Here is a 66,035-nt window from a genome sequence, read left to right on the forward strand (position 1 = left end):
CACTTAGCATGAGTATGACATAGAGAGAAGTTGTAAGATATCTTACTGTAAAACCAAACAGTTTTTCCTGTTACATTATCTGCACACCAACCCTCTATAAAAACTGTCCTCTTTGGGGTAGTCCTATTGGAATAGGAAGAAAGGATACTCCTTGTGTTAGGTTAGACTACTTGCATTGATGTTTAATTTTTAACAACTCAAGTCTATGCTGTTGTCCTCATAGTCTAGTTTAACTTGAAGGCCACTGAGAAAGCGCAGACCAATGTCAAACAAAACACACCAGACTTCAGAGAAGAAAAAAAAAAATCAAATTCATAGTAAATGATCCAGATCTGCCCCAAAATTGAATGGGTTCTCCCCTGGGCCATGCCCCATCTCTGATACACTAATAAACAAACAAGCAAACGAACAAATAGACATGGGTAAAAACATAACCTCCTTTGCGGAGGTAAAATTGGCTGAAAGTGGCACTCCACAATACTCTGTTGATATGGAACATTTCAGATTGTGCGCAGGTTAACAAATTACACTACAAGTCTTCTGTCAGAAATAAGAGCAGAAGATGATAATTGCCAGCCCAAGCCTTCCCTTGAATTTTTTCCCTCTGAAAGCTACATGTTTAATGGAATTATAACTCAACTAAGATAAATAGATAGTAAATACAAGAAGATAAGATTTTGCACAAGTTCTATAGTCATGGCAAACAGGCATTAATTGGCTTTAAAAATAGTACTTGCAAAGACAACATATCCTTTCTTGTAGCGGCTGGTTTATTATTATTACCTTTTATGTGGATACAATAATGTGGGTAGCTGTTGGAGTTAGACTGCTGGTCTAAATGTTTTTCGTACAAGACATATATAGGCTAACCTGTGTGCTGTTTCTGAAGAACCTCAAAAAACTATTTAAGGGCTCAATATAAATTAAACTGACTGTCAATAAAGCCTGACAAGCACATCTATTTGGCTAGGATTTTAGATAATATATTTAATTTGGACATCACAGGTTAACACATTACTGAGTGCCATATATCTAAAACTAATTTGGATTATGATCAAAAGGTCTACAAAGACAGGTGCAATGGCCTCACTTGATGTCATAATGACCCATCCAAACCTTTTAAAATGTCTAGACACAACAGGAAAAGAGTTTAAAAGCAAAATGGCTCTGGATCAAAGATGTGCCACTTTCATCTGTGATATTTATTGTCCAATACAGGGATGCTGTTATCCTCCCTTTCTATACTTTCTACATCAACTATAAATGTAAACAGTACTGGATCGCTCATAACCAACATCAGGTTACACAGTACAGTTCCATTTGTATCATTTTATAGTGTGAATACTAGTGTAAGTATTCTTCTACACTTAAATGTTTCATTCAATATCTAGAGTAAAAAGGTCACCCTCCAGTCTGAAATAATGGACTGTTTACAACAAGTCTTTGAACTTCTACAAGGATGAGCCATCTCAGATTACTCAGCTATCCATCTATCTGGCGCCATGTCATCATTTAAAGAACAGATAATGACACTGGTCTCCCTGCACAAAAAGCTGTTTACTAAGTCATAAGTAATAATGGGTAACCTCAGTTCCAATAGCAGGTTCCTTCTTCATAGTCTCCTTGGCAGCCCTTGTGTTACATGATTTGAGTCTTTCAGCTTGCTAGTGAGGTCAGGTTGAACATTTTGCTTGCTAAAATTTGGCCTGCAGCATCTTAGTGTCTTTCCTTCATTTCTTAATACCACTTTCTCAGCTCTAACATATCAACACTGTCTCTAACCAATTGAAACTGTCTCTAACCAATTGATTTTCTGATAATGGCAAACGTCTGTGTCATCTGTGTCCTAGGTTTGCATCCCTGCTCCTATAGTAGGTGTTGGTATTTCTATTTTTTAGCATGACAATGATGTGTCCCTAAAAACAAACCAGGTCGTTTTATATGCTCTCCCACACACCTAAGTGTCTATATACCGGTACTTGGAATTAACCAAGTGAAAACATTGGCAGTGAACATTTTGTTAGATATTGGTCCCATATAAACATTCTGTCATAGGTACATGTTGAAGAAAGTCACAAAATGGGCCAAATTATGTTCCCTTATGACATATTTTACTAATATAAAATTGTCCCACATGAACATGATTTGTAAAGATACTGAGATACTGTCAAACCAAATATTACTGTGGTATCAAGTCTATGAATGAACAGTGTTGGCAGCACCCTCCACAACACAATTTGTATCATTAAAACCAATATGATCAACGTCTTCACAAAACCAAAGAGCAAGCGCTCTCTTCACATTCAACAAAACTACAACATCCAACTGCAACTACAACTACAATTAGTGTCTTAGATAAATTATAGAGTTGAACACTTGTTTGCTCTATAATTTCAGCATTTCAGTATATAAGGGTTTGCTTACGGTTGTCCAATCCATGAGGTTTAGTTGGAGGTCTGTACTTTCAAAATAAGAAGATTCCATTTTTTTCAAGGTAAGAGACAGAGTTGCAGTAGTTTCACTACATGCCAAGATACATGGCCACCCACTGCCTCCACTGTGAAGAAAAGAATTCAGTCAGTTAGGTTCACTAAGCCTTAGATTTTGGCCTTTGCTGATCCAAACATTTTTAGGGATGAATTTCTTTTCTCCAGTCTCTTATCGGGTTGAATAAAAATTAAATATTTAAAAATGTGCCTGCAGCAGCATGCCTAAAGTGGGAAGTGTTTGTGGCAGCAGTGACCAGATTTTAAATGCATGAGGATCAATAAAAAAGGGGGGCTGCTGAGGCACAGTCTTTGTGTGAAAGGGGAATGGTTTACAACAGCAACAGGACAAAAGGACTGTATTACTGTATGCAACTACCTGGCCTGGAATTATGAATATGGAGCTAATTCATCCATGGCCTGCAGCTGGCCCACAATTTCTGCAGCAGAGGACACAAATACATACTAAACAGCTAAACAAACAGACCAGGCCACCAGCATTTTAAACATCAGCCCCATTAACACAGCAGGGAGACTTCAATCTCAGAAGCATCATTGCCTCAAATACAGCACTAGGATAAGCATCTCCAGGCAGAGAGAAAATAGACCAGGAAGATGAGTGAAAAAGAGTAATCACCCTGACATATTCCTAATAATCCACCTCCCTCGTGCTGCTCCCCCCAAGCTCACCCAATCATAAAGTGTCAACACTGACCTACAAAAAGGGAATCCTGTCAAGCCTTACATGTTTAAAAACATCAATCACAGAAGACAAAGAGGGTGCACTGAATTATACAGCATTAACCTTCAGGGCTTGCATATAAAGACCATAGATTTATTTATGCTTGTGTGTAAAGAGCCTCTGCACTGTTCCTTACAGCAAGCTGGCTGCCAAATTGATGAACCTGCTCAGCCCTCAGCAGGAGTCCAGCATCTTTGATTAATGAGTGCAAACTTGTGGAAAGGGTAAGAATAGTGAGACAGGGTGAAAATGGGTGAAAACACAATTATTAGCAGACCTGTTTTTTTTTTCCTTTGGCCCTCTCAAAAGGCCAAAGGAAAGAAGGGCACTTTTAAAAGAACCTAAGAAACATAAAAAGGGACCTTCTCATATTCTGTAAGAATACCAAGAAGTGCATCAAAAGTCAGACACACAACACGTGTTTAATGTGATCCACACTTGAAATGGTGAGCACTGTTGCCAACTGAGCAAAAGAAAAACACAGATCTGGTACACCATACACAGCTTCATAGACCAGTAGTTCTATAATGTTACACAATAAATAGTTTAGAATTAAGTGATATATTTCTGAAAATGGACATTTGCTTTTCGAGGCTGTAAGAACAAAACCCTGCAATTTTTTTAACATTTAAATGACACGATGGTGAATCTTTTGATTTTTATGTTAAAAGCTCATATTCAGAGCCTCATACAAAACACATAAACATTGTTCTCTCTGCAGAGGTTTTCAAGGGCATGAGCTCTGAATAAATATGAGGCAAATTTAGTGACCTTCTACCTGTGTTTTGATTCATTGGCAGTTACTAGATGCATGCATAACACATCAAGGTTGTGATCTGATTTATCTCGCTGCCTTGGCTACTGAAGCCATTTAAATGATGAACTTCAACAGGAATAATGTTTACTGCCATTTCCCTAAGATTGTGTGTGCAAAGGCCACACACTGGTTCATTACTATCAATTATATCTGTAAAGACAAAACCAACTCCACTGTGCAGCAAACAAAAGATGCCAGCCAAAGCAAACTAAATGATGAGAAGTTAAATGAATGCGATCAAAATAAGCTCTATAGTGTGCATCACAGCCTCCTGTAAAAATAAGTCCTAACAATGCACAGGCCTTTTTTAACAAATGACATTGACATGTGACAGTAGAAAAATCACAGGTGTAAATAATAAAAATTTACAATCGCTGAATTTCATAGCTGCTTTAGTTTCAGGGTCCTGGTATTATGCATAAATGTCACTCTGTCAAGATTTACTGGGACACTTCAATACAACAAAGCCTCCCTTAATGTTACTGAATAACACAAGTCAGGATTTCTGGAAAAAAAAGGCCTATTGATGTTGATGTTATCTCAAACATGGTCAAAATTCATTTCAGGGGCAATAGATAAAACTTTAGCATTATCCTTAATATTGCACTTAAAATATACAAAAACTTTTTTGTTTTTCTAGTTTGTGCTTCTGTGGTATGTGTGCATGCCCAGAATTGACAGGGAGGTGTACTGAATGTTATTAAAATCATTTTTAAAGGTTTGTTCAAATTTAGAGTCAGCGAAGTAGGGTCAGCATAAAAAAACATGAAATGCTAAGGGAAGGATTTAGGGCAATGTTTAAATGCCCTAATTTCTGCATATGAAGTTAAGCCTAGTTTGGGCCTGTGGCACCAAATATATGACTGCCACTACAAGGTTTAAAAACTGAATTTCTATGGCTAAGCCAAATGTATGGCATGTCATCACAGAATGATAAAAGTGGTCGAATTGCAGCTTTATAACACATCCAATCAGTTTTGACATCTCACTTATAAAAATCTAACTCACCAGAACTCCAAAACCTATTACATTTTCGTGTGATTAAAATATTGCTTTCCATTTCAGATGAACAGAAATTAAGCTCGTATCTATCAGATCTTTTCTCTTTGAAAGTTTCATAACTTTAGTACAGATAACCACCGTTCAAATAGACAGTGCTAATTTAAATAGCCCAAGATGGCGAATGCCTTGTTGTTAATATGAAAGCAGAAAAATGGAGGGTATTGTCATAATCTCAAAGGGTAAATTTCAGCCCAGACCGCAGCTGCAGCATTAGCTGCGCTTTCCTTTAAGAGGAAGCCACAAAAAAAGAAGACAGCGGGGGGAGACAAGACCAGCGGGCAGCCCGGCTTTAATACTGAAAACAAATAACATAATGCAAGATGAAGAAGCTAAAACATTAAGAAAGCCCACCTGTATTATTTACATTTGTTGGATAATTTCATGACATGTTGTCACACGAAGCTTAAAACCACAAAAAACACTGACGTACACAGGCAGCAAAACACTACTTTTTAAATGATACACAAGAAGCGTGCTGTGAGCTTAAATCCTAATATTCTGACAAGCTTACTTATGTTCATGTTTTCATCGTCCGGCCATTAACGTTTCTGGACATAACGTCGGATCCGCAGAGTGTGGACCAGCTGGCAACAAAGACAAGATCCATGCTGCAAGGTAATGACAAGACTGAGCAGCACTGCCTGCCTGTCTGTCTGTGCCAAGCAAGTACCGGTGTCGTGTTAACGTTAGTTGCTCAACTCCGTGTCAGAACACTCTTTTTGTGACCAAGTTAGGATTTAAACATGAAAGCAGTTACATTCTGAACAATGTCAAGAACAACAACATCCAAAAACGCCAAATGTACTTTGACGTTAACTTTTGTTTTCTTTTTAATCACAGTGTTTAACTCACAGAGCGGATAACGCTTCATCGTGGCAAGTGTAGGGAAGGATGCCGCTGGTTTAGCAAAGGAACGTTAGCTTAGCTGTTAGCCCCAGCAACAGAAACCTGTGAAATAACACTACTGACCGTTACGTTAGTGAGTAACATCCAGCGAGCCAAGGTTGCAAACTCCCGAAAGGAAACACACAAACAATTAAACTCACCTTGTCGTTGAAAATCGGTGTTTTCATTTAAAAAAGCGAAATGTACAAAAACTGTATTAATTTACTTCCCAGTTTTGCGCAGTTTGAGGGATGTCGAAGGAGCTGAATGGTGAGAACTGGTGAGTTAATTGAGTCCGGGTGTGAGAGTGACTGAACGTGTTGGTCTCTAATCGCAGATTGAAGAGACTCTTCTTCTTCTTCTTCTTCTCTCCTCCGTCTCACACCAAGCAACTCAAGAGAAGTGACGTCAGCTCAAGGCTTCTACAATGCAAACTTTTGTTCTCAAACCTGCAGCCAGCAAGTGCACAAACTGACAGCCAGCATCAGTCCTGCACCTAAATGCAACCACTACTGTGAAAAGACACACCACGAGTTAAATAATGGTGCGGGTATTGTCAAAACGGTATTGATTAATGACTTAAGCTATTATTGCAACAACATCTTACTGCTCACTACTCTTTTGACTATACATATACAAACCGGACCATTAGTTTCAGGTGCTTTTAATTTCCACCACATCTCTGGTGAGACAGTGAGAACACAGTCCTGCCTTTTTTTTTCTTTTCTTTTTTTAATTTTCAGATGCTACAATTTCCAGGGTTTATTTATAACCCTTAAAATTGATTTTAAAAAGATACTTAGCTATATCAGTCACAAGACTGGTGTAATATGATTCTTTAATTAAAATAAGTACAGAATAAGGTTTAAGGACACGCTGCCAAATGCATTTAGTGGTAGCCTCTGCTGCATACACTCTCATCTTGTTTTGTAATTAATAACCAGAGGAGGCAGGCACAGCAGGTCTGGTTGACAGTGACAGTGAGCACAAAGTGTAGTGTAATATCTGAAAATAAAACTGACTGACTGTTTTCAAGATGTGATAGTGCTTTCATAGGTATAGCAGTTAGGTCTTTATTCTCCAGTGGGCTGTGCAACATTTGGCTTGCAGCATGGCAAAAACGCACAAATGAACACATGATCATCCAGCAACAAACACAATGAAAGATCATTCATTAGAAAAAGTAACATGCAATAGGAAACCAGTAAATAAGGACAAGTTAAAATAAAGGCAAGGATGTTAATACAGTCCAAATGTGCAGGGAAATAAGGAGGGTGCAAATAAATTCATACTGCAAATGAAAGTGATTTTATTCCACATATACTTAAAATTAATGTTTCTTTCTATTCCACCTGGCGATGGGGAGTCTATGCCCCCATCCTAAAAAGAGAAGCTCAAAATCTTTATTTAAAAGAAAGTACATATCAGTGGGAGTTATGTTTGCCTCTTGTCTGACTCGTCTGTTTTGTCTAATTGTCTAAACGTGTGGACTGCTACGGTCAAACAGGGACCAAATGAAGCTTAGAGTGTGATACAGAAACTGTCAACAAGACATTCATATTGAATAAGTGAGTTATTCAAGACTCCATTTGGCCAAGAACTACCATCTGCCTTTTTTTTCTGATCATTAAGCAAGCATACAGTTAGCCACAGACATCAGAAACAAACATTTACAACACAGTGTAATGGAAACACATTGGAATTGTATCAAAATATGGACTAATTTAGAGCTGTAGATCACAAATAATGTATACTGTTTGCTTTATTGGGAGGTTAGAACTAAGGTAATGAGGATTCTACTGTAATTAGAAATGTCACTTGTAATTACAGTGAGTGGCAGCAATGCATAATGTGCTTTGAAAATATGATGCAATTCCTAAAGAGAAACAAGAAGCTGTGTTTCAGTGTTCAGAGGACAAAGTGGATTTCAATTCAAGGCAATGCACCTTTTGCCTTTGCACACTGTACATGAGCTAATTGGATGCAGTAATTAAGGCACAAAGGCACGTTTGAATAAAAGATGCAGAGAGAAAAAAAAATCCTTGTTCAGCATTTGTGATTTAAAACGGGTTTATTTGCTTGTTCACCGTCCCTTGTGCTCATTGATTTTTCTCCCCCCTCTAATTCTGTGTCATTGTAGATGCTGCAGTCACAGGAGCTGCTGACTGGACTGAGTGAAAACACACACCTGGCTGGATGAACACACATGGTGAGGGTGGGAAAAAGATTTGATAAATTCATCAGCCAAGCCACAGGATACCTGGGTTTTTAATTATATTGAACAATCTTCATTAGAGAGAATGATCCATGGAAGAGATCAGAGCGACATCGCTTTCAAAAGCCAAACCACGAGACTGCCCTCGTTTTTCATATTGTACAATCAGAATGTCAGCCTACCTTGGTCATTTGTAACATAATAAGTTGCAGTCGGTGTCTGCGATGCAAGCAGCATGCTGGGGGAAGGGCAAACAGTCTGTCCTCTTTAAAGGGATTTTTAAAGAGTCTTGATTAGAAAGTATAATGAGTTACCAAAGACACAGCAAAGATGATCTCTCTGGAGACTGATGGAAAACAAATTAAGACGGTGCTTTTGTTTTTAATTATTATTTTTATATCAGTCCTCAGAAAGCTCAGGATACCCTTAAGGCACAGGAGTTGGACTCACTGTCATTGATTTTTTTTTCCCTGTGACATATTTAAATAATACAGATTTTAATCATGTCAGCACTCAGTACTCTGATCCTTTAACACCAAAGCCTCGCAGCACCGCACATGCATTTGATTTAGAAAATGCCAGTGTCTGAGCTAAAAAACTGGGTACATTCATCGCTTATGTTTACAGCTGTGTGTATGAGCACATATTTCAGTCAGTGAAATGTGCAGTTTAAACTCAAACACAACAATTTTTCCCAACGCTTTTGAGCTGACCAACCCCCAACCTCTGCCACACCATGAGTTTGGAATATATAAAGAGTTACACACCTAAATATGTGTTATTCAATCTACTAAAGCTGACAAAGAAAACACTCAGGTTTAAGCATTAATTTTACACTCAAAAATTATAATATAATTAAGATTAGCTCTGTAGGTGGTGAAGGAAAAGAAGCATAGTATGCCATACCCTAACAGGAAATAGATTAAACTACATCTAAATAGCTGATCAGAGAGCAATCACATAAATAGTGGCCATTGTTTTCCTCTGTTAATAGGAGTATGTTCCAGTATACCTGAGTCTTACAGGGCATGAGAAACAGATGCTCGACACTTTTGTGTACAGACACCTTTCCCAGGAAATACAGGAACATGAAGGATGAGTAAGACAGGATGAGTAAGAACAGAAATATGTCAACATATCTAGTTGAATGCTGAGAAAAAGAGACATGGGGCTGTAGTAAAAACAGAAAGGCAGAGTAGAGATCTCACTGACTCTGGCCTCTGTATTTACACAGGCCAGAGGCAATACTGTTACCTATTTGCAAATTTATGGCATTGTGAAGTCCATGAGCTAGCCAAAGGGTTGTTTTTTTTTTGTTTTTTTTGTTCTGTATTGTATGTTATTGGCACATAGCTCGGTAATTCACATGCTTGATGAACTTACTTCTTGTGATCTAGCCTGACTCTCATTTTCATTCCATCTATCATGCTGCTGTATGTCATATTCATGCATACCAATGTCCATTTTAATTTGTCATTCTGGGTCAGCATTGACCTCCTTCTGCTCCAAGCTGTGGTGTGGCAGATGTGTGAATGAAATAATTTCGCCATTATTTGAGCAAAAATAGGCCATTATAGCCTTTGTGGTGAGACAACAGCCCCTCTGTGATAATAAAAGACACACATCCCAGTTAAACAGAAAAGACGGTTTAGGGGATGTAACGGGATGAATCCGTTAAGTTGTGTTTGCAAAACATAAATTAATATGCCTCAAAAGGTTAATCATGAATTAAAGTCAACCCTATTGCTTCAACAAAAAAATGAAAATGGGGTTTTGGTGTGCTAGTGTTAGTGTTACAATTAATTATTATAATTATCGTAATTGCCTGTGCAGGAAAGCAAATGTAGGAAACATCCCTTCTGCATGTCAATACACATTTTTTTGTTAGAACTGGTGACATACAAGACCTAAAGAGTTGTGTGTAGCATCACAACAAATTACAGAACTGTGTAGGTTCAGCAGACATTATATAGACTGATAATTGGACTCAAATTTCATTTTGTTTTCACTTCATTACTCATTCTTTTGTTCTTTTATTTGAATCACTGAAAAAAATCCAAGACGAGGGCAGCAACTCAGAGCTCTGGAACCAGACTGTTGTGTGAAGAAAGGGACATGTGCAATCACACTCCAAGCTTTCTGAACGCATCATTCTCGGTTCCATTCAAAAGCCTTTTTAGAACATTACGCTATTATATCTCTAATAAATTATACTTAATTGCCTATTCATGAGCGTGAATCACTCTGGTCTTGGGAAAACTGGTAAATTTGAGTTTGATAAGTAAATGTCTGCCAAAATCTAACCAAGTAAGCCACATCTAAAAGTCTAATTTGTATTTTTGACAGTAAAAGAGTGTCACTTTTACTCCAGTGTTTACATTGCTGATATACAGTGAACAAATGTGTAACAGAATCAAACGCCTTACAGACAGTCCCAGTTTGTTGTTTGGAGACTGATTTTATACCATGTTAATTTTTGGCTAATACAGTGAGACTGCTGTACATGACCTTCTTAATCATCAAGAAGACTTTAACCTTAGCTTAAAGAAAAGATAATCGTTCTGTAACTTTACAATGGACTTTGAAGAAATGCCTTCTCTGCAGCATCAGACAGAAAGAGAGTTGATATAATGTGATTCACTGTCCCACCTGGTGGCCAAATCTAGAAATTATCAGGAAGGGGTTGGGGTGAAAAAGGTTATTGTTGTGGTTCTCTACTAGAGGTGCCACATCTCGAGATGATGGTCCATAAATGCCTTTGATAAATCATTTCTAGATGTTAAAAACATGTAGGGAAAGGACTCAACAAAAAGAGACATATGCAGCCAAGATGTAGAGAGAATTTCTTGGATGACAGACTTCTTGGAAGTCTAAAATTAGATGTGCATGAATGGGAAGAAGAAGAAAAAAAGGTTTCCTGCTGACTTCTCTCACTCCAGTTCCATCTTGGACCATGCTGAGATGTCAACAGAGCCACTGGACATTTGGAGGGAGTGACACGTTTCAGATGACAGTGATTTAGATATCCTTTCAGAACTAATTAGACTCTATCCCCAATTTTGGTGTCCCAATTCATCTTTTTCTCCTCAATTATGCATTGACATATATATATTTAGCAGGAATGTTCTATGTAGCTCACACAGAACGGAGCACGGTCAGCCCTTTTTCTCAACTTGCAGATTTGTGACACTGCTGGACAACCCAAGGCTGAAAGGTGACATATTACTGGCTGCATACTACAAGATCTACTCAGTTACTGCTTAATAGAACTTTCTGACTCAGATCAATTAAATAAAAGCAAAAGAAAGGCATTGTTACAGTCAAACACACTTTATTAAAACACACAAGGGCTCAGATTCTGCCAAATTAATGTCAGATATTGCACAAAAGCATTTATGCTGTTGAAAATAAAGAACAGTAATAAGAGGTGTGTTTGCCATTATTCTGCAATATACCATACACATCATACACAAACTCTTGATTGTCTTTAATGTTAATTAGTTCCAACACCAAAATTATGACCACTCTCTTAAAAATGAAGCAATGATAATGCCAAGACTGCATTTCATAGGGCAGCAAAACAAACAAACAAGCAAACATACTGTAATATATTTTCACCACTTAAACAATACAAAAATTACCTATGAACTGTGGACAAATAGAAAATATTCTGAAATTACGATTTCATATTTACTAGTTAAATTTTTGTTAGAGAACAGGCAGAATGCTTTTTACCAAAAAAAAAAAAGAAAAAAAAAATGAAAGAAAACTGGTAAAAAGCATTCATCCCACAAAGTCCACTTGACAAAATGCAGGGAAATTGGTCAGGACGTGTCTGTGGCAGTATTCATTTAGGATGGTTTTCCATTACAATAGGATACCGGGGAAAAAAACCTGCTTTATGGACTGTGGAACTCCACCTCATTGGCTACATTTACATACATGCAGCGACCAGACAATTGCTCATACTTTCGCTGGGCTCTCATTCGGATGAAGCTATTTACATGTGCCCCTGATAGCTTGTGATTGAGAATTCCTGTTTCTATGAATACTACATGAAGGGACACTCCGACAATTTTACAGTTGACTCATCATGAGGAGGACTACTCAGCCTTTAAAAGTGGTTGTATTATACCTTGCTCTGGAGGAGCCTGTACAACGTCTGAGAAAAATAACCATGATGATGTCATCAGGATTATCTCAGCTTGGGCTTGAAGATGACAAATTTATAACAGAGAGCCTGGGTTATAAGCCTTTCCAAGGCAGGGAGGGTCGAACAAAAACATGCACTTCGTTGCATTAGTGAGAATGTACAGTAGAGTGCAGCATTTCTGAGGCTTCATCCAGGATATCTCAGCATTTGCTGCATTGATTTTTACAATTTTATTGTAAATCTCCAAACTTTATGTTAATACAAAAATTTCTGTCACCTCACAAAAAGTCTGAACACTTGGATCTTACATTAATCTGTTTCTCTTTTAAAAAACAATGGTATGATCCTTTCTTGAAAGAAAAAACAATGATCCCAAAAGTTATCCAGGCCATCTGTAACGCCTGATAATAACCTGACATTACATCCAGTGCCAGGTGATATGTACACCAGGCTATACATGTTGATGAAAATGCACCCATCTGAGAAATTTACAGACGATTCGAGTGAGTCTTTGTTAGTGCAGAAAACAAAACAGAAGTAGTGAGACAATTATGAGCCACAGTGAAGAGGTTAGTATCAGAATAAGCATGGTCAGTTTTCCCACAATCATACTACATTATTCTGAGTCATGAGATTGATGTGTGTTAAACCCAAGAACTGCTTCTGTAAATGTGTGAAAGAGTGGACTTCTCTTTGCATGAACACCCACCCAGTGATAAGGGCCTATTGCTTCCTACTGTGTGAGAGAGAGAGAAGGTTTCTCCTACGGCACGCTGTCAGTCTCCTCAGCCTCCACCAGACAGGACTGGTCCGTGTCCAGCACTCGGAACGGAGGGTGGTACTCAAACGCTGTGAGGATAGTGGAGCCAATATTGTGCTTCTGGTGCAGGAACCAAATTACTGCTGAGATTCCCATGATAGCCACCACGCTGAGAATGACCAGGGCGGACAGCAGTGCACTGGGTCCTGAGGAGGACAAGTTACAATGCAAGGAAGGTCACGGCTATCAACGCGAAATCCCAGAGGAATACGTAAAGAAACAAAAAGAAAAAAGCTCAAAGGTGAACTTACTCTGCTTGGCTTCCTCTGCCTCTGAAGGAAAAAAAAAAACACATTGTGAGGCAAGTGGAAAACAATCCCAACCTTATTATCTGAGGTCACGTTGACTCAAAGTCATGCTACATACTCTACATACTCACTCAAATCTGTCATTTTAATAAAATGCAGCAAATAAAACAACAGGTGTAAGAGACTTTAAAAAAAAAACTTAAATCTTACTCTGAGCTGTCTCACAGATCACTCCGTTCTCCACTTCATCCAGACAGCTGACATTTTCCCACTTTCCTGTGTTGCTGTGCAGAGCCACACATGTGTCCAAGAGCACGAGGTCTGATGGAGATGAGCTGTCCTCCCAGTTAGTGAATCTCACAGGGTCGTCGCCAAACCACCTCATGTCTTCACCTGTCAAGACACGCCAATCACTACTGCAGCACGATGGGCAGCGAGAATACCAACCACCATCACAGTTAATGTCAGCCATGTAAAATACAGCATCCCTCCAGCATTCACACAAGCTGGACTGAACTGCGCTACATCACAAATAAGGTTGAATGAAGTTTACATGCATATTTTCCCTGCTCGGGATTTACACTAATTGAAATGTTCAATGTGTTTTGGTTTAGTGTCTTCCATTGTGCCTCCCATGACTGCTTAAAAAAAATAAATACAGGATTTCCTGAGGCAGTGCCAGGATTTTAAGAGCAGGATAAATCAGTGTTGTCATCCGTGCTTTCAAAAGTAGCTGGCACTAGCAGAAAATAGGGGACAAACTGACAGACAGCACTTCACACTCTTTAAGTGTGAATGTCTTATAGGTAGATAGAGCAGTAACCGAGACACAGACAGAGAAAAAAATTGAAAAAATCTGAGATAAAATTCTTAACATGAGTCTACTGTTTGCAAGGTCAATAATTAACCCACAGGCTTAACTTTTTCAGAGGTCCTGAAATTGTTCAGAAACATGTACATTAGTTAGTTAACCTTAAACATCTGTCAGTTTTCCACCTAGTTGCCTCCAAACAATTGAAATGAAGTTGATAAGTAAGTTTTTCCGTTTTTGATTATAATTGAGAATCAGATTTTATCTCATGGAAGTTAGCCAGCTCATTTTCTCAGTCCTCTGGTCACATGGAACTTACTGTTTGTGTCATAATACATTCCCAGCCACACATTGATGTTGTCTTTCCACACCTCTGGGCTATATTTAATGACAAAGTTGTTCTCCTCTGCGCTCTGTATGGTCAAAAGCTCTGAAAAAAAAGCATAGAAATGAACAGCATGACAACACAGACACACAGATTTTGGCAAAACAGCACATTTGTCATTTTGCCTCTGATGCAAAATTGATACCAAAATGTATAAAAATGTATAAAATGAAAATAAAATGTCTGATGTACCAAAGCCTTGGCAGAGGGTTTTTGCTCTGTCAAAAGTATAGCTTTTGATTTTGTCTTCTTGTCCGTGGACAAAGTGGTAACATCTGTCTTGAAAAGGAACCCAGGTGCGTCCATCTGCAGGGCAATCTGAGGAGAGTCACGGCACGAAACATGATTTGGCATCTGACCTTTTTAGCTAAATCACCATTTTAAGATGCTGCAACAGCTTTACATAATGTTTGGCTGTAGGTCAGATAACTTCATTCTACATCCCCCGATACACTGTACAAGTTTGTACTGCTCAATTGTCAGTTTTGACTTGTCTTGTGACTGTTGTTCCTCTTTACTGATACAGTATGACTGTGGTGGACACTGTTCCTCTTAGCAATGTTTCAACTACTACACCGGTTATTTGGGGTCAGCTGATTTTTGGAGGTGTGCTGTGTGTCTCAAGTTGCTTTAACAACTCACACATCTGTCAGATTTCTTACAGGCGACACGTGCTGCCAGTCTGCCATTATAGGTGGTTAGAAACTTTATAGTTCATACTCTTAAGATTGTAGTACCACTTTAAACGACATTACTGCCAGACACTGCTTCTCCCAAAGAAATCTGATCTATGTAGTAAATATAATTGTAAATTAGCCATGATTACAGAAGGGAAAACACGGATTTTTTAATTTTGTAAAAGTTTCACGGTATAAGACAAGCACACAACTTGCAACTTAGTTCCGTTCACAGTGTATGCTGTGTTATGTTGCCATATGCAAAACAACAGTGTCGACATTCAGGTTCAAGCTACTTTGGTAACTGATAAATTAACATGAGTACGTGTGTTGAAACTCTACGGACATGGCTTATCGAGTGAAACCCTGCACTAAACAAATGTGAGCGTTAAGAGTTTAGATAGGGCCCTGGCTTTAAAACAGGCCTACACAACACTACAGTCGACGGCAGTGTACAACCACAGCGAAACATAGCACGTTTATTTAGTTTGAAGCGAAGACTCCGTTTTAAACTCCTACCTCCTGTCAAGCCTAACTTCAGCTGAACACACAAAACGAAGACGCAGCTTAACAGTGATCCAAAATGGTGACTTTTCTTCGGTGACTCCATGACAGCGACGACTAAACAAAGTCCTGAAGCACCAAACTACTTTTCTGACTGTTGCTCCACTCCAGTGCCAGCAGCAAAGTGAGCGAGATCCCACCCACACAGCACAGCGGCTCACACACAAACAAGGCCCACACGCTTCACTACGCGTCAGTGTGAACTGACCACTCCGATTTCATCTACACTGGTTTATAACAAGTTGATGTTGTTGCTTGTTGATGCTTGGACTCTCGCATTAACAATAAAAACACAAGGTTTTTATTACGTAATAAAAATTTACGCAGCAGTGTGGAGAAGCTTCCATTGTAATCCAGCCGTAATGTTAATATGGAAAGTGGTCTAACACAAACTGCAGTCCGACTGGATCAGATTTGGCAGAATTTACACACATGAACCTCTGGAGGGCGCTGTACGCGCAATGTTCGTCAGACTGGATAAGGTCTCTGGATTTGCATTGTTCAGCTCAGAGTGGACACTAACTCTAACAAACTCACAGGTGATCTCTGTGAGCCAATATTTCATACTAGACACTACCTTCCACCCTAGCCTACCCATCGTTGTGACATGTACAAGGCTCTTAACTTGCTGTATTTAAATGGTAAAGACAGACATTCAAATTTTTTTAATTCATTTTAAATATATTCAGTTTAACCACCCAGTGAACTGAAAGTTTTTACAGCCATATACACGAGCGTTTTGCATTTATTATGTTTTCTATATAAGCAATATTATAACTTTAATTAAAAAACAATACATTAAATCCATAACATCTCTTAAGCTCTTGCTTATAATGTTTACATTTATTAATGTGACATAATGAAAGTAATTGCTTATTGCAGTATGCATTATTATTATTGCACGCGCGCGCGCGCACACACACACACACATATATATATTAGCAGTCTATTTGTATTTGTTGTTGCAGTTGATTGCATTATGTTGTGTTGTTCTGTCCAACCCCCTGTATCTACTCTGTCATTATTAACATATCTAGTGTTATAATAAGTCCTGCCTGAATAATCACAATCAGTATGGTTTATAATTACTTTTAATAATAATTACTTACTTACTTTTTACTTTAGGACATCAGTGTACAGGATGAAGCACTTCCCTCTTCCTAAACTGTAGATATTAAAAATAATATGGGTGGAGGATGCTTCCTACCTGAGCAGGTGAGGGGGGAGGGACAGCAAGCCCAAGGGGCAGAATGGTTGTTGGTCAGGTGGAAGAGGGGGTTTCAACTCCATTGCTTGTAGGCGCAGGTGGCACAAACACAGACAGCTGGAGTGTGAATTTTGCTCCTCGTCTGGAGCTGGTGGCTTCCCGTAGGGTGGCACAACACCCTGCAGGATACCGTGGGGACCCATCTGCCATGGCAAGGCCTGCTCACAGACGCCCCCATCCACCCACCCTATGCCATACCTCCTGATACTCATAACTCACCCTGTCCAGGCCATGCATGTTATCAACAATACCATGTGACAGTGTTTATATAGTCCTTACCAGGTCCTCACCCTTTTGGGTTGAAAGTACAGCAAAGTAAATACTAGTCGTCCATCTCAACAGAGCTACAGTACAATTATAACATCCTAATCGGAGGAATGCAATGGAGGAAAACATTTCCTTTATTAACACTGAGACAAGGCTGATCTAAGTGCAGATATTATTATGAGTGATGACATTAATATATTTGCTAAATTGTAGAGGACTTAAACAGTCTGATAGTTATTAAAGATGGGGTAGGCTTGGTGTAATATTTGATTCTTTTGTGATGTACACTAAAGAGACACATTTTAGAAGAAAGCATCATCAGTTATTCACTCCATGGTGAAATGTTTCTAGGCAGCTGTAAGTCTCAGTCTCTCATTAATTCAATGAGTGGACTTCTTGCAATGACAAAAATCTACATCTACATCAAAATAAATCACTTATTTTCTTATGTCATATATTTCTGTGTTTGACAATCTTCATAAATTGAGCAAAACATTATTTTCAAGCTGTATGAAGCCAGGTAATTCATGAATGCATAAATATTTTCCAAATTTCTGATAAAGCCAGATTCTTTATTAAACATAAACTGAAAGTGAGAGACAAAGTGCGAGGCAGTGTTTGGATTTCAGCCCTCTGAAGCTGCAGCCAAGCTCCCATAACAGACATATTAAAAATTATTGTTCAACTATTTAAAAACAATTTACTGGCAAGCTATACAAAAGATGTATTTACATAATTTCATCATTAGACAATGCAAGGTTGCCAAATGGCTATACTCAATTAAAACAGGAACCGGTTTACTCAGGGTTCACCATGAAGAACAGCAGCTCTTGTAAATAAACACTAGATTTACAGCAGATTAAAAGGTGAACATTTTTATTTTTTTTATTCAAAAAATGTCAAAGAAATGAACAGAATAAACCTTAGGCAACAAGCTACTAAAAAAAGCAGAAGTCTTTGGCTTTAACAAACACTACAAAACAAAAATACAGAGGAAGGTTTCTTAAACTGTACATACAAGTTACCACTGGCATTTGTAGCACAAGTAAAAAAAAAAAAACAAAAAAAACAATAAACTTTCATCTAGCACTATGAAAATCTCTTTCTTTCCTTAAGCTGTCTGTACAAAAATTTTCATAAATTAGAACTTTTTCATATAACTTAGTGACTTTTCAACATGATGGTGACCTATATGAGCAATTTTCTTTGATGCACCTCTGCAACTCTTGATCCAGATACTATGGCACTTGGTTCAGACACCATTAGCAGCATAAACCTCACAAGACAGTATTACTTCTCAGTCTCAGGCATTACACAGAAATCTCAAGTATAGCGGCCCTACATTTGTTGCACATCCTAGTTAACTACAGAGGAAATGCTGCTGCGAGTTTCTAGACCCAAGACAAAGCAACAAACATGCTTGTTTAAAGGAGCAGAGATCCAGTAAACACCACGAAGCTTCATTGTTATTGTTGGTCTTAAAGATCTTAGATCCGCCTCTGGAATCTATTGTCATAAAAGCAGCAGTTTTTTCGAAACTATAAAAACTGAATGCATACACATGAGTAGAAACGTGCTGCCCCCTCCCAATGATTACAATAATACATCATAAAAAAATAGGTCTGATGAGAAAATCAAAAAGTATTCAAAACAACCTGAAAGGAAACAGCTGTATGTGGCCAGCTCCTGAGCGTGGCATTTGGTCTGGAAGGGCGGGCTGGACCTGCTAACCCGACCTAATACAGAGGAGAAAGAAAACTCTGAGGTAGATAATTGGTCAGACTGACCATCAGGTCGAATCACAGGCTTATTAGAGGACACCTTAATCAAAAAGCCTGCTTTAATCTACTGTGATCAAAAAAAAAAAAAATCAGACTTATTTTTTTTAGTGCTATGCCATACCAGACTGCTATTATAGCACTGTCCTTTCATTGTTTCAATTATTTTATTTTAAACTTAATTTTTACTATAACGTTGCATTTTCTGTAAGTATGAAATTCATCTGTGGCACTTGTTGGATCCAGGCCTTCCTTCATGCTTGTGTGTGTGTCTGCACTGTACTAATACCTATGAAAACTGAATGTAAATGTACAAAAAAGGCACACTGTCCAAACTGCAATCTTATTTGCAGTTAAAGAGACAAATGATGCTATTTCCTCCGTGTACTAGCTCACGATCTTTGGTGGAGTAAACTACGATTGAAAGTGCCAAGGTTGTTTGTTTCCTGTCAAAGAGTGAGGTGCAATTAAATGCACATATTCATCTCATTTTACCCTCTAACTCTGTAACTCTAGGTTCTATTACAAGGCTTTGATGAGTTTTTTTGCACAATCATGAGTCCATGTTTTCCTGTTAGGTTTTCAAATAAAAGTGAAAAAGACATCCATCAAAATAACAATTAACATCACCCAAAAAGACGAAAGCACAACCAACAAACAAAATACATTAGTCCCATCTCATCCCCTACCCCACAAAGATCAATTTCAGCTACTCTACAATACCAAGTATTCAAAAAGGCAAGATTCAAAAGGTGATCTTTCATCATTCCAACATCCAGAAACATGTAGGGCCTTCTCACTAAATAAATATTACATCCAATAAAATCATCAGATGTGGAGTCATTTCATTCAAAACATTTTTCTCTAAAATTACATCCACTTTTCTAGCAGTTCTGGGAGGGAAAAAGCAAAAACACAGGTTTTATTTTTTTTGTTTTTAAAAGTCTTATGTGGCTGATTTCAAAGGAATTAGCTTTTGCTTATTGCCACTCTCTGCTGTGGTCTGTACAACTATTGTATCACAACTATTAAGGCAAATAATTTTAATCAGACAGCAAGATCAATCTAAAGTACTAGGAGAAATCACTTTACAAGAAAACAACAATTAATACTTCACCATCGCAACACTCACACAGCAAGCACAAAAACATTATTTTAGAAATGTCTGGCTGAAAAAAAATCTTCAAGAAAAAAAAATCTGGAAATATTAACAAAAGACATATTGACTATCATGCACTTGAAACAACTAGTCACATGATTCTTTCTTGTATCCTGCAGCAATCCTTGGTAAAAAATAAACGTTCTAGTATGAAAATAAAACTTTTTCAAAACTTTTTTTTAAAATTTTTTTTATATAATTTGAATCATTTGATGAACTCAGGTATTCTCTCTGAAATGATACCAAAAATAGTCTCACTTAAACATTTGCAGAACCTGTGCAAAACAGTGAAAAGATCCTTAGCGTCCATTGCGTTTGTAGACATGATTGTTTTAGCTGTTGTACAAGTGTTACCTCAGCACTACTTGGTTTGTTGGTATGGATATGGGGAATGATTTCTGGATGAGTCCACTTGTGAGTGTGCACCATTTTCCTGGAAGAGAGAGTGAGATAATTCTTTGCCACTGCCATTTTGCTTACAATGAGCTGCTGTTTTAAATGAAGATAATGTTTTATACACAGAGGGCAGCACTGATGTTAAAACATACCTCCACAGGAACAGTAGTTGTCTGCATGTGTGCATACTGTGGGATATATGCTCCTTGCATAGCTGTGTTGGCAGCCATAAACTGCACAATGACGAAAGGAGACATAGACACATTGAGATCATATTCATAATATATATGTTTTTCAGTTTAATGACGAACATTTAATCACCCTACTCTCAAATAAGTATACTGTGTGAAATCATTTCTGATTCCATGTAGAATTGTCTCACCGTTCCTGCACTGCCCAGAGAGAGGTGACTCATCTGCTGTGAAAGGGGGGCCATCATAGAAGTAGGCTGCAGTGACAAAGATGGGTCCATAGAGGGCGATATCACTGTTCCCTGGAAGAGAAGTGAATGCGGGTGAGGGAGGAATGTTTGCAGCTGATGGAGTATCTTTTTGTAAAACTGAAACACTTTTGAAAAATCTGAGTGACCAAAGGTTACTGTATACCAGAGGGGAAAACGAAACTGAATAATCTCAAGATTTCTTATCGCCTGCCCATAGCATAAGGTGAGTAGTCACAAGTTGAACAAGGTGTCTATAAGCACCTTGGCCAGCTTGATGCATTTAACAGTGTTTTCTTGTCTACGTTGGCTCGTTTTCAAAGCAAGAAAGAAAGCAAGACTCTTCTCTCTCAATTCAAACCCATCTGTTATAAAATATTCTGCATGTATCATCAAGTAAACATCTTTATATAGTGTCTCTAAAGCAGTCAATTTTATATCCCTATATAAACACTTTAGCACAGTAAACCCTCAAGGATCACTGTCACCTTATGTGTGACTACTACTCTTCCATATTGTGTCTGGTTGTTTACAGAAAAATGTTTCAATTCTGTAACAACCACACAGAGAAATGTTTTCATGAAATAGAGAAAAGAGAAAAGGGAGAGAGAATTGTGATGAAGACAGTGATGATGAGAAGGTGAAGAGTTTTTGCTCTTACTGGGTGCTGCATGATGTACTGTTGATGAGGCACCCAGGATGGGTTCTGCACCTGGAACATCACACAAAAACACTCTGTAAACACACAGGCACTGAAGAGCTGCTATTTCCAGAGATCACATGCTACTGTGATTGGCACAGCATCAGGCATGAAGGGCCCCAACGCCCTTTGTTACATTTAACCTACATGTCCAAAACCCCAAAGGACATGTCTCTGAATTGGGATGACACGTTTATAAATAAATGAATAAATAAATATAATAAATTCTGAGTTACTGCGTGTAAAACTGCTGAATGAAATGTTTTTTTAAACTATTGCAAGCATTGCTTTTTATCAGAGCTGCATATACACCATTGAAGAGAAGCATTCAAACCTGGTATGTAGAAACTGGAGACATGTAAGGAGACATGGACGTTTGAGCAATCATCCTGTTTGAAATACTGTATGCTGGTGGGAAAAATCTGTGGACACATAATGAAGTGTATTTCATTCAAACAACGAAGTAAATTAGGCACACATATATCAGTCACGACAGTGTAATCTAATATGTTGTTGTAGCTCACCCATTCTGCATAGCAGCTGCACTGGGGTCATATGTGAGTGTCATTCCAGCCTGGGGGAAAAGGACAGCACAGGTCTGGCCGATGCACGCAACTCAAACACAATAGCATTGTGCTACAGTCTACAGTGTAATTATTACACTCAAAACTGAAAGAGGGCGCTCTTGACTACACAAGACTTTACAATAAACAGCAGAGGGTATGACCAGAATTGCACCTCAATGTACTGTACATGTAATTTATTCCTTTAGATGAATCTTCAGTAACAGTTGCTCAAAAGTGCTTCTTTTTTGGTTGTCATATTCTCTGCTGTTTATTATTTAACACCTGAAGTTTATCCTTTATTATTTCCATATGTTCATGGACCCATCAGCCACTCAGTCCATCCTTGATGCCACTTACCAGTCTCGAATCACCATCCCTTGCCCAACCCCGACCATTCTGGGCAAATTTATTCTGATTTTGTCTCTTTTTTTGCCCTCCATCAGCAAACTTGCACAGCAAGGGTTCGGGGGGTACTAAAAAAAGAGAAATGGTGAGAGAACAAAATAAAAGTGTGTCTTAAATAGAGACCATCACAAAGACAATTGCTATCTGTCATTGCTTGCTTTAGTCCCTAAAGCCTGGGAATGCACATTTACTAGGCAGTCTGAGAACACAGACATCTAATTTGGCAGCTGTGGAGCTGTAATCCCCTCCCCTTCCTAAAGGAGGAAAGGCCAACAGAGACTATTTCAGTCTAATAATCCAATTAAAAAACTTAGCGAGGTAGTGGAGGCCACACAGAGCAGCTCTCTCTCTCTTGTTTTCTTTGTCTGTGCTCTGCCTCTTAAGGCTGAGTGTATATGAGCTCTTTACCAGCAGACTCACTGACTCCTGTTGGAAGCATGAATCAGTTGGCCGACCACTTCATTCTGTCTGTACAACTATTACCCTAACCTATTAACCTACAAAGACTGTGCACATTAGAGACAAATCCTATTATTTTCTTTTACATATTATTTTCATGGCATGGCTAGATCATTTTACATTACAATTCCCCAGTGTATGTCTGCAAATACAAGATAATTATATAGTATGTCTTACCTGGAACACCTGCAGGTGTCTTGATAAACTTGCCATTGAAGTGAGAAATGACAGCATCACATTTTTCAGTTGACTCCATTCTAAAGTTATAAAAGAGAAACAGAACATAACATAACATTTCCATAACATCAGTAATAACTGAGGTAGTGAGCAGGTGCTTTCCAAGATTGGCTTCCTTTCTGGTTCAGTAGAAAAGGTGGCTCAAAATAAAAGATTTTTATCTTCAAGTGTACAACTATATTTTCACCATTTTACTACACAGACTCATTAGTGCATGTCTACACAAACAAACATTCCTATGATGTTTTTGTTTCGTCTGTCATGACCACGACCTTGCCTGTCAGGTGTTTCTATCAAACTTCTGGTTATGCAAGCATGACTGGCAGAAGCCAGTATTACCACTATAATTAAATCAACCAGTCATTGTGAAAGTATTTTTTAAAGGAGTTTCCATTTGTCCATACATGAACTGTTCTTTCCGCCATGCTATCAACAACAAAGCAATGTTTTTTTTTTTACTTATTAATTTTAGAAATGAAACACATTCTGCATTTAATGGATGAGGAGAAAGCTCTGAGTATTTTTAATCTTTTGGAACAATTTGAAAGCTGTTATATGTAACATTATTAAATGTCACTTTATCTTTAGTAATTGGTTTAGAATAGTAGCCTTGATCTCAATCCTCTGGCATTGTTAGGAATTTTGCCACTTGTCTCATTTCCCCTGTCTCTGGCATAATTTCCATTTCACTGGTCGAATAGTGGTCTCTTCCTGTTTACTGCTGTGAAGCGGTCTATTTTAGCCATGAAGCCATCACATGAATTTCCTGCCATACCTGATCTGATGTCAAAAAAAAAAAAAGTTAGGTAGAGGCCAGAAGAGGATGTCAGTCATCTCAGTTGGAAACCATGGATTTAGTTTGGTCATAACAATATGTCATATTTGACATAGTTTAGATTTATTGATTTTAAAATGCTTCAGTATATGTAGCATCAGTAAAAACTTCTTAATGTTGTTTCAGTTGCATGAGTCCCTGACAATAAATTACACACGTAACTGACCTGGCAAAGCCCACTCCTCTGCTGGTTCCACTGGAGTCTCTCAGGATGCGTGTGGATATGACCTGGCCGTAGTGCTTTAACATATTCTCTAGCTCCTGCTCATCCATAGACAAAGGCAAGTTGGAGATATACAAGTTTGTAGGGTCTTGTTCTTGTTGCTACAAGAGAGAGAGAGATAGAGAGAGAGAGAGAGAGAGAGAGAGAGAGAGAGAAGGAGCCAGAGGTAATGTAATTACACTACTGGAAATGCTTGAAACACACTGGTTAACACACATTTCTAATTGCATCACATTCAAAGTGGCCTCAATAATGTAGCTATGTAAAGAAGGAGGAAGACAGGAGAGAAGTTCCCTTGCAATTCCATATAATTTATCCCTTGAAATACCTAAACATTCAATAGACTTTTAATACAGACCTCAGTAATGTGGCTATCATGTCTCTGCTTCTTCCTGTTTGTCTCTGTTGGGGGTTATAGGTAATAAAGGGTCACTATCTGCATGCAGCCCACATTGGCTTAAGGCTCACATCAGCTGATTTCTTGCTGTATTTTAATAGCATCAGCAGAAACAAAAGACATGGCTACAAGGGAGCAGCCTCTCACCATTACAATTCATCAACAGTGTGTTGCATTCAGAATCAGCTATAGGGCCAGACTGACTTACTAAAAGCAATACACTGACAGAAAAATAACCATTTCACAATTAGAGGACAACAAGTGGGCTACAGTCTGCAATGCAACAAAACCCAAGTAATGTTTTTCAGGTTTTTCAGGCAGACAAAGTGGTCCTGAAAAGAGATGGAAGGAGAGATGAGGGGATGAGGATGAGAGTGAGGGGTGCAGGGATGTGTTTCAGCACTTCAGCTCTGCACAGCTCTAATAACTCAAAAGGGAGCAGGAGACCAGTAATGCTCCTACCTGCTTTTCACACATGGGGGTATACACACGTGTATGCTTGTACACATGCACAAATTTTGTCCAAAAGCAGAGAAGGCTGCTTCCCTTCTTTCTTTTTTTTTTCTTTAGCTTTTAGCTGTTTGGTGGCAGAGCGGAGCATTTATCCTGCTAGGTCTAACCTAAATGACCCCCCCAGTGAGGCAACTGATAAATTGTTAATAACAGGAAGCTGATTTCTTTTCTGTTGTTATCCATCCTCACCCATCATCACTTTATGCAAGATTAATTTTGACCTAGTCTTTAATGTCACATAGTTACAATTCTAGAAGAATAGGGTTGAGGGTAAGGTAAGAATGACCACGTTTTTTTATTGATGTAGCAAATTTAACCATATCAGCTCTTCTGTTGTAGGACTGACTGTACCATCACTTGAGAGAATTCTGAAAGAAAGAAAGAAGTGAGATAAGGCATCTTTTTTGCATCAAATGGGTCACCAAGCATCAGTCAGTCACAAACTGTAAGTGACACATGGTTGTGGATGAAGAGCTGATGAAGAGAGATACCGTTGATGAAGAGGTATTACTCTTTCTCTTGCTACAGAGACAGGGAGTATGAAATGATGTAAAATTAATTTGATCTACTGCAAAGAGCATAAATACTGTTCTCTTCAGGGCACACTGCTCCACATTCACACTTGGCAGATGCCCAGTACAGCCTCAGTCGTATCTGTTGTCCACTGAGGGCCGCTCCACTGGAGAAGTAGGGACATTAAGTGTCTTCCTCAAGGGCACTAAGGTGGTGGGAATGAAGAACGGGCACGTGCTGCTCTTTCACATACCCTACCCACATTTATACTGCTGATCTAGGGATTAAACTGCTACTTTCCAGTCACAACAAACAATAAAAAACAATGCTGTTCCTCTACAAATTAAATTCACACAACCTGATAAAACCATCTTAAAGCCTATATTAACTTAGCCTTAACGAAAAACTTTATATACGAATGTGGGGTTAATCCCTTGTATGTATAGAGAGAAAGATGAAATAATATAAGGTAAAAAGAAGGGAAACTCTTATCTGGCCCCTTCCCACCACCTGCCTTTGAAATAATAATGAGAGAAAGTCTGTTGAAGGATGCCTGAGCAGATGAAAAAACAGGAAAGGGAACCTTTGTCAGAGAGTCCATTAAGCCCAAACAAGCTTCTGCAAGAGTGTGAATAAAGCTGGAGTGAAAGGCTCACACTTTATAATGGCATTTACCTTCCACAATACAAAGATTAAACTTAGGCATGCCCCTCAAAGCTGCTCTCTTTTAATTAAAAAAAGTAAAATGGGTGCACAGAGGCATGTCAAGAAGCTCCACAGATCCCCAGACAGGGAAATGAGGCTAAGGGTTCTTGCTCAGTGCTGTATGGGAACTAATTTTCCCCGAGTGGTCCCTGTTACCATAACAACACACAATTATTTACTTCCTTTTCTGATGTCAGAGACAAGTATAATGTCAAAAGTAAAATGGCCTTACTTTAAAGCCCCTCATCTCATAATCTGCTGTATTGTATTGTGAACAAAAAAAACTGTATATGTAGTGTGTTGAAACCTTGAATGACTCTGTCCACACAACACTGGGCACAATTCATTTGCCAATGTACTAAAGCTCCAACTTCTTCAGTGACAAAGAGGGATGTGTTTATCTGTATTTCCTGAAATGTTCTCCAATGTTTCAAACATATTTGCAGCATGAAGCCTCATTTGTTGAACATTAATTTTTGAGAGGTTTAAGTATTTTTCAGCAGGCGATGCTAGACATATGTATTAGAGTGCTGAGCTATTAGTCTCAGTTCCTGCACAGAATGTAGAGACACATTCACACATTATCAAGCAACACTGATCTCTACATGCTATAGTCTGACTATTGGCACCTTCACATCTGAATCCTTTCTGTCAGCCCATGTGAGATCTCTCGGCCATGTATGAACACATCAGCATATTACCAAATTCATTTTAACTTTAAGGGCCAGATTTGGTGCAACACATACAGTATGTGTGTTATATTAACCCTGCATTGACTATACTATTAATGCAGTAATGCAAATGGACTTTATTGCAAATGAAAAAGAATAAAATGAGAGAATAAAACAAATAAGGAAGAGACAGAGCACTAGCACCTCAGCGTGGAAGAGGTGGCAGGTGGAAATTGTGTTGAAATAGCAATGTCTCACCACTGCAAAAAAACAGAGGGTTGAGCAACGATAAATGACATCACTATAAAAATATGAGAAACAGGAAGTGGTTTCCATGTGGGGCTGAAAGTCCCCACTGTGTGAGTGGTAAGCTAAACAGTCCCTTTTTTCAAAACCACTGTATCAAACATTAAAAGAGCCACATCTGGAATCCACCAGACAACTGGCTGGGTACTGGTTGCATGCAAAGTTGTTCATAAAGTAATATAATTATTTTGTTTCAAACCAACCTTATTTATCCATCTATCCATCTATCCATCTATCTATCTATCTATCTATCTATCTATCTATCTATCTATCTATCTATGCTGTAAGTGCCTTCATCCCTAGATGAAGTTTTCTATTTGTACAGTAGTTTCTATTGTGAAGTTTATGTACTCAATAATGTGGAAAGGCATTCTTGTTAAAAATCACCTATATAATCTACAATGACAGTAATATAAGCCTTGATGTATCCTGCAGACAACCAAGAGGATATTTTAGCCAGGGATTACACTAAATGCTAAACTGGGTGAAAGAGCATGAACTTATGACCTTTCCCTTCATTTGAACTCTAATCTCAAATGGTGTTGATACAGTAATGTGTCACCAAAGTTCAAATTCAAGTCTAATGAACACAAACCACAGCAGTCCATCTACTGTTGTTTGGTTGCTGTTCCACAATTATCTGATATTGTGTTCATTAATAATTATTGCAATTTCCATGACTGTACTCAGCCTGTATTAACATCTCTCTCTCCCTATTATTTGTGCAGTCCTTGGTTAAATGCGTGTGCAGAAAGGACAGAGCCTCATTTGCAGGCACTCACACTATTCACATGCAAACTGATACTTTGTTTGCAAACTGCAACAACCTGGTTCACATGTGTCACAGTTTCTCCTGAAAATGTACAAGCGTGCCTTAGGAAATCTGGTGTTGAGTTCCATAAACACACACGCACAAATACACACTGTTTTCAGCACTGACTTCCTTCACAATTCAAGTCAGTGATCCCAGAGTCACCGAGCGGTCTACAGACCAAGTGTTGGGGAGCATTCACCTAGCAGTCATGGATTCCAGTACTGCTATGTAATACCACAAGGATTAGGTTTAAACCGGCTGACCAACCAGATGGAGGAGAAACAGTGTTAATGGGTGACTGGTATGGATGTGATATCAGGATTAGACTGTAATGAATCCTCACCTTTGCCATCTGAGCTTGGACACCAGTAGTCTTCAGGGCAGCGACAGCTTTCTGAGCTGCAGCAGGGCTGTCAAAGTCCACAAAGCCATATCCTGAGGAGACAAGCAGCACATTTAGAACACTACTCTATGGCTGGTACAGATAATGGCAGAGCCACTGTGTTGTGTGGGCTAACCAATGCCTCTCTGTCATGGATGGTGATGGGCTCTGTGTTCATTTGTGCATATAATGTGCTACTATAATGAAGCTATACATATATTGTGTTACTGTACAGGAAGTATGTACTGTATATACTTTTTGCATTCTGTAGGTCTATCTAATTTGTATGTATGTATGCTTGTGTGTGTGTGTGTGTGTAAGTACAGGTAGAAAAGTGCTGAGGATGCAGATACCAGTGTGACATTCATGGCTCAGGTCAGCTCTTTGTCCAGGGAGGTCCAAACAGGGTGAAACTACAGTCTCTGGCCTGTACCACACCTGCAATATTTAACCTATTCAAGCTAAATTATGGTGAATACTGTATGTCAGGGCTCTTTCAGCTGAGAAATGGGTCACACTGGTACTAAAAGTTTAATATGAATGCCTCTCTTAGTGGCAAAGGGATCATGATAAAGTGTGAAATTAGAAAAAAACAGTTGATTATTAGTCGAATAAAGAATTTCGTGAGACTTAAGGTCACAAAAGGCGATTGTCAAAGCCATCTCTGGGTTCTATTTAAAATTCAGTCAGAGCCTTACAAGGTATTTAACGGTGTCCCATTTCACAGAAAGCCTTCGATTAACTGGCATCTGTATAATCCAGAGGAGAGTGACAAAGCATTCTCTTAATCCCATCAGCACTGGAGAGAATCAGTAAGTCTCTCTTTAGCCAGGTGGGCAGTCTATTAGAACTGGAACAAAACCAGCACTGTCATTCAGTAAAAGGAGGAGGAGTCGGTCTTCTTTGGAAGAACCACCCACAGCAGTGACACACCAACAGACAAGGGCTGAGGCTTAAAATAACATGAGCTGGGAGGCAGCTTTAAGCAGCCTGGCTGTCTTGTTTCCTGACGTGAGCAGATCGTCTGAGACAACTCCATAGCTGTTAAATGACTTGAGGTTTAGGCAGAATTCACACATTGGGGTCTAGTGATATTCTCTCTCACAGCAAGGTGTTGAATATCCAGCCGGGCAGTTCATAAGATTTCCTTACTCATACTTAATTAAAAAAGAAAGAATAGAGGGTGCTGCTGGAAAGAATAAAAGTCACACACCTTTACATTTGTTTGTAGTCTTGTCCAGGATCGCCTTTGTTGACACAATTTTGCCATACCTATGGGAGGAGCAGAAAGGCGAGACATTGTTAGCAGGATTATATACCAGACAGAGCCAGTTATAAAACACAAAGAGAGGGAGGGTTGAGCAACAATCTATGACATCACCGTAAAAACATGAGAAACAGGAAGTGGTTTCCATGTGGTGCTGAAAATCCCCACCATGTGAGTGCTAAGCTAAACAGTCCCTTTTTTTAGCCAAACTAAACCACTGTATCAAACTTTATACAGAGTCACCAAAGTCTCCCTTGGGAGAAGGCAGGTCACTTCGGTACCATCTTGTTAAGGCCTCTGGGCAGTTGGGATTATCACTCTCCTATCTTTTTATATTAAAAATCACATTATTTAAAGTTCTGACATGATTTCCATTATATATTTAGGTTTTCACTGTATACAACACTACAGATACCTGTACGTGTGTGCAAAGGATTGTGTGGTCTGGCTCACACCATTTCCATAGTTTCAACAGAGCAGTATTGATATGCACGCAGACCACAGGAAAGTACTAATGATAACATCTGAGAATATCATGTTACTACACAGTCTTTTCGTACAAGAAGCTTTGATGCAGGAACTGTATCTGTACAGAATCGAGGTGAATGGGTTTAAACCCCAACAGCTCTCTCTCTCTCTTTTCTTTTCACATGTAGCATATTTCACTTCTTTAATTTTGCATTCCACTGCCAATTTAAAAATTGTTGTTTTATAAAAAATAACTTTTTATTTTCTTTTACAGTCCAGGCCATAAGTATATGGACAGTTAATCAAAATAATCAGTGAAACTAGCAGAGGTCTAGAAAAGAATCAATGACTTTTAACCATTAAACTAATGCAATACAAGGTCCTACACAAAACCATTTGAGTCAACTAGAAAGACAGAACAAAATTATCAGTAAATCACTGGCTCAGTCTCTCAACACATAAATCTAGAACAGTTCACAAATCTGATGCCATTCCACAACACCTGGTGTCCTTTCCTGCTGTTCATCCAGAGCTGATTCCTTTCTACACCACTTCACTCACTCAGATTTTCCCAACCCCAATATGACAACTCAAAAAATGAAAATCACCCACAATATTGTTAGCCCGCACAACTGGTTGGCTTTTGGTTGGGTGCAAAGTTCTTCATAAACAAATTATTTCTTGGTTATATAATTATTTAGTTTCAAATCAACCTATGTGTGTGCTGTAAGTGCCTTTTGACCCCTGGATCCTGAAGTTTCTGTTCACAACAATGCAGAGAGACATTCTGTCTATACATATCATGTTAAAAATTACTTATATAATCTACCCTGACAGTGATATAAACCACCCTGCAGTCAACCAGGAGGATATTTCAGCCTGGGATTAAATGCTAAACTGAGTGAAAGAGCACAAACCTGTGACCTTTCCTCCATCTGAACTTTAATCTCAAATCATGTGTGGCTACAGCACGCTCACTCTTACAGTGCCATTAAAATGTTGCACATTTACTTGTACATGTACACATAGTTACTAACGCGCCTGTGACAGTTTGAATGCCCAAGAAAAAAGAAAGTCCTGTTTGCCCTCAGATTTACATAAGAAGTGATAAAATAGAACATTCAAAATTTTGTGTTCTCAGTCAGTATTACATTGTGAAGATGGGGCCTCAGAAAATAAAAGTCCACCAGGGTGGTCTCTGTGCTTGGCAATTATAAAGCATTCAGCGCACAAAGAGAGCCATGGACAAGCCTGCTGCTGACAGTATCTCCCCTTTATCCACACACATGATATATGAAATCTCTACTGCTGTGCCCCACATGCTGTCAAGTAGCACATCATCTACACTCTGTCCTTGTGTGGTCTTTAAGATCATTTTTCATATCATATCCAAATGAAGCCGGCAATACTGTTTCATTTCTTGTCATCTCAAATATAAACAACTCTATTCGTTATAAAAATGATTAAATCTTTCAATTCTTTCTTGGAATATGTTTAAACCAACCTATAGGGCTCAATTAATTATTCAGTCAGATTATTAGAAAGGAAGAAAATATACTTTAACTATAAATTACAACAAAGACAACACCTGATAAATTTTCTGATCTTTAATAAGCATGTAATTGAACTAGTAAAATGGCATTACATCTTACCTTTTATCTTTTCACACCTTATTTGTATTTTACCAAATGTAAATCAATAAGTGACTGCCACTGCAATTTAAAACTAGACTCTGAAACTAAGTAGGCCAAAAAATCAATGGCCGATCAATACCAGATAATGATGAGAGGAAGTGCGATACTCACGGCTGACAGAGCTTGACCAGGTCATGGTCTGTGGTTGAAGGGGACAGGCCTCGGATATAGAGGTTTGTTTTGCTGAGCTGGTCCCAGCCTGCAGTGCTACTGCTGCTGCTGTTGTTGGTGCTGCTGTTGGTGCTCGGGCTCGGTGGAGCCATGGGGTGTGATGATGGGGCAACAGGTGGCTGGAATAGGCAGGGAGACAGAGAAAAACTAGGTTGAATTCAAGTTCAGGCTGGTTTATGATTAAATAATATTGTTTAAAATCTTTCCATACAATCATTTTGTGCCAAATATATAGCAAGTGCTATAGCAAGATATCAACATGGCTCAAGTTCCCCAATCTAAATGAATGTGCTCAAAAACTTCAGAACATTTTTTTTTTAATATTACATAAGATTTAATTCCACAAAATGAACATGAGTTTAACTTTTCCAATGCGATTCTCAAAACATTAAGAAAAACTTAACACCAGAGAATGAAACACTACTGTTTCAAGTTTGTTTCACCTTTGACCACACCCGACATCATTGATGGGTGTGGTCAGATGTGTTTCTGATGTCACAGTGTACTGGAGTACACTTATATATCACTGCATCACTGCAGCAAGTTAAACCTCTGGAAGTCAGCAGAAACAAGATTTTCAGGGATTTTTAAACCTGCAATAAGTGTTTTTGTGGCCACTCTGGGACAGCAGAAACAAGTTGTAAACACAATATTGACATCTTATGTCCTTAGAAAATTGATATGGCAAAGCTGTCAGTTAAAAGTTGCCTATTTACACATGCAGCAGACACAGAGCTGCAAAATAATCCGCTGTATTCACCAGCTAGCAACTAACTGTGTCCATCTGCTGTTCGGTGAGTGAGAGAATGATTTTTTCCACAATACGGATTTCACATATCCATATATGTATGGTGTGGATTCAGTATTGTTTTGATTTGCTGACAAAATATTATTCTTATTAATATTTAAGTGAACTGTATCAAAATATGATGCTCTCCTTTCTGCATGACATCTCTGGATGAAAGTTTAGTCCAAGAAAGGCCCACTGTGTGCCCTCTCCAAGTCACTTATATATAATAATTATAATAATAATAATAATAATAAAATAAACTTTATTTATATACCATCTTTCAAAACCAAGTTACAAAGTGCTTAGTCACATATAGTCACATGTAAGGGGAAAAAAAAGATTAAACTCCCTGGACCCTCCATCATTACTATCAATAATGATGGCGCGGCCATCATTGCGGGTTTCTTTCCAGTGTAAGGACTGCTGTTTTACAGAGCAGTGATCCATATCTGTAGGGCAATCTTCACACACCTTCACAGTCAGCACAATTAGGGGTCCACAGGGGCTTGTAGTGCTGACATCAGTGTCACACTGATGTCACACTGCTGTGGGTGTCGAATAAGCTATTTGCAGGCCAACATAAACAATCATCTCTGTAGTAGGTCCAGACTTCTTAACCTTAACGCTCCTTTTAATGAATAGCTTTGAAAATTACTTCAAGTATGATTGTATCTTTCCCCTATTAGCCGAGAAAAAAACAACGGTTAAGAAATTACCATTTTTCATGAGATTAGAAAACAGTCAAATAACTAGAACTGTAATTTTCATATACTATTCAGTTTTGGTTCATTTTCTAAGTATTGCTCATAATAGCAGCAAATGGCAAAGGAATTTGTCTTCTTTACTATATGATACTGACCCCCCCCTTTCTTTCTCTGAGGAATCACAAGCTGGGAGGAAGATGATGGAATGCCAAGCATGAAGCGGTGACAGGCATGACCAACCCAAGTCTAGACTTTTGCCTATAGGATCCTCTCTTCTGACCGGCTGTTTGACTGACTGAAGAAAGTGTGAAACAGAATTCCAGGCCTGTATCAGGAAAGTAATAGCTAGTTAAAGGCTAAAGTGAAGAGATTTTAGCTTTTTTTTTTTTTTTTAAATGTTTGGTGAGCTGTCCATGCGTCCCTGATATCTACAGTATAGGTAATGTGTTCTACAGCCTTCAACTTTGGGGCATAATTAACAAAGGTTGCATCCCTGTTTTTGTTTTGGCTGCTGTTGGGAACGTCAAATAAACCAACAGCAGATGATTGCTGCTATTGTGTTCTTGAAGGCAAATAGTTTACAAAGGAGTTAGCAATGTATCTCGGTCCATGTATTCCTTTTTTACAGGTAGTTACAGCTTCTTTGTATATATTACAGTGGACTGTGAGCCGAGTTTTCCTCCATTTTCTTTCAGCTGCCCGTTTAACCGTGGGGAGATTCTGTCAGTCAGCCTTGCTTTAACCTTTAGTGGAGCAGCAGTATTTAAAGCAGATGATGATGTATTGCTGAAATTTTAAACCCATGTCATTTTAAGAGCAGTTACAGCTGAATGGCTCAATTGATGTATAGAAAACCTTGTTTCAGCCTCGGCATCTAGGAATCACTTTGGACCTAAAAATTCTAGTATTTGTTAAGGTTGGCATCAAAAAACACACAGAGATGGTCATAAATAGGTAATTCGAACAATCAAACATTATCAATATTTAACCCTGTGGTCATTCCTGAGTCTAGATTGTCACCATGCTGATGAGTGGCTTCATTTACATGTTGGGTGAGTTCCAAGCTGTCAGTGAATTCACAAGCACCTTGGCTTTGGAGTCATTCCTTTTATTAATACAAATATTCCATTCAAAAAATGTAATCTATCACATTTAGTGATACCAAGTGAGATCAGCTCTGAGAATTCCTGGAGAAATAGATGAATCATAATAATGTAATATGAGCACTGGTAATGCTATTTTGAGCAAAAGAGTAAGATATTCAAATTATGTAAATTCACCTGGGTCAATGTCATTACATACAAACGGTGTACTGTATGAGTAAGAGATGAGCTCGGCTTTTCCTGTGTCATCTGACTGATAAAAATTATAGTTTGCAGGACAAGCCTGTATCACAGTGGCTTCACCAGTAGTGTTGTTTTGCCAACTAAAAACATACAATGTAAATTCCTTTCATGTCAAGTCCCTTTTTTTATATATAGCGCCAAATCACAACAGCCACTTTTCAAATAGAGCAGGGTTAGACCTACTCTTACTCGTACTCTGTATGATACTGATTACAGAGACTAAAAATTTCCCACCATGAGCAATCACTTGGCGACAGTGGCAAAGAAAAATCCTTTTAAGGGGCAGAAACCCAGAGCAATTATCAGATCATGAACCAAAAAGGATTTGTTAGTCAATGATCTCAAATTAAAAAGAGCTCATTTCAGCTGTAGGGATTCTGTGACAGGAAAGGAAACTAGTGAACATTGACAAATTTCAGAGTACTAAGACAGTAACCAGATGGTCTGTGATTGCTACGATGTGTTTGACCATGCCACTGGCTGTTTGAAATCACCAGTATATTTTAGGAAGCAGCATGGGGTCTGTCTCATCTCTGGTAGACACCTGAGTGATTATGTCTGTGGTTATTACTTTTTAATAGCTCATCAATTTGACTTGAGCGTCAGCATGGCAGCTTTAACCAGCTCCTTGATTGGTGAGTGTGGTGGAGGGGGGCTCTGAGGGCTGCTGGGTTCCTGATTGGGACAGAGACATCCTCTGATGTGGAACCTTAACCACACATTCTTGTTCAGGTATGGCATGCCTAGAGCATGACGTAGGTTGGTAGTCTGGATTCACTTCCATTTCATTTCCATGAAACCCATCAGGTTTAAAGCGGTCTTTATAGTTCCAAAAGATATTGAAATTGTCAATAAATGTCAGCCATGCATTCAGACCAAAGAATCAGCTAAAATATTTGATTCCTTTCCCCAAAGTTGGAATCGGGCCTGAAGTGAATACATGCTGCCATTGACAGTCACTGAGTTTTTCTAGGAGCTTCTTTTTTCAGGATCTCAGAGCTAATTTTTCTTTGCAGATTGTCGAAAGACATAATGTGGATAATAATCCTCACATTACTTGTATGTGTTAAGAGAATAATTGACAGCTCCCTGGCAGATTTGTGTGCCATAGTCAAATTTTCAATCTTTGCCATTCTTGCATGCTTGGTAGTACATCAGAAGTGTCTGATTTATTAGAGTTAGCAATGTTTCTTCTGGCCCTTAGCCTAGAAGTGGTTTTGGGGCTAATTCATGGGTTTTGGTTAGCCTTGATGCTAGTGGAGTGATTTCCTTCCCTGAGTACAACTTAGTAGTATAACTCATTTCTTTCAGTCAGTCACCTCTGGAGCACACAACATCAAACCAAGTCCTGGCTTGAGCTGATGCTTTCAGTCTGGTGCAGGTGCTGTGCCAGTAAGAAGCATCATTAGGGAAGGCTGGTCTGGGAGCCTTGGCAGCTAATTTTGTGGCGTTAAGACACATCCAGAGGAGCGTGTCAGCCAATTCCGTGACACGATGCTCTACATTTGATGTAATCCCAGGTATAAAAATCAGTGTCTGTCTGTTAGCATTTGGTGGCTCAGCACCTTGTGCAGTAGCTGCTAACAGAGTCGTCAAATTGCTCTCTTTTGCAAATTAGTGTTTCAATCTTTTTTTGAAGCTGTGTTATCCTCTCAATCAGTTGCTAAAATTTTGTGCAGTTTATGGATTTTGCTGGGTTTGGAGACATAGGTTTTATGTTGTCTTTTGCCGGACTGAGAAGCTTTGTACACTAGACTAAGCTAGGCTAGGAGCTACATCTGTGACTGGGCTCTGAAACTTTTGTGTGTCCTGAAAGAAAACTTTAGTTTCTTTCTGCAGTTCTACTATAGATGTGTTTGTTAGTGCCAATGTAACTGGTAATAGCTCTCTTTGCAAGGATATGAAGGAAATTAGAAAATGGAAGACAAAAACACACAGCATATAGCAATCAGAGAGCTGTATTTGTTGGCAAAAGTCCTTAATTCCCCCAGCCTAACCACCAGTTAATTGCACTCAATAGCATGAACTGGTCCCAAAGTTAAAATTATTCCCTGGAGAGATCTCATGAAATTGAAGTATACGGTCCCGCTCTTTAGCAACAACCAAAAACAACAGCGACAATGTTACTACTGTTGCTACTTGAAAAGGTGATAGAAGAGTACTCATGAAATCTTTTTCTATTCTGGGAAACCATCATCAACAGACAGAATAAATTTTAAATATGTCACAGTTGCTCTCATGACTAACACTCATTTACAAACAAGCGTGGCTTACTTTTCTTGATTTTTTGAAGTTATTAACAACATGGATCACAGGTTTGACTGCAGTCAGGCCAAAAACTTACCGAACATCATTTAATACTCTTTATGATAAAAAAATTCACGTTTGCACCAAATGTGAAACATTCTTATTTCAACATGATCTCTATGGTGTGCCTGGGTAATGGTAGCAGTCATGGTTCTAGTTCAGAGGTGCTGCACCTTCTTTAACATGGAAACTGTGTCTCTTAATCTTTGTTTTTCATCCAATCACAAGAAATAACACAAGTCTTATTTCTCAGCATCTCAAAAGAGCAATGCTTATTGAAGTTATCTTGGGTGTTTGAGTTTCAGACATTAATTTCAGGTAGATGCTACTTTCTTTATGTTTGTGACTACAACAATAACAGTATTAAGTTGAACTGTGGGGTGTATTGTTGAGAAAAACAAACACAAATCAAACCTGGAAAATCAATGGGGATGAAAATAAATGCTTTAAAATATTAAAAAGCTCTAGGTTTCAATTGTATTTAACGTTAAAACCGTTGTCATCATAGTCTTAAATGTATTTGTGGACTGTAAATACATTAAATAACATGCCAAATCTTACAAAAAAAACTCAAAAAAGTCAAACATTATGTACATTCCAGTCATAGTTAATAATACATGTACCAACATACAAGACAAGCCAGTCTCTAAAGAAAATGCCTGCAAGAGGGACCAGAGCTCTATTTTCATTGTCTGGGATTCAGGTAACTGCAACTTCTGCTTTCTGTGGGACTGAAAGTAAATTTTGTTTTCATTCATCTGCCCGACTACTTAGATGCAGGACTGTGACTGACTGTGATGGGGAGAGGACGGCATCTTATCAGTCACTTCCAGACCAGCAGAGCCTGTCATATCCGAGCTGGAAATACACAGGGCTTCCAGTAACAGGCCTCGCCCATGGAGCTCTAGCCACAGGATAACAGCATGGGCACGACAGAGTAAATATGCTTATTCAAATCTTTTGGCTAAAGGGAGTTTAAAAAATCCATATGTAACTGGGACAAAGTTAATGCATCAGTGGGCGATTAGTCACCCATATTGTATAATTCTGTACAATAAAGAGAAACCTTCCACTGCAGGCAAATATGGTGTATAAATAACATTTTGTGTAATGTATACTTCAAATATTTAAGGTAACCTATTGTCCATTAGACTTAAGCTGAGTTTCATAAAATAGAAGCCAACAAAAATGTTCTTTGGTTCAAACTAAGCAAGAATATACAGTATTCTAATGAAATTGCGTCTGTTTGGTTGAGTTTCTGTGAAGTGGTGTTAAGGGCCAGCTCATTTGTGCTTTATACCTTTTAAAATCCTTAATATTAAATTAGGGTTGTTTTTCAAACGGGTTAGCTCATTGTTTTACTGTACAGACATAACATTAGCAAAGCATCAACTCAAGACATCGGCCTGTATCTCTCCAGCACTATCAGACCTGGACCATAGCCCGAGCAGCAGGTATTCTCATTATGAATAATGGCCTATCTGGATCTTACATCAGACACAGGAACACAACACTGCCATCTCAAATGACATAAGTAACACAAAGTAAGTTTTCTTTCTGTTAGAGCGTCGGTTGTGCATTAAGTTTTTTTATAGGCAGTGAGCCGCTGTCAAACACACCTATTTTGCGACTTCAATAGAGTCAGTTTTGTCGACATTATGTCTTAAGGCTGGTCTTTGGTAAATATTACCTGTTTGCGATACGGAGTCCTTAGTGGGTTTCCAGTATTAGCAAAAATCATCCTCAGTTCGAAAAGGGAGGGTATTTTTTTAGTTAAGCTACAAATTTCTAGCGAAATAAGTAGAAAAATTAGTTGACATATATAGCCTCCTTACTCCGCTTAAGGACACAAAAATAGGTTTCTGTACATATTAGCTGTATACATATCCTTATTGTCGTCGAGTATCCAGCAACAGAAACCTCCGTAAATTGTCCCAACTTCGACTGCCCAGCCCCGTTGCCTTGACTGGCTTCATTGATTTGCAGTCGGCGCTGCGCAGGACAGACGCTGCTACGGTGGGAGAAACCATTTGGTCTTTTGGAGTGGGGGAGCCTTTTAACAACGTTCCCAAAAATACATAACAGTTCGTTTATCTATGGCTGAGTGGACATTTAAAAGAAGATATTCATAATAGCTGAAAACATTCCCTGGTATTTGCAAGTATCTACATTGCTCTTGTTATATGAAGACCAATATTTAAGATGCCGTTTTCACCTCTGTTGTTGTTTATGTATTAAAGGATGCATACCAAACATTCCACCGTGCGGCTGCTGGTCCTGGTTGTGATATTCTGACAAGTTTATTTTTGTGTGTAACTGCCACAGTGTACTGAGAATATAATCAGACGAAGGGCAAATAACAAGAAGGTCTGTGTTTAAGAGTATTAGTAATTATTAATGGTGGTGAAGGATTCCATTTAGTACGGAGGCAGCAATCTACTGATGATCAATATGATTTACAATGCAGATGGTCGTGATAAATGGTGTGGTGTCAAAGACGCCTGAATAAAAAAGATGATAGCTCAGTGTTAACACATTTTAAGACATGCTGTAATGTAATGTGTAAACACATCAATTTCTCGCTGGTTTAGAATGAGATTTGTAATAAAATGAACAGTTTGCGTACTTAACCAGACACACCCACATACCAGCGTATTTGCATCAACTTTCTAAAACCGACTACAGACTACGGCTTAGGTCACACAACACAGCCATAAAACACCGTGATAATAGGCCAATTCTTGATACGAACTGTTTCATATCATTTTTACATTATATCAAGAATGGGTGAAATGGGACAAATGTTTGGTTCGCAATTAGAGTAAAGGATCAGTCCATCCAAATTACAAAACAACACATTTTCCTAATATGTAGCTACACGCTCAGTAAATTCTGCCAACACCCTAATTCAGTGGGGATAAATCTGATTTCACTAGTGGCGCACTGAAAAAAAGACATTACAAAAACTCAACAGCAGGATGTTCTGTTGTCCCAGACACAGTAGCCCAGGGAAATAAGTTTTAATGAATAACAACAATTATAATAACCTACTTCCCCCCAGATAAAAAAACCTACACCTGCAAAACCTATACCTCCAAAATAAAAAGAAATAAAAACTTATAAAAAAGCTTTCTGTGAGGCTAGAAGCCTTGTAAGGATTGGGTTTCACAGTGGAGTGCAATTTTGTTGAGAAAGGTGGCTTCTATTATGGATTGTGAGAAGGAACCTCTTACTGTGAGTGATGGGTGCTTGATGCGGTGGAGTTTGTGTTTGTTTGTGTGTGGGGTCTTTATTAGAGCAGGTGAGAGGGACAGGCTGAGCTATAAATCAAAGGTAATCTACCCACCACTGTCACTTGCTGATTGGAAAAGCAACAGTGGGGGCAGAAAATGTGAATTAATGGTGACCTTCAGCAAGGTACAAGCGCCATGCCAGGCTATAACCACTGTCTTGTTCTGCCTTTATGGCCTGCCTAAACAGTTGAACCTTCTGAGTTTGGTTTGGGCAGCAGCTGTTTTGTGTCACATCTGAACAACTCAGATAGAAATGATCTAAATTAAATTTTTTCTCCATGGTTTTATTTTCTCTAATGCATCAAACTGCACATGTGCAACAACTAGAGAGAACACAGCTGAGAGATACTCTGCTTTCGCTTTCGCTGTGTAATTAAAAAAGAAGGTCTCTAAACCTCAGTAATCTGTGAAAACATCCCTGTGAGCCCGCTATGACATCAGTGCCCTTTTACTGAGGCCGTCGGGACAGCGTGTATATATTGGTGTGATATGTGATATATCAACCTAAAAGAAACCAAAGGTCACCAGGAGAGCATGTAGAGAAGTTCACCAGGCCAACAGGAGTCAATGGGTCGGCATTAGAGGAAAGGAAGAGAGGTCTGATTCAGCACTCTGCTCAGGGTACTAAAGGGGGAGGGGGAGGGGGGGGGGGCAGGGCAGAACCACCACCTTTTATGAAACAGTGAAAGGAAAGGTTATCTCTCGTCCCTGTGTTTGTGTAGCACTATAATAACACCTAAATAAACCTAAACATGTATATATTATAAATGACTGTTATTATCACAGGTAGAATCATTTTTAGTTTTTATCCACACTGTAATTAGAGAGTTTCCGCTGCTTTCCATTACACAAACCAGACCTGGAACAAATTACTCATTAATTGTTAAGCCTACAGTGTATACAATATACCATTAAATCACTTCAGGCAGGTTGCTTTGCCATGAAAGGGCAGCCTTTGCTAATACAGGAACAAATGTTTATCCAGAAAACATGCTGTTCCTGAAGATCTCCTTTCATTATACAGACACAGGTTTAGATTGCGCATGCGTAATCACTCAAACAGGCACATACATGCAGATGCAAAGATTACAAGACACAAACCCAAAGACACACAGATACACAGGCTCGCACTCATGCACACACTGGGTATTTCCAAGGGAAATAAGAGAGTGGGGTTATTTTAGGACATTGTGCTACTTGTTCTCACTCTTCCCTGAACCAATGAAAACAGCAAATAATTCTGAGGTATATGAGGAAAGTGTTGCTCTCTGTTTGGTCCTCACAGATTATAACAGCAATTACAGTCTCACAGCTCAATCTGTGAAAGGCAGAGAGAGGAATTCTTCTCCTCACTTCCTCCCTGTGTTAGATTCCTGAGAAGTGGCACTGCCACAATCAGTGTTGCAGAGAGTTTTAGCAGCTCCAGGAAGCTTTTTACTAACAGCCCATTGCCTTCCTGCCTGGATGGAAGGGTTGGGGCATGTGTAACCCTTCTTTGGCAGCAGCAGATTCATTTCGCCTGACTCTTGACTGTAAATTAGCCACAAAAGAGAGTTGTGAATGCCTATGTGTGTGTGTCACACAGAAAAAAAAGGCCACATTCACAACTCTGGTCTTTAATTGAGGTGCTGGTGTGGGAGTGGTGTTCATGAAAAGCCCAGCTCACTTATCCAAAAATGAATGAGTCACTTTACTTCTTCTATGTGATGATCAACAATTTAGAATGAATCTTTTTGAACGCCCAAGAAACATATTATACATTATGGATAGGTGTTTGAAATGACTCATGGGCTTTCATAGGTACATAATCTGTTTTATTTTACCTTGACAGAGAACTCTATGGCTGTATTTATCATTTTGTTTAGGCGAGTGATCCTTACAGTTAAAAAGGATTATACAGCATTAGACTTAGAACCTATCTATTTATATATAAAAAAGACAGATTAAGCACACTATTATGCATCATTTGTAGTAGCTGTAACATACTTGTATATTTTGAAGCAACTTTCATCATCTTAATGTACAAAACAAGTGGCAAGGCAGTTTATGAATCCAGAAGCAGCAAATTGAAAATCCAGCAACCATCTGATGTGAAATAGCCTACTAATTTTTACATCTCATACATAAGTTATTGCCCTATTAAAATACACGCTAAAGCTTTGTTATTAAATCAAAATTCTTTCATTGATCCCCAACATCACCTTTTCTTACAGCCACTTTATGAAACGACATAAAAACATCAAAACTACAGGGTTGCAAATAGAAATGTTTTTGACACAACATGGGCCTAGTTAATATCACACATTTTCTTTTTCAGTGCTAGCTCTTAAAATTGTCCTCACATACAGTGGTTTGTGTGATAAGGTGACTTTTATTCACATTTCTCTCTTTTACACACATTCAAAGCGTCTTTGAGTACTTTCTGATGTATTAGAGGAAATACTTGACAGCAGCAGGAAAGGTTTTATTGTGGCGCTTGCCCCTCGTTTTGCTCATGTCAAATGAATGAGAATGAGAGTCATATGTGTACAAAGGCAGTTCTTTCAGGCCTGAACACGGACATAAAGAGCAGCGCCACTGAGCTGTTTCATTGTGTACATTCTGCTGCCGGGCAACTCTCCAAACTTTATTGTAAACATTGTATGGTGCTGTTGAGCCTCAGCATAATGCCATTGTCCGCATCCTCACCACAACATTAAATGCTTTTGCCTTGATACTGATTTAAAACTTACTTTGGTGGAAGCAGCTGGCTACCGACTATCACCAAAATGTTACCAAATGATCACTACTTCATTAAGAGCTGTTACCTCTGAACAGCCTATATCAACAGCATGCTTGACTTCAAAATATATTTTTCTTTACAGAGAACAGAATAAAATCAGCTGATCCTCCAGAAGCATTATTTACAATTGTTAGGCCTAAAATTGTGTAGTCAAATTAATTACTAAGACAAATACGTGTTTATTTTTGATGAGTCAAACCAAGAAAGCCCACTGTGGAATAACATCTATGGGATCACAGTAGGAGAATTGGACACAGTGTCTTTGAAACCACTACAACACCAGTAATCCCACCAAAAAACAAATCAATTTTATAGCCAGCATTGTCACTTTTTATACAATAATACCTTGTTTGGTCATTAAGTAAACAGTTGAATAATCTGAGATAAATCCCAACACCCCTTCTAATAGTAAGAGCTGCTGTGAATGAATGGCCTCATTCTAAAAAGTCCATTCACTGATAACCATTCAGGAAGTGTGTTTGAGGATGCACTAATGCACCAATAAATATGATTTCCACTATCGCATGTTAACTGATTACGTAAATTCGTGTTCTGTGTTTTTTGTTGCTGGTAGAAATAGTCAATCTCCAGCCTTGAGTCTCCTGCTGATAAAATTTTCATGAGCTCGAGTAATGGAGAGCGCTAGAGGGCTCTTTATGAGAGGTTAGCTAGGGACTTTCCTTTTAGCCTCATGTACCCTTTCACTTTTGTTCAATCTACACAAGCCTTTTGTGCTATTTTACACTACAAAGCCAAATATCCAACCTGTGCTCTGCCCTACAGGAGTGCTACCTTATAGCTGGTTGCTTTGATATTCTCAGTTCCAAAAAAATATTCAAAATGGTCATGTTCTGGAGACCAAATACACTATCTATTGAGTATCACAACTGCAACAACAAGAATACAGCTTTTGAATCCTGTGTTTGTTCAGCTTATAGTGGTGATATCTATTGTGAACATCCCACATTCCTCATCAAGTCCACCCAATCTCTTAAAAACACTCACACTGTATGTTGGTTTGCGAGTATTGGAAACAGGAATATTGAGGGAATATGGGTTGACTCCCAACTTTTCCCACGAAGACATAAATAAAAGCAGCCGGTGGGTTTGCTTTTCAGATATTCCCACCACATCCATATCTGTTGAATGTCACCCTGTGTGGGAAACACACACTGCTGTGACCCTCCCTTTCTGCAAGACTATTGACTTTTTGTGGATGTCCGAACATACCTTATCTTATACTGACAAATTAGAAATCAATGCACATGTTTGAGGACAACCAGTAATTTATTGTTGGCTCACTTTGGGGGTATTGGACAGGTGATATCTGAGGATTTGCATTAAGTTAAATAAGATAAAATAATATTACATTTGATCAAAAGTGAAGGTTTTGTTTTTATAATAAGACTTTAAAAATGTGTTGACAGAGGTGACAAAAAATGATTTTTTTTTTTTTTTTGCATCATGTTGAATCAGGATACATGGTTCATCAACCCTTTAAAAGAAAGTTAAAGAGAGATTCAGGGATACTAGAATTTTTTGGGTTGATGCTCATTACCTTGCAAATGCAAGCTACATTTTGTTAAATGAGAGGTTTGTGGTTTCGCTGTTATGTAACAGGAACAGGGAGAGAACTTCCTTTCGCTATCAATCAGGAAATTCTATAAGCATGCAGGAAAGTCTTCTTGCAGTATCTCTGCAGAAGATCTTATTTAAGTAACTGTTGTGGTACAAATAAATAACATGTTTCATGTATACACACATATACATATATATATATGTATATATATAAAATATATTTATTTATAGACCTGTATCTGCATGTTTTTGACCCTCCCTGTAATTTGGCATATAAAAAATACATCAGAGTACAGTACAACTGATTTCACATAAAGATTTAAAATATAAAGATTAATTGTGTAACCTTCTCAGAACTGCAGATCTCAGATCTCACAGTTTTTTTTTATCATACTCATCCCCACCCCATCCTCCTCAAATAGCAGGAAGCCCCTGAGGCCAAAGCCTGAACCAAAACAGTATTGTGTGCAGCTTTAGCTTCTGATGGAAATCGAGGAGGCTCGCCGGTCTGCTCTAATGTTACGAATGCATGCATTGTATATGTCCTGTTTTCATATATTTCTGGCAAATAAACAAACTGCACCCTTTCATAATGAGATTAATAGTTTTGACACTATAAATAAATAAATAGGGCAGAACTACTTGATGCAACTATGTTTATGCAATAAGTTTAAAAGAACAAAGAAAAATCTTTCATTACTACTTTCATTTATAGTTTGTGGGTCTCTAGACACCCAGGTTTCTTTTCATTCTGTTCGACCTCTCTCTAGGTTCCTGAAATCTGATCAGTGTGTTTCCCCTTGCATTCCTCCTCCCCCGGCATGCCTGAGTCCTCAGCTCTGCCCTCTGTCTGATCTCCTGTTTCTGCAGACCTACAGCAGATTGTTTATTTTGCTAGACATGGAGGAAACATTGTTGGACCCTTCATTGACTCAAGATTTACTGCTGCGCCCCAGCCAGGCTCCAGTGTGATGTGTATCAAGAACAGGGCCCCCCCTATAACAGCAAGCTTAGTGTCCTGGGGAATACACCATTAGATGATCACATCAGTTGATACACCATGGTATTGTGCATACAAATACTCTACTCATCCTGCTAATTGTGGAAATTGAGGGCATAGATCACTCAATGAATCACACACACCAGTGTCCTATAATGGACAAAGGGCAAAAAAGCCACACCTGACCCTTTCAGATGTCTTCTCCAGGGTAATACTGGAAAAGGACACCACATCTCCCCAGAGATCATTTCTGTTGAAATTTATGAGGCCTCTGCACCACTGATGTCCCTTTGTAAGTGGTGAGATCAGAGTATTGGATAAAAATTGCTTTGGGAGACAAATTTTATCAGCAGAAAAGCATCTCACTGCTCTCTCTGGTGTACATTGAGCATATATATATATATATATGTTTTAAGTGGCTGCATTAAACAAAGATTGATTATGGTATGGTAACATTGGTTAATAATGAACGCACAGCACCCGGTTTACGTCTTTTCAACTCTTCAACTTCCTCTATGCGGGTTATTGAAGGGTTTATATATTGTGGTCTCATGATGCAGGAAATGCACATTTTGTTGACGGATATGCTTCAGTGTGAGATGTGAGAGAAATGATGGCACTCTTTACCTTTCAGGCTATGTGAGTGTCAGAGCTAATAGTAATGCATGGTGGAGCTTTGTGGAGGCAATTATGATTTATGAGTCACACAAGGGAGAGTTAAGTAAGTACATTCAGTACTTATTTTGGAAGAGAGAGGAAGAGAGAGAAAGAGAAGGAGAGAGCCAGAGAGAGAGAGAGAGAAAAGGGAGAGAGATCAAACAGAGAAGATCGCCACATGAAAGGGAGCAGGAGTATTCATAAATCTGTCTCATCATGTTTGCACTTTTCTCATATTTTAGTGCGGTTTACTCTAACTCAGGCATGGCAGGTAAAGTTGACGAAGAGTGCATCAATCTGATTTTCTGAAGTTATTTTGGAACACAGATATCCTGAGCAGCCAGCTGGGTAACTGAATTTCCTCCTCAGGAAAAGATGGACAGAAGGAGGATTGAGGACTGAACAGAAAGAGAAAATGGTACTTGAGGTAAATGATTGTGTGATCACTGAAAGGACTCAAGCAATGCTCAATTATCAGATAATCAAGATGATTTCAAATGCAACAGAAGAAAGCTGAGTTGTTCGGAGACCAGTAATATCAAAAGACATCACGTATAAGCTGTTGTTAAGTTTAGTAAACTGTATATGAAGATATGACTTTAATCTGGATAAATACATATTTTGATTTGATTTGATTTTGTTGTTGTTAATGTAAATGTGTTTGTAGAAGTGTTTCCACATCCACTGATATTAAAGAGCAATATCGGCAGGATAGTGAAACATCTTAAAGTTGCTTGTCATTAAGGACAGTTATGGGGATGGGTCTATGTGCACAATAATATCATAATAAAGTGGAATTCAACTGGCAATTTTGATCAAGTAATCATTAAATCAGATTGACAATAGAAATGTCTTGTTTCACTTGGTTATATCACTTCAGTAGGTGGCACATCATACTCTGCCTCTAAACTCTGAATCTTCAATAACTTAATGGTTAAGGTCTCTGCATTGAAGTCAAGAAGGTACTTCATCTCAGTAAGTCACTCTTAGCTGCCATCTAGTGGTTGTTATTTTTGTGCCGCTACAACATTTGTAGGGAGGTGCACTGTGTGCCACAGTGAGAATGGGTGCATTTATTCATGGTCAGATGGCATAAACTAAATCATGTGCAGTGGTACCTCTACATGAAACAATGGGAGCTTTGGAGAAATGTAAACGCACCAGTGTATAGAAACAGAAGGGGCATTTACCATGAAGTCACCAGGGCAGGGTATTGCATCACTGCTCATGACCCACATGTTCACACTGCAAAAGAAGAAAAAAAGAAGACAGACAGAAGAAGAAGAAGAATTAAAAGGATACACGTGGGGAAATTACTAACATGTCCAAGGCATTAAGAAAAACAAGTTGCATATTTAATTAGGGTAGCAGATACATACTCATCTTTATTTTAGGGATGTTGATTTTTAAAAAATCTGTCTCTCTAATTTGCCCAATTAAACCCAAGGTTAGCAGCGTATCATTGCCAATTAAAAAAAAAACTGGAAAAGAAGCACAAACATGTGATGTGGCCCAGTTTTTCCTCATAACTTAATATTCTATCATTATCATTCAACATTTCTTCTTGATTAGGTATTTCATAAGTCTGGCACTGATCAGGTTTTCAGACATGCATATGGAGGCCTTAACATCATAGCCTACCTTACTGAGTCTTTGCCACAACATAAGAACTTGATCCCATGTGGTATAAGTTGTGGCCACATGCTACTTTTTTAAAATTTGAACTCACCTGGGGGCACTAAAACTTAGCAAAGCACACCCCTGGATTAACTGTTTGCTGATGAACTGTCAGGTTAAGGATGTTAAATGGGAGTTGTTTTGTGAAGGATATATTTTTAGGTATAAACCATGCAATATGAGGGCAAAATACAACAAAACAGACAGTTATAGAGATATTTCCCTACCTAGATATTTCCAAAACAGAAATAACAAACAAAAAAGCAAAACACTAAACAATAAAAGTGAGTAAATATGTGTGACTCACTTTTTCAGGTTGTTCAGTTTGATGATGTAAAAGTGAGAATTGAACTATTACACTGTTTACGAGCAAGGACAGTAAATGCTCAGTCTCCTTTCATTTTAACAAAAACTCTGGGAGCATCTAACCACTGCTTAGCCTACCTGGATACCAAGTAAGGCCTTTGGTATTATATATGTTTCTTACTGTCAACAATTTCCACAAAAAGAATAAAACCAAAAACAATGCATTAGTCCGCCTCGCAATACTTTGCAAAATTTCTGTCTGTGGCTCTTAGACCTAAATATTAAAAAAAAAGGATCATCAATGTGTACTTTGATTTTTGAAAAAGTCTAAATAATTTCCTGAAACAGCTGGGCAGTGCAATTTTTAGCACTTAGTACTCAAACAGGATTAAATAGTGACTATTTTCAGTGGTGGGTTTGATGTGCTGATGTGGTGGTTAATTAATGGCAGTGGGACATGTATGTTGGGCCCAAGTCAAAATAAACTACAATGCTCAGTGTTCATCATAATGAAGAAACATGTCAGTCAATGCCATGGTGTGGCTCACTGATGTGTTTTTAATAGCTTTTGTACAAAATTGGCAGTCTATGTTTCAGAGGAATAATCTACTGTATATGTACACAGGAAATACTTGTTTGTGGGATCAACGCAGTGTTCAGTTTTTTTCATGCAAGTTGTTGACAATATGAAAAATATAGAATATAAGTTATTTATTTAAGTTGTCATATAGACACAGTCATGCAGGATGTACTTGAAATGGATTATAACTGATGTAGAACACATTACTAAACCATTTATTAATCATTAATACATATTTAGTTTGCTACAATTTCTAAATCCTGTATAAGGGTACGAGCTCATGTAATAATGCAGGATGCAACTGATGCTGTTTTTTGGGTAATTTAATTAATTGCATACTTGTTAAGGAATTTGAACCAGTAGTATAATGTTAACTAAAGCAGATCCTGCAGTATTTGCTTATTTTGTTGCCTTGGCATGTAGAGGAGCTCTATACCACAACAGGGGCCCAACAGCATTTTTTTTTTTTTTTTTGGCCTTTGGGCCCCCAACTCGTTTATGCAACCATGCTTGTTGTAGCTTTATTTACAATGAAGCAAAGCTCAGTTTTTTCGACAGAATGCAGAAAGGTTAGTTATACAACAAAACAAATGTTGGTGAGTAAAATGAGCACAGTACACCTCTGGTTTGGAGACAGTTTAAACATGCACGGCGGTCGGTTTGCAGACGCGTAGGCTGGAAGAACCCTCAACCAGCTAACCACCCAGCTCTCCTCTCCGAGCTCCGCGCTGATTGGCCGGGGTCGAGTAAAGGCGGAAGTCTACAGACGGGGATTCCCCGAGGGAAGTTCCCAACTCAACTAGGCTATGTAAAACATACATTGCAATATCCTCTCCAGCGCTTCGTAGCTTCGCATTTGAAGATTAGGCGACGACGCTGCGGTGGTGTCAAAACAACAAATTCGACTTTAGCTGTTACTCGAATGAAGGTAAGCGGACACACTCACTGGCAGCGAGGTAAACTGATCCGTGGAGTTGTTGCTCGGTCGCTGTATCCACCACCGGTTGAATGAGCTATGGCTAACCAGTCACTTACAGCGTAAAGAATACGGAACTGTGTGGATTAGGTTTTGAACGACTCTTTAAAGTGCTCCACTGCTGTGTCCCGGTAGGCTCCGGCGTTAGTGTTAATGTCATTTTACAACTCAGCCTGTGGGCTTTTATTTTGGCTTCATCCGGGAGCCGTTGCTGTGTAGTACCACTGACAGTTAGTGTGTTGCTATGACATTTATTGTGAAGATCCAGCAATAATTGATGAGCAGCTCAGGGTGAGAGTGGCATCAGCTTCTTTCTTATTCTGCACCACTCCAATACGTCCATGTTAACTGTTACAACTGCAAATAGGATGCTGCAACTGCAACAAAATTGCTCAAAAAGTAGTCTGAATATCAGTCCAGACACTGGACATTAAATGACAAAAATGTAAGAACTGTCCAGGTCAGTAGTCTCATATTTGTTGTGCAAGATATTGCAAATGCATTGAGTAACTTCATTTATTTGTCTTACTTCTCAGTGGCTCAGTTGTTCATCAACATCTTCAGCACATAATTTTATGTAGAGCTAGAACAAGGTATCAGTTGTTGAAATGTGAATACTAAAATTCTGCTTTTGCACATTCAACTGGTGCTGCCAATATTTTTTGGTAATAAGCAAAGATTAGGAAGTGTATTTACTCAGTTTTGGCACAGTTTTGTTATTGCATCAGTAGCTTACATAAATCAAGCAAATCATTTGGCATCAGTTCATTGACTTTTATTTATTTTAACAGCATGTGAAGACAAGTTGACAGTTGTGTTCAGAGACATTATAAAACAAGCAAAACAGATTCACTCAGCATCTCCATGTTTTTTTTTAACTAGTCAAAAAAGTGCTCTCTTTAAAAGTGAGAACCTTTTTTTAGAACAAATAACATTTTGTGATTTCACTCATAGGGCTCATGTCTGCTGTGTCAGTGATGATTGTGGAGCACACGGCATGGAAAGGAACATTGGAGACCAGCTCAACAAAGCTTTTGAAGCTTATCGCCAGGTCTCCATTGAAAAGGACAATGCTAAAAAGGAGCTGCAAGAAATGGTAATGCTTTTTCAAGCTTTGTGTGAATTGAGCCAAACATTGCCAATATAGCACAGATAGTACACCACAGAGCAGAATGCATTGCCAGTTTCTCAAAAAAGGTTTTGTAACTCACTTACTCAAAGTGTGTTTACTATATTTATGTTTCTGCACTGTCAAATAGCAAGAAGTCTTGTTTTGATTATTACTTATATGAAAATGAAATGGGACAATCGGACGTATATGGGCCAGATTCCAGATATTGGTGCTTAAAAAAAATAACTTCATTTTCACAGACTAAATATTATGAGGGATACACTCAATCACTTCAAAAGCAGATAGAGGACCAGCAGCTGTTGATTTCAAAACTTCAAGCTAAGTTGTCAGCAACACGGCAACCATCAGGTTAGTGAGACATGCCAGATGATCTCTCTGCTTATATTCCAACAAGATAATTTATTCTTGCGTTGCATTGCATTCTGGGCATTGAACAAATTGTAATGGATTGTCATGAATAATACCGAATCTGTTTTATCTAACATTTCCTCCTGTACAAACTGTTCATTCTCACTGTTTTGGATTCTAAGGAGAGATGACATGTGAGCCTTGCAACCATGTCCTTGATGGGGCCAGTGCTTATAGGATAAAACAGTACCCGGTATGTTGACTGCACTACACTGTGCTCATTCTCTGTCTACTCTGTTTGAAAACTCCTATATGATGGCTCCCATACAGGTTTTACTTCATTCTCCCACGTGAAATAATATACGAGCATACATACAGCTTCCTCTCACACACAAGCACACGTTGATAGTACTTCTGCTTGATGTTGCTGCACAACAAGGATGTTAAAGGCACATTTTATGTTTGTTAACTATGAGGCTTAGAATATGGTTTTTTCATATGTGATTCGTAGTGACAAATTGTGAGCACTATCTTTGTGATTTTAAGGTGTAAGCATCATCTTTTAAGTAACTTTTTTGTTTATCTCAGTACCTGTGGCTGCACAACATAAATATAACATTTTTTCCAGTGTTGCTAACCCTTGTTTACACTGCTCTAAAGCAGTTTGCAGATCATTTCATGATAGTTAAATCTAAGAAATTCTGTTCTTGTTCAGGTGTTGCCCTGATGAGAAGGCACAGATGTTTTTTTATAGCGTTTCCATGCTTCCATTATTTTTTTTCCAATTATTCAAACAACTGAGGAGACCTACGATTGCATTGCTGCTGTAAATAGTATCCACCCTCTGTTTTACTGCACACGAAGTGTGTCCACTTTTACTTCACCAGATGGTGCTAGAGGATAATATCAGTGCACACTGAAGCAGCCTGAGCTTTACTGTTCATTATTTTACATTTTTCACTAGTAAAAATAAAGTTGTGATGTATTAATAAAACTGCAAATGTATTAACAATATGCCCTTGGATAATAGGTGTTAATGAACGCTATAAATGTAATGTGTCTTTTTTTCAGGAGAATACAGGCACTGTTGCTGTTGCTCCTAATTTGCCAGTCAGCAGCAGCGTTGACTAGTATGTGTCTTTCTTTGCACAAAGACTTCTTTTTTTTTTACTGCTAAAGATTGGATTTTTTTCTCATTCTTAATTCATTTGTTTGTCAGCCAGGACATGCTGGATGTATTTGAAGCAATTCAAGGGAAATTCCGGCAGATTCGGTCTCTAACCCAAAGACAAAAAGATCACCTAAAAAGATTCCATGGAGGAAGTGATACATCAAATGGTAATGTTAACATTTATCTGATATTATCTGCTGTTTTTTAAAGGCCTGAATCAAACTCCAGATTTTTATTAATTCAGTTACTAAAAATAAATTGTGTTGAATTTAAATAGGTTTGTATATGTCATAACAACTTATGTGTTTATTAGCTTTTGCTTTGTTCCTTAAGATAATTAGATAGCAACACCTTAACTAGGACTGTACACGAATGCCTCATTGTCCTTTCGAACCATGGCTGGCCACCTCTGTGAAAATTCCATGGATAAACACATTTAATAATTTCACTGACAAATGTACAAAGCTGGCTCTGGAGACGGGATGTATAATTAATAATATAATATAATTATTCATATAATAATGTAAAGTATGATTAAAAAATATTTTTTGTTATATACATATTGAAAGGACCAATGTGAGAATACTCTTGAAATATATTTTATGTCTCTGCAACTTCTCAAATCCTTGCCAAGCTCAAATGTCCTTAAAGCCAGCACTGAAATACGTCAACATGTTGACTGAGACGGAAAAACTGTGTAAAATCTCATGTTTTTCTGCCATCTGACAGATCAGCGGTTCTCCATGCCCATCCAGTGCACAGACCGTACAGCAGAGGCAGAGAGACCCTTTTCCTCAGTGCTAAGGTCAGCAGTGGATATCCCACTCCCGCCCACGTCTTTGGCGTCCCGTGGCGCCAGCCCCGAGGACAGGGACTTAGTAGACTCTCTCGCCAAACTCAGTGTCAAATTCCCGCCCTCTGCGGACAGTGAATATGACTTCCTGAACAGTGCTCCAGAGAGACACATTGGTCTCACCATGTCCATGAAGCCACCTCTCAGTAGTGTCCCGTCCGCAATGACAGAGGAGGAGCCCGTGGACCTGCCCATGCCTTTTGTCTACCCTACATCCCCCTCCCACTCAACATCATCTTCACTCTCCCAGGAGAATGTGCGGGGACCCCAGCAGGTGAGAATCACAGGAGAAGGTCTGAGAAAACTAGTAGCAAATTATCAGTTTATGATTGGTCTTTGCTAATGGAGGAGTGAAACAGTGTGAAGTCCAAAAAAATCCCTTTGGCTTAACTTGAAATGTATTACTGTGTAATGTGTGCTGATTCTTTTTTTACTTAAGCATGGATGCTCTGGTTATATTTGGCATCTTTGCTGGAAAGTGTGAGCCAGATGGAAGCACATTACACTGTCTGAATCTGATGAAGCAAGTATGATGGTTAAGTGGGATTTTATTTGCTGATGTGTATAAATGCCTAATAAAAAATTGTGAATGGCATGCAGCAAGATCTGCAAAAAAGTTGGTCCAGTTTTTCATAATATGATTCTTCCCCTGGATTAAATCAACATCGGCATTTATAATAGACTGTTTTAATAGCCAGGATGAACACATAAATAGTAAGATAATTAAACACTTGAGAATAAACCTTTTGCCTTTAGTGCTGCTGAGTATTTGTACAGGATGTTGGGTTGACAGAGGACCTGTTCAACAGATACTTCAACGTGAAGACCAAGTGGCCCAGCATGCTTTAATAAAGTGAGTGTAAGGATTGTTTAGAGCATGAATAATATATTGTTTTTTGTGGTTCATCCTGCTCTGCAGCCTCTCTGGAGCCCTGAGCTGTGTGATGCAGTTGACGTGGGGACAGAGCTGGCGACGCCTCAGAGCAGCAGTCCTGATAAATGTGCTTTCTGCAACGCTGTGGTTCCTCAGGAGCGAATGAGCAGCCACCTCTACTCGCATTTCTCTCATACGAATGAAGCCGACAATTGACAGTGGAAGCAGAGACTGACGGGCTAAGGCCTTAACTACTCCCAAGACTTTACTGTATTCATGGTCTGCCATGATCCTGCATGCCATGAAGTACATGCGCTGTACTGGATTTGAAATGACACTGCAATAAGACTTGAATCCATTTATTTAATATTGAAGAATTGAATGGTACACTTCTCCTCCCATTATATTTTTCTAATATCGTGCTGAGATTTTACTATAGTAAGTGACGATTATGCATAATATGGTATATATGAGCAAATAAAGCCGACATTTACTCATGCAACAATTTTATCATTTGAATGGTTTTCAACATGCAAACAGAAGACACAGTGGGGTAGTCTACATCCATACATGAAGACATCATGTGTATATATTACCATTATTTCTTGAACAGATTTATATACATTTTCATTTCAAAGTATAATTTGTAAAAAAAAAATAAAACAAAAAATCCCTTTAGAGAGACATTAATTCTTCTCTTTGTACATTGAAATTTTCGATAATCTGCTGAAATATGACAGCTCTGCCCCCTTATTATGTTGGCGCCAGGATTTTATATCTCATAGAACAACCATATGTTGTGTATTAAGAATGCCAACAATATGCATCAACTCACTCAAACATAAACCAATCAAGCTTTTATAGAATGGAGGACATGTTGATTAACACTATTTTCACATGAATCCCCATCGTTCTTCTAAGTTGTACACCAGGATAATTTGAAGCAGCTGTATGTCATTATTGGTGCACATCTGACAATATTTATAACATTGAAATAAGTTTAAAAGTTAGTTTGCCATGTGTTCGTTAAAATTGCCTACACAGATGGTAACGCACAACATCAGGCCCAAGCTCATTGTTTAATTAGTTGCCCAATTACCTTTCCATTTATATAGTAATGATTTTACCATATGCAATATTATAATGTATTAATGTAAGAAATGTTATTTTAATGGTTAAAGGAACATGATATGAAGAGTTTACTTAAATTATGCTATACATGATTATAAAATAATACATTCTAGGTATGCCAGTTTTAAATTACATAATAGAATACATTTTAATAATTATACAAATATCTGACAGTTTCACAAAATGTTAGAGTGAAGTGCTGAACGGTGAAATACAGGTAATCATAATTTGGAAATAGAACAGAGCAGATGATGTGTCAGTCACCGTCTGATCATTGTGTGAAAGTGCATCTTTTACAGTATGCACACCTATCATTTGACTAAACCTGAGTCTTTCTAAACAGCAGCATCGGCTTGTGATTTCTGCAGTATTTATTCACACCTTAGCAAACAATTGCAGTGATTTTCACCAAGCAATGTGATGATGTTTAAAGGAACGGGAGACGCTGTGAGTGTTGGAACACTTAGTTGTGCAGAGAGGACCTTGCAGCCCTTCAGCTATGGACTGGTAACACTTGTGCTGGGTAGATGAGCTGGTGTGAAGTCTGTAAACAACCTTTTTTTTTCTTTACAAGTGTTAGGCATTATAACTCACTTCCAATAATCAAATAGTGCATTAAAGACTGATTGATTTGTTATTTCAACCTTAACTGATATTTTTGGCGCATGGCATTTCACTATTTCATAAATAGATCCGAAGTGTGTAAAAAATGGTATGTTATAATGATATTAACTATTCCCAACTAATGAGTCATTAAACTGAAATAGAAGCTGAATATTACATATATATTTAATGCAGCATGCCACACATAATGCATGTTTATTTTAGAGTGATGTAAACCTCATAATTTAACATTTCACATCACATCATGGACACAGAGGGGAGAATTTTTTCAGATTTTTTGGCAAATACATATCCCTAATGATGCTCTCTGGTTAATCTGTGAAGAGTTGAACATTGTGCAGCCTGCGAGCTTTTCTCTCTGGGATCATGAACAGCTGCTTGCTCATAATTATGTTGTCATTCATTGTTATTTGGAAGAGGAAACTCGTACTGACAGCTAGGATTTTTTTTTGTGTGTGTGTGTATTTCCGTACAGTGTGTATTTACTCACTTGCGTGTACAGTAATGTGAACTGTTTGAGACTCAACTTTAGCTCTGAGGCATTGTTATTGCAATCATTTCCAGTAAAATATCAGATATATGTGCTATCTTTCTCCTTGGGACATTTGCTACCAGAGGCAGAAGAAATAGATAATTTGAAATAGATTTAAGAGCTTTAAAAAAAATGAAAGAGGACAAAAAAGGAGAGGGATATGGATTGAGACGGAGAAGTAGAAGGCTGATTACAAGGTGTCAAAATTGCCAGGAGCAAGAAGGTGAAAGCAATCAGGGGTGAGAAGAGTGCAGCATTCGTGAGGGGCAACTAATTATCCATCTCATTTGTGGAGAGAAGCATTTGAGGCAGCTCTAGCCCACTGAATGGTGACAGATTGGTGCGGAGGAGAGGGGAGGTGTTAGAACAATGGAGCCCAGCTCACCATCATTACTGCATGCTAATCAGCAGTGCTTCTGCACCACCAGTCCGTGCTGCAGAGAGTTCGGGGAGACGGAGAGTCACTGGCTTCAGGGGACCACAGTCATTTCCAAGTAGAGAAGAGAGAGAGCGAAAGAGAGAGAGAGAGAGAGGAAAGTGATGCACGGTATAGCTGTTGGCATGCTACCACTGCTTATTTCAGCTTGTAGGTTATCCTATGCACAGACCGATCTCTGTGGCCTGCGCTATCAGCTTGTACTTGTAAGATGAGCTGATTGTGCTGGAGTGTTTTTAAGTAGACTGGTGGAACAATAGGTCACTCTATGGTGTAATGCAGAATATACATGTGGTAATCACATGAAAAGTTTGAATTCTAAACAGAAATAAAGAATAAGTTTTAAGCCTTTAGAAAGTACTGCAAATATGTACTACTGCATATACCAAAAAATGTTCACAACACTTATAAATGTTGCACTTGCTGTCTACAAATGCATGTTAAAGTTAGAATAACTAAGCTGTAGAAACATAATAAAGGCAGCAGAGATATGTTATGTAAAATAATAATAATAATAATAGTAATTTAAAAAATGAGACTAAGTTTGTTTGTTTTTACTAGATACTGTATTGTCACGTTTTGAATAAGTTTTGCAGAGCACACTGAAAACAATAAGAATCGGATTGAGCATTATTGGTGAATTATACAAGCAGGAATGCTACACAACAATAGTTCCTGAAGATTTAGAACGCAGCTGTGTATTTACGTTTTTGAGCAAGGCCGTTTCAATTTTAAAACAGTAGTTTTGTCTAATGGTAAAGCGTTGATTAACAAAAAGCATTATTACATTAATGTACAATCAATAATTCAATTGTGTGTAAAAGTGTAGCCCCCGAAACCAAAACTCTTACTACAACTGAAAGCTATTGTTAGAACCAAACTGCTTGACTTTTAATACAAGGACTTATAATGGACAACTACTATTTGCTTGATGCGTTTGATGAGGATTTGTTTATAATTTTTGTAAACACATCTGTAAACATTGAAGTATTTAGAGGTTTGCAAAACAGGGAAAAATGCTTATTTTCAATTTTGATATCAATAGTAACTCCACTTGAATTTAATGTTGTCAAAAATTACGTATTTGTCCTTTAAACGTAATTGAACTGTTCATCAGTGTTTACACTCCTCCTGTTTCACTCTGTACACATGCTGACAATTTTTATGCTGTAGATAATATATATTATACAGTAGTTTTTGAATTCCTATTGGCATCACATCTGGGTAAGTTTACTTTCTGATGTTGATTGATATCAAACAATTTATTATTGCGATATAATAATATTTAAAATATCTCAACTCCATGAAACAAACACTTTTTTTTTTTTATTGGCCAGTAATTGGATTATAATTGCAGTAGCCAATAGACAGACGAGGCACCATTCCACTAAGTAATTATTTTCAACAATTACTCTTCTAAATATTATATTTCTAAATATCTAACAATGTTTATCAGATCATGCCACTGCCAAGAAGATATAACACAAGTGGGAAAAAAAAGAAATGCTAAAGGGTTTAATCAAACTGAAACAAAACAGAGAGATAGCAAGTGGATGAAGGTCACCTGGCTAGAATGCCCTCTTCACATCAATGTCATTTAGATAATTAACAACTTAGGAGAGAAGCATATTCAACTGTCTGTGCACTGGTCACCGTTGGCATGAGAGACTGCCAACTCTCATGGCGTCGCGAGCTGAGAGTATCACCTCACAGTTGTCTTGCCATGCGTTGGGCTCCTCGTGCTCTCTGTACAGAAGTGGCGGAGCTGACTTTGTGTTCGATTAAATGTGTTGAAGCCATCGCTGCCTGTGCAAAGTCTCAGAACAGCCCCTCTCCATTGTGTTTGTTTCAGTGCTGGTCTGAGAGCCCTGATTTCTGGAGCAGAGATTTGGCAGTCACAGCAAGTGATGACAGAGGCAGTGGTGAGATCGCACCCAGAACCCCAAAGGAGGCTCACGTTTCAGGCGGATGCGAGCCTTGTTCAATACACAGAACACAAAAGCACTGATCAGTGGAGTTTGCTGATGCCATTGTTCTAAAATTCACATTGTTCAGCCACTATAGCAAAGGCGACGTGTTTATGATTATCAGGGGAGGGTTGGAGTGTTGGACATTTGTAAACTTCTGAACTTTTTGAAGACATTTGGCTGCCAATTCGAAATAACTGTACGACTGAAAGTCTGGCTCTCAAGATGTCATCCTCCTGTTATTTTATTGTCACTGTTAAATTAGTGTAGGTTGCTTTTCTTCTTGACACATGGGGGTGGGATTAAGCATGGGGATGTTTGTGGAAGGGTAACTTGCAATTCAAGGGTTAAGGCAGCATGAAAGAATCCATTCTCGGTTTAATGACCTAGCCTCGCTGGGCGAGGACGACAGGGAACATACTCTTGACTTGTACTGAATTTGCCAATTAACACCTCCAATAACAGGCTGCCTCTGAACATCACCAATGTGGAGGGAGGAGGAGTAACTCTCATGCACTTTGTTTTTAAGCCTCTGATCCTGTAATGATAAGGTCTGTGATTTCTTCATACGCTGAAAATTATTTTGCCTTATACACAGTTTGGTACATTTTCTTTCATAGTAGAATTTTGTATGAATTGTTGCAATAGCTTTGAGATAAATTCTCAGTTCATAGGCAGTGTAGTGTCTGACTATCACACTGGCAATGATGTTGGAAATATTTTATTCTTCCACGTGCAGCTTGAATCCTTATGTAGTTATTGGACCTTCTATTTTTTGCACACGGCCATATGGCCATGTGCAGCTTCAATTAGACACATGGCTGGTATCTAAGATACACTGTGCTTGATTAGCTTTGTTCCTTCTTATTGTTATACAAGAAAATACAAAACAACAGTGCTGTCCTTGATAGATATCTGAAAAGATCTGTCCCTTCAAATAAGGCCCCCATTCTTGTCGCCCCTCTGGTTTCACACATGCTTATCAGACTCCCAAACAACACCTAGTACAGGTGTGAATATCAAAATCCCAAGTGAAAATCACAGTGGGTACTCTTGTGTCGTCTTTGGAGTCCTCTTACATACAGCAGTGGTTTTGCATTGGGGCTGCTGGCTAACAACAACTGCAGAAACACCTTTGGCTAAGTGTAAGGTGGACATTCTTACACCAAATGTGCTTAATGACTGAAAAATCGCCACCAAGATCTAATTGAAATATGTGCTTAAGAGTACAGTAGCTGGTTATTGCCCGGTACAATCACACCATAACACAGCAGTTTCACAATTCATTAGCAGGTACTTAAACAATATACAATAATTGAAAGATGACTGCATAATTGATAGCAGTTCACACCACAGGGAAAGTGCAGTGATCCATCTAATGATAGTAATAAAGTGTAGTGGGTTAGGACACAGAGGATAACACTTGAGGCGTGAGCTGTGTACAATTGTGACGACAAAAGCCTTCTCTTAACACTTTGTCAACATAACAGATACAAACACTGCAAAGATGTTAAGTCATATTCATGTTAGCAGGACTGAAGGGATTCAAAATATACCTCCTCGAGGTTAGCAGACCGTGGCTCTCTTGTTCTCATGCTGACCACCTCTGTGTCATGTGCAGAAGAACCTTTTTAGAGACGCTACATTCAAATCAATTCATTTATTCAGTGTTAAGAAACCATCTGGCTTGATTAGAGCTGAAAGTCATCCTGGCGGGCCAGTTTCCTGACTGACACCTCATAGAATTAGTGGGAGGACGGCTTCATTTACTGTATTTGCTTAGCTCAGACTACACTGCTTATCATCCCGCTGTACTCAGAGCTCAGATATCAACTGCACAGTCCTCCACAAGCTCCATTTACCTCAAGTCTTTGTTGCAGTATTAAACAGATTCAGCATATCTGGGTTGTTGTTTATTAGTCTTAGATAGTGAGATATAACACTTTTTGTGTTCTCTTTGTGGAAGCTGTGAAAATGGCACGCCATATGTAATACACTTGCTTGCCGTTGGTCTTGCCAATTCCCCCAAGATCAGTAATTCCTGTGCCAATGCTCACACTCTCTCTTTGTCCTTGTGGTTTGATTGAGCTTGTTGGATTGGATGGGTTTCTTTCTGATGCTGTGTCTGGTGTTTAGTTGTTGATTTGATGTCATTCGCAGTCCGATTAAAATAACCATTTGAACCAGAACATACGTATTCAGATGTACCTCCAAGCTACTGAAAAAAACAACAACAACAAAAAAAAAACCTGAATTACACATAGTAAACAGGAAACTCAAATCAAATGGGAGACAGCTATAGATAAACCAAAACATATTCCTGTTATGTTTTTTTCTCTTCTAATTCAGCACAAAACAAATTGGCTGCACATTTTGTTCACACCTCGTGTAACCTGGGGATAGTAAGCGCGATTCTCCCTCGTCATACCTGTGACAACAACCTGCAAAGTGCTCCCAATGCCCTAATCTGCAGGGTAGAGACCTGCTGCTGCTGCTGCTGCATGTAGATGTTGTTTTCTTCTTCCTTAGCTGCTTGTCCCTGTGGTTTTTACATTTACACACCCACCAGAATCACACAAGGTAAAAGAGAATATGCGAGTGTCTCGCAAGCCACCAATCTTTTTTTTTTTTTCTATCAAAAACATGTTCTCGTTCAACAGAAAGCAATAAAGGCACACTGATGGTGTTTGATTTAGAAATGGCAGTCAGACCATGATTTTAGCATCAACAGATGGCCAGTAGATTGGTTTAAATGAGTAACACCACTGCCTGCTTTAGAGTTGGCTCAAGTAGTAGAGTAGTGTACTACTGTCTTATCATATCTCCTTGTGTGAATGATGATGTCACTATGATAGATGCTACTCAAGTGGGATCAGACCTACTCAGTGATGCCTGTAGAGACCATCTCTGGGAGATCCCCGTCCGGTTGCATTATTCAACAATGCTCCTTTACCTCTCCCAGGGAAAGGGGACTGCTGAATATTTGAAAGATAGATTTGATTTTTTATTTAAGTGTATAGATGTAGATGGGAGAAAAAGGGGGGGAAAAAATAGAGATGGTGCCAGTCGGTGCAGCCTGGATGGTCACCAAGGCAACTTGCCGAGTTTTTCTGACTGATCTACGGGACTTCTTGGCTGTCTCACTGGGGGACGTTTTGGAAAAGTGGGCTTCTTCGAGCACCTTTTGACTGCGACTACGAGTTGACGGATCATTGATCATTTTAGTCTCATAATTATGGCCACCAGTTGGTTTGGAATTTGATCAAACCTCCTTGCATGGAGCTTTTTAGTCACCTCGACATTTCCATGTTTTGTGGCCTTTCCAGTTGCTACTCTTATGACACCTGGCGGGGGGTTTCAAGAGCTTTGAAAGATTCGTTATAGTGCTATGAAGACTATGCAAAAAATTTTAAAATAGGTAAAAGGTTCTAGGTCTCCTCTGGAATCCTGGGCTGTTTTGTTAAATTCAGTGAATCAATATTTCAGTTGCAACATAAGAAAGGAAATCTGCTCATTGATAACGTACCAGACATTGTGCGAGACAGTGATAGCCTATTTTCAAAACGGCAGTGTAAAAAAAAAAAAAAAAAAAAAAAAACATGGCTGCAGAACCACTGCTCATATCCTGACGAGCCAAGCTGAGTATTGATCCATCTGGCTCTGAAGACACTGTCATGTCACCTTTGCATTTAAGTGTTATCTTGTCAGCTTCAAATGATCTAGCTGTCAGATCTGGGAAAAGCTGGCCTGCGTGATGTTGCTTTGTCTCTAATGTCCAGCTGTTGCTACAACAATGTCTCCCAGCAAGATATTTTAATCCAGTGTCTAGATGGAGTTTTGTGTGCAGGATGTCAAGATTTACGTCTAATCTGCTGATATCTCATGATAATATATAACTATAATTTTACATGTTAGATGTGATTGTGTGTCTGGGCCCCTATGTATTTGTAAAATACTGCTTAATTCTTCACTATGCATGACAGTTGATCCTTTAAGTCCACAGTTCCAGTCACTTTTCATCTTATTCCTTCCTTTGTGTCAACCACTTCCTCAGATAATTAAAAAGACAACTTACAATGAATGTTATCAGACGCTCAGTGGCAGCACAAACCAAGTGCAAATTGCTTCAAAATTGATTCCTTCTTTACAGCAGATGTAACTGATAGTTAAAGGGTGAGAATCCAGTCTCGTGGTGAAAGGTCACAAACTCTTTCAACCAAGGTGTGGTAACAGGGTGAAAATTTGAAAGCAAATTCACTCCCTGCTAATGTAGCCTACATCGCCCTTAATGATAACACACCCACAGCATTACACTCACAGCACTAATTTTCATGTTTTCACTCACATTCACTGCAAACGTTTTTAGTTGTTCTATGATTTATCTTTTCCTTCCCACCCTCCCTTTCTTTTCTCATACTCAAATCAGTGTACGGTGTCCAATGTTTAATTTAGTCCCAGTGTAGCGGCTTAGTTTCCTGGTCATTTAAAGAGTGGATCAGTTCCTAAAGGAGATGGCTGCAGGCCGGGGAGCTGCTGTAAAGGCAACAGTAGGACACCAGGCAGTAGTTCACACTTGTTGGAGCATACTGGTGAGGCTGTGAAGATGGATTCTTTCTTGATTATACGGTACTGTCTGTCTTTCTCATCTTTCTAACCAGTGTGAAATTATGACACTGTGCAATATTTTCTTTTCTCTATGCCATTTCTAAAAAACATACAGCATCCTCTAGCATTTGTGCAGCTGTATGGATGAAATATTGCAAAAAAAAAAAAAAAAAAAAATCCCCATCTCTACATTTATTTCTTTTTCAGCCTTACCATTGGCAAAGTTTTTCAAGAAAATAAACTGATTTCCATGTGTTTGTTTGTGACAGCCTAGATGTGAGTGGTGGAGACATAAATCATGTCACATTTATTTTTCCTCTCAACTTGGAACACGGTTCTCTTCCCTGTAGAATTCAGAGCTGATCATTAACCTTTCCTTTAGTTCCTTCCCTTGCCTGGTCACATTTCCTCTCTATTTGGTTCCTGGCCCCATATGCCACTTTCCTATTTCCTGCCTGCAGACAGCAGGGAGTAGCTCTATTATCACCTTCCTAGAGCTGTCTTTGAATGTGAGAGGCAATTCCATTTCACTCAGCCATGGGGAGGAGGAGGAGGAGTAGGAGAAAAAACACACCACAGAGCACACAGAAATTGGTTTAGGGTTACTTCTTACAGTCGAATGTAAGACTATTTTGTTTTTCTACTTGTATCGCTCAGATTTAAAGACTATACAGTAGCTGCGGAGGTGCAGGTTTTTGTAGAATAGTTCCAAGTCAGAGCAAAGGTTAAGTGCTGTGTATCATGTCTGGTTGTTGTGTGCACATTTTATTGTCAAATCCATTTAGAAGTCATCTTTTGAAATATTAACAATCCTAAAGCAGTTATATTACACTACTGTGAAGTTGTGCTAAACATATCGGTAGATGTCTCTAATGCTTTCGCTCTCAAGTGTGCTCTCTCCATTTTGCGACATTTTACTTGAAGCCTGTGTTATTTTTGGGTTTCCCTGAGTCTTATTCCAGCTTTTATCAGCGTCTAGGTCTTTGGAATGGTAGGGCTCTTGACAATATTGCTCCTGGATAAATTAAACATGAGTTACGTAGAGTGATAATCTGTGGGCCTCTCTTTTCACACTGCATTCCCAATGAGCTGTGTGTTGGCCTGGTGTTGTTGCCTGTGATTTTAATGAAGATTATTCTTGTAACACGACAGTCGCCTGTTTGCTCCTATTCTCCCCAAAATATTTTCTCTTCAAACAAAGAATTTTGTTTTCTTTCAAAGGATCTGTGCAGCATATATGTTTAATTTTATAAGTATTCCTTTTGCAGGTGAATCACCAGTTTTTCTCGTGGTTATAATTCAGGATATTTAGGTACCAAATCCTGGACGCTGATTAATCAGGTAACAGTGAGTTGTTGTTTTTGGATTAAATATTCATCATCATGTCAACCTAGTTATTGATTAAACAATACAGACACAGCTGTGACTGGGTAATTAGTACTTATTTTCATCCTGTCTAAGCAGCGTAGGCTCACATCACATAGGCAAAGCTTAAGTTACTGGACTGGAGCCTTCTGTTTTCTATTGTTCAGGTTTAGGCTGATAGTGCTCGGGAAATCTCAGAGGATTCTCAGAGGAGTAAGTGCACACTTCATGGCATGGCTACTCTTAAAATGGAACTGATGTTTTATAAATAATTTCAAAGTTACAAACATCAGCCTCACAATCACAGCAATCCAATGATATTCATTTGGCATAAGTCAGTTTCATTTCTGTGTGCTTTTCATCAGAAATGGCTTAAAAAGTAGAGTTATTCTGAATTTTTTATGCCTTGGGCTTACTGGGGACAGTGGCCATGTTCTTCACTTGCAGACATCTGACAGTGCATGGCAGCAGAAATAACAAAATGGTCACAAACCCCAACTGCAC

General features: G+C 38.6%; 3 protein-coding genes across 4 annotated transcripts; 1 reads left to right on the forward strand and 2 right to left on the reverse strand.

Moving 5' to 3' along the window:
• Window positions 1–12,421: 12,421 nt before the first annotated feature.
• On the reverse strand, window positions 12,422–16,036 carry cd302 (CD302 molecule). Its single transcript, XM_022740273.1, has 6 exons — window positions 15,821–16,036; window positions 14,817–14,942; window positions 14,559–14,669; window positions 13,639–13,821; window positions 13,432–13,452; window positions 12,422–13,326 (listed from the first exon to the last, which is right to left on the reverse strand). The coding sequence occupies exons 1-6, from the start codon at window positions 15,909–15,911 to the stop codon at window positions 13,124–13,126; spliced, it is 735 nt and encodes a 244-aa protein (XP_022595994.1). The 5' UTR covers window positions 15,912–16,036; the 3' UTR covers window positions 12,422–13,123.
• A 1,986-nt stretch (window positions 16,037–18,022) lies between these two features.
• LOC111218139 (RNA-binding motif, single-stranded-interacting protein 1-like) lies at window positions 18,023–39,610 on the reverse strand. Of its 2 annotated transcripts, none has more exons than XM_022740272.1 (14): window positions 39,335–39,610; window positions 32,438–32,616; window positions 30,111–30,169; window positions 28,859–28,950; window positions 24,540–24,697; window positions 23,479–23,558; window positions 22,795–22,910; window positions 22,396–22,445; window positions 22,206–22,293; window positions 21,833–21,883; window positions 21,115–21,225; window positions 20,885–20,965; window positions 20,691–20,769; window positions 18,023–19,135 (listed from the first exon to the last, which is right to left on the reverse strand). In XM_022740272.1, the coding sequence occupies exons 1-13, from the start codon at window positions 39,383–39,385 to the stop codon at window positions 20,698–20,700; spliced, it is 1,188 nt and encodes a 395-aa protein (XP_022595993.1). In that variant the 5' UTR covers window positions 39,386–39,610; the 3' UTR covers window positions 18,023–19,135; window positions 20,691–20,697. The 2 variants fall into 2 exon arrangements, with proteins under 2 accessions (XP_022595993.1, XP_022595992.1); XM_022740271.1 differs by lacking the exon at window positions 18,023–19,135 and adding an exon at window positions 20,519–20,567.
• A 10,701-nt stretch (window positions 39,611–50,311) lies between these two features.
• tank (TRAF family member associated NFKB activator) lies at window positions 50,312–55,373 on the forward strand. The gene is made up of 8 exons (XM_022741315.1): window positions 50,312–50,445; window positions 51,448–51,589; window positions 51,865–51,973; window positions 52,156–52,226; window positions 53,045–53,103; window positions 53,193–53,311; window positions 53,874–54,271; window positions 54,917–55,373. The coding sequence occupies exons 2-8, from the start codon at window positions 51,491–51,493 to the stop codon at window positions 55,085–55,087; spliced, it is 1,026 nt and encodes a 341-aa protein (XP_022597036.1). The 5' UTR covers window positions 50,312–50,445; window positions 51,448–51,490; the 3' UTR covers window positions 55,088–55,373.
• Window positions 55,374–66,035: the final 10,662 nt, after the last annotated feature.

Source organism: Seriola dumerili, unplaced genomic scaffold, assembly GCF_002260705.1.
Source record: "Seriola dumerili isolate Sdu_G_001 unplaced genomic scaffold, Sdu_1.0 BDQW01000052.1, whole genome shotgun sequence".
Taxonomy (NCBI): Eukaryota; Metazoa; Chordata; class Actinopteri; order Carangiformes; family Carangidae; genus Seriola; species Seriola dumerili.

Excerpts from the sequence above, each read along its gene's own strand:
- LOC111218139 (XM_022740272.1), bottom strand. The coding sequence starts at position 39,385 with ATGATTTTTGCTAATACTGGAAACCCACTAAGGACTCCGTATCGCAAA. Across the intron at positions 22,911-23,478 it reads GACACCTGCAGGTGTTCCAG|TACCCCCCGAACCCTTGCTG; the intron begins GTAAGACATACT and ends CTCTTTTTTTAG. Across the intron at positions 22,294-22,395 it reads GCAGCTGCTATGCAGAATGG|ATTTTTCCCACCAGCATACA; the intron begins GTGAGCTACAAC and ends ATGTGTCCACAG.
- tank (XM_022741315.1), top strand. The coding sequence starts at position 51,491 with ATGGAAAGGAACATTGGAGACCAGCTCAACAAAGCTTTTGAAGCTTAT. Across the intron at positions 53,312-53,873 it reads AGGAAGTGATACATCAAATG|ATCAGCGGTTCTCCATGCCC; the intron begins GTAATGTTAACA and ends GCCATCTGACAG. Across the intron at positions 54,272-54,916 it reads ATGTGCGGGGACCCCAGCAG|CCTCTCTGGAGCCCTGAGCT; the intron begins GTGAGAATCACA and ends CCTGCTCTGCAG.
- cd302 (XM_022740273.1), bottom strand. The coding sequence starts at position 15,911 with ATGGAGTCACCGAAGAAAAGTCACCATTTTGGATCACTGTTAAGCTGC. Across the intron at positions 14,943-15,820 it reads GAAGTTAGGCTTGACAGGAG|ATTGCCCTGCAGATGGACGC; the intron begins GTAGGAGTTTAA and ends GACTCTCCTCAG. Across the intron at positions 13,453-13,638 it reads GATCTGTGAGACAGCTCAGA|AGGCAGAGGAAGCCAAGCAG; the intron begins GTAAGATTTAAG and ends TTTTTCCTTCAG.